The sequence below is a fragment of the Narcine bancroftii genome, chromosome 5 (assembly GCF_036971445.1).
Source record: "Narcine bancroftii isolate sNarBan1 chromosome 5, sNarBan1.hap1, whole genome shotgun sequence".
In the NCBI taxonomy this organism is placed as follows: domain Eukaryota; kingdom Metazoa; phylum Chordata; class Chondrichthyes; order Torpediniformes; family Narcinidae; genus Narcine; species Narcine bancroftii.
Genome location: NC_091473.1, coordinates 2,549,820 through 2,621,908, shown reverse-complemented (window position 1 = coordinate 2,621,908; position 72,089 = coordinate 2,549,820). Strand labels below are relative to the sequence as shown.

Sequence of the window (72,089 nt, the reverse complement as noted above, 5' to 3'; positions counted from 1 at the left end):
CATTGCGGGCCCTTGTGGGGGGAGGGGAAAGGGAACTGGTGTCGGGCACTAGAATAGCATGCACTTGCAAGCCTGAGAGGACCCTTACAGGGCTGGAATCTACATCAGTGGACCAGTGTGGGGCTGGGTTTGCACCTGGCTTGTGGGAGCCAGGTACTGGAACTGAGATTCGTGAAGGTGTCAATGGCATGTGGAGCTCCTGAAGGACCTTGAGTGCTGACAGGTTCCTAATCGTGGTAGGGATAGGGGCCAAGCAGAGTGACTTCGAGCTGGGGTTCACCCCTGGACGGGACCAGAAGCTGTGCAACCACAGAACTCATGGGAAAGCAGTTGGTGGCGGAGGAGATGGCAGGATCTATGAACACTCAATGTCTCCGAAAGGACTGTCTTTTGCTTCTCTTTCTCACCTCGATAAAAGCGCTGGACGAGTGGTGCCTCTTTGTTTGACAAATAAAATTTTTTGTGCGTGATAATTGAGGAATCTTGCCATTGGATTCAATCCAGACTCCAAGAAACAAAGTGACCATTTCTACCTTGTGGTTCTCCCTTTCTCTACTGCCTTTGTTAATGGAGGGACAAATCCTTAGTTCGTTCTCCCAATGTCTGCGTGAGTTTCCTCTGGATGTTCCGGTTTCCTCCCACCCTCCAAAAACGATTAGGGTTTGAAGGTTAATAGGCATATTTGGGCAGCGCTGCATCTTAAAATTTAAAATTTATAAAACCTATTTCTTCCCTTTCGATGCTGCATTCCAACCCAATTGTACAGTAAAAGAAATCTTTGCAGTAGATGTCATAACATCCCAAAACGTCGAATGAAAACAAATTCATATGCAATTACTTTTTTAAATCACCAAACCAGGCAAGCCAGTTGATTGCATTTAATTGCATTCATCCAGAAGCCTTTTGGAGAATGATAAGATGGTTTGATAAAGGAAGGGCTTGCACGAACCATGCTGAGGAGATTTCTCAAATTTCTCATGACTTCAGTGGGTGGTTGGAGACATTGTTCATTAACATTTGAATCTATCACCACTGGTCATCTCTGCAAACCTCCCGCACCAGTTCCCGCGTTACACTGAAAAGTCAGTGGCACTTCGGCGTAGTCTACACAGAATGCCTTTCAAAGGTTTCAGGGATCAGATTAAAGTGGAGCATCTTTACACTGCATGCATCAGTCACCACTGAACATCACGCAAATTAGTGATATCACAGTATTGTGATCTACTGATGCCTTTACTGCAAAAAAAAATCCCCACTTTAGATTCTTGTTAAAACCACTTTCCCTTATCCAAGCTGTGCCGCCTTCACCAGAATTAGCTGCGTCACTCTCATCTACTCGGTGCAGACCCACAGTAGACAATTGAAGGCTAAATCTAGCTTCTTGCTCTGCTCCACTACCATTGTCAAGGGATCATGTTTTTGGGTACCATAGTAGGGCCTTTCAAACTGCCGTGTAAAATAGGGTTAACCGAGCAATTTCTCCAGTTAGTGCCCCTTCACATTGCAGCTTGAAAGGGTCCAATTCAATCAGCATGGTCCAAATCCAACCAGGTCCTGGGCCTACCTCGGAGGTAGACAGGAAACCCAGTTAAACTTAACTAGGACATGTCCTCTGGTGGCTTGAACAGCAAAATGGCTGACCTGGTTACACCTGTGATGTCAGCGCTTGCGTGCATGCAACACCTGGGTGAAGTGCCTGCCACAATTGGCAGGGGTGGGGGAGAGAGAGAGGTCGCTGCCACGGGGCCCGGGTTGGATGGGGGAGGGAAGAGTTTGATGGTGTGGAGGGAGAGAGGCGCTGCTGCCATGGTGGGGGGTTGCTGCCACTGGGGGGGAGAGAGGGGTCGCTGCAGTGGGGAGGAGAGGGGTCGCTGCTGCGTGGGGGAGAAGGGTCACTGCTGCTGTGGGGGAGAGGAGTCACTTCTGCCGCGGAGGGGAGGGGTTGCTGCCGCGGGGGTAGAAGGGGAGGAAAATGGTTCGCTGCAGCAGGTGGGGGGGACTGCGAACTGTCCCTGCTGTGAATGCAACTCCGATTCACAATGATGGCTCAACGTTCGCGGCAGCGTGACGCTGCTGGGGGCGGTGGGCACGTGATTGATGGGGTGGGTGTCAATTGATGGTGGGGTGGTGACTGATGGGGAGGGTGACTGACTGGGGGGGTGGTGATTGATGATGGGTGGTGACTATTGGCGGGGGAGACCTACCAATAGTTCTCCTGAGTGCGTGACACGTCACTTACCATGTCATCATGGGGACGGGATTCCCCCTTAAATCGTTGGGTTGGCATTTTAATGGGTCGGTCCCTCTGCAGTTTAAAAGGTGCTGGAAGCACCTTTGCCCCAGTAATCGCACCACCCATCATCAATCACCACCCCCCCAGTCAGTCACCCTCCCCATCAGTCACCACCCCACCATCAATTGACACCCACCCCATCAATCACCTTTGCCCCAGTAATTGCACCCGGGCCTCAGGAGGGCTACCCAGGTGCTGCAGCTTAAAAGAGCCTAGAGTCATAGTGTTCTACAGCATGGACACTGGCGTCACTAGGGGGTTGTGGACCACACCGGGTGGACACCTTCAGAGGGGTGACACCAAAATGATTGTCTAAAAATCTTTTGTGCAGTATATCAGCAGAAATTTATTATTTTTATAAAAATATCCCTGTAGTTAACAACAAAAACACTTTCTGTAAGCCCAGCTTACATTTATCAATAAACCTACAAGGCTAAAACTCGATGTTCATTTATTTTTTGAACCTTCTAATGCACTCTGACCACCCCCCCCCCCACCCCCTGCTCAGCACCACTGCTGCCACCCTGGATATACAAGGAACACACACCTTTTTCTTCTATGAGTGCAAGGTTGTGGTGTGACACCACCCAACGAGCCAATCCATCTCCTCTCCTCAATGCTTCCTCATTGCCGTCTGTGATTTTGCTGACGATTGTGGTGTCATCGGAAAATTTGTAGATGGCATTTGAATTGTGCCTGGCCACACAGACATGGATATAGAGTGAGAAGAGGAGTGGGCTAATGAGGAGTACCTGCTTCGATCTTCAGTGAGGAGACGACGCTGTTTCCAATTTGTACTATGGTCTTCAGTTGAGGATCCAAAGGGGCTATAATTTTTATAATGTGATTTTTTATAGCAATATTTACACTGTAATTCTGCTGCCAAATAATAAATTTTGTAACTTGTTCATGAAAATAAATTCTGATTGTGTAATCTCTTCCCATGACAGAGTTCAATCTCTATGGGGCTCTGGTGTCAGGCAAGATACCCAATGACTATAAGTAACCAGGGCTGTAATATTAGAAGCATTAGCTAGGAGAGGAGACTGAGGTTGATTCATATCCATCTAACACCCTTGGCCTTTGAATGGCTTGAGATGCCTGCTATTGATAGCTTGAGGTGGGGAGGGGGGGGGGGTTGGGGTTGGGATTGCCTGGTGGACTGGAGATTTGTGTCAAGGTTGCACTCTTGATGTTCAACTATCCTTTTCCTCAATTAACCAAAGGTCAACTGAAGACACTGATGAAGTTGTAGCCATCTTCACTAGGAAGTTTTACTTGAGAGTTGTATGGATATGGGAAACATGCATATATTTTTCACAAAGGTTGATTGGGAAATGGTCCATATGTTTCAGAGCCCCTCTGTGAGTTAAGAGAGGATAGTGCAGTGTGCAAGGAAAAGGATTGTGGGAGAACCTCTGTTGAGTACAAGGCCCATCCATGACGATGATTGGGGTATGGCCTCTGAACACAGCAAACAAAAGCATTGCCCGAATATGCAGCTTCATCTCCAAGGTTTGGGTCACCATGTTTCTGGAGTGGGGTCACCAGGGGGTGAACAGCTTCCCACCAGTTCTTAAGATTAGTTCCTACTCCCACTGGAAGTTTATGTGAGGGCATGCAAGATATCAACAAAAGATTTAGAGGTGCACACACATGTCACTGAAGAAATAGTCTCTTTTATCCCCGATAAAGAATGAGACCAATGACACATCAAATCTAACAAAGTTCAGATTTATTGTCTGAGTACATACATGATATCACATATAACCCTGAGATTCCTTTCCTTGTGGGCGCAGAATGATCAACCAGCTTCAATAGATAGTGCAAAAAAACTGTACACAAGAAGATATATGTACATGTACATGTAAACAAACTGTGCAGTACAGAGAGAAAAATATCAACAAAGTGCAAAATTAAGAGTCCTTAAATGAGTCTCTGTTATTGAGGAGTCTGATAGTGGAGGGGTAACAGCCATTCCTGAACCTGATAATAAGAGTCTTGTGGCACCTCCATCTCTTTCCTGATGGCCGCAGTGAAAACAGAGCATGTCCTGTGTGGTGTGGATCCTTGATGATTGCTGCTGCTCTCTGACGGCATCATTCTTTGCAGATGTTCTTGATAATGGTGGGGGATGGGGAGGAGAGGATTTGCCTGTGATTTCCTGGGTTCTGTCCACTACCTTTTCCAGAGCTTTCCCCATCCCAGGCCATGATGCACACTTTCCTCTATGCCTCTGTAGAAATTTGCTGGGGTTTCCAATGTCAGGCAAACTCCTGAGGGAGTAGAGGCCCTGATGCCTTTCTTCATGATTGTGACTCCCAAGAACTTAAATTTGCTCACCTTCTTCACCTCTGATCTCCCTGTGATCACTGGATCGGACATCTCTGATTTTTCCCTTCCTGAAGTTAATAATCACCTCCTTAGTTTTGGTGACATTGAGTGCAAGGTGGTTGTTGGTGCACCATTCAGCCAAGTAATGCTCAGCACATTTCAATAATTCTTTATTGACCTCTGTGTGTTTTTTGCTATCATCCAAACCTGGTGTTGCTGTGACAATGGTGACAATTTTCCCTCTTACTTTATTTCCCCACCCTTGGCCCTGTCCTGCACAAAGAGCTTCACCTTGGTTCCTGTACCTAACTGAAGCTGGTTGATCAGGCAGAACCAATTCCAGATCCTTTACATTCTGCAAAAGACTCAGCAACGGGTTAAACCCCTTTCAGAATTGCAAACAAATGGCGAACGGCCCTCACATCAAGTCAGAGCACTCAATAATTATTGCCTGCCAGGAACAAAACTGGTTTCCTCATTGCATTTGACACTATGTGTGAGAGAGAAGAGATTGTTCACCTTAAATGACTGGAATTCAGCACTTGTCAACAGACTTGCTGATCCTCCTGACTAAATGGTGATTAAATAACCCCCTGCAACTTCATTGTGCAATTGAAAAAATTAATCATGAATACAACAAAGTACGGCTTGATTCCTTAACAATAAACTTGCGTGCACGACGGCTCGATATGAATAGTCCATTATGTTGCTTGGTTTCTGGGATGGGCAGTGTCTTCATGCAGCTGCTTCACTCTAACTGATCTTCCCCACCCTCGGGACCAGTCAGGCAGCTCATTCCCAGATCACTGCTCTCGGAGGTGCTATTTTACACAGGAAATTATAAAATGAGAGAAAGAGAAAGAGAGTGCTTGTGAGCTTGTTAGCAAAGGGTCGAAGCGCTTCTGAGTGACAGATGAAAGTGTCATCAATCTTATCTGCTTTGGCTTATCCATGACTCCAGGGCTGTAGCGCAGCAACTGACTCCCAATTCCAACGGTCCCTTGAGGTGAAGACGCACAGAAATGCTGGAGGGACTCAATCGGTCTTGCAGTGTCCATCGGAGGTAAAGATATATTAAAGATGCTGCGAACCTGAGCCCTTCTTCAAGAAAGAACAGGAAGGTGTCAGAATAAGGTGGTCCAGCCAGCCATTGAATTCTTGGGCAACTAGAGATGGATGCTGAATGCAAGGCTTAACAATAGTGGCCCTATATGGTGAATGCAGTAACAAAAATGCAAGCGTGACATGGCAAATTCAGCCTAAATCCGTCCACTAACTGACAGCTTGAATTCAATGCAAGTATTGATTTTAGCCTTAGCATATTACCCCTGGGTACACTTATCAATGAACCCCAAGAACCCGGTATTTACTGAAGGCACAAACTAGGTGCAAATACTGAACCTGCTCAGAAAAACGGCAGCCACAGGGAGGAGACAAGGGGGACATAAAGCTGTTAGATGTACTCAGTAGGTCAGAGGGTATCGGTGCAGAGGACATGTCCTTCCTCAGACCCATGAACATTAGATTAGCATTGCAGAATGGGTGGGGAAAGAATGGAGAGGACAAAAGGAACAATTCTGACATCACGAGATCAGGATTTCCCTGGGGTACACCCCAGGGAACAGGGTTGTGAGATGGGAAGTGATCGGCGGGAACATTCCCTCTGCTGTCTCCACCCCTCTCCCTCTCTGCAATCCAAAACATCAGAACATAAGAAATAGGACCAGGAGTCGGCCATCCGGCCCATCGAGCCTGCTCCAACTTTCAATGAGATTCATGGCTGATCTGATGATAGGCTTGTTTCCCACTGCATGCTCCCCACCGCGCCCCCCCCCCCATATCCTTTAATTCTCTTGCTTTGTAAAAATCTGTCCAACCTTGTCTTAAAAATATTTACTGAGGTCACCTCCGCTGCTTCAAAGGGCAGCGAGTTCTGTAGCTTCACCACCCTCTGGGAAAAACAGTTCCTCTTCATCTCCATCCCAAATCTACTGCCCTGAATCTTGGGGCTATGTCCCATAGTTCTAGTCTCCCCCACCAGTGGGGACAACTTACCTACCTCTACCTCTATCTTATCTATGTCTTTCATACATTTCTAAAATATCCCTTCTCATTCTTCTAAATTCGAGCGAGTACAGCCCCAAATGACTCAGTCTCTCCTCATGGGCTAACCCCCTCAACTCTGGAGTCAACCTCCTCTGCACCACCTCCAAAGCCAGTACACCCTTCCTCAAGTAAAGAGACCAGAACTGCACACAGTACTCCAGATACGGCCTCGCGATACCTTGTACAGTTGCAGCATGACCTCCCTGCTCCTAAACTGAATCCCTCTAGCCATGAAGGTCAACAAAACACACTTGGATGCCCCATTTTCTGCTTTGGATGAAGAGTCAGGGATCAGAAATATTTATTCTGTCTCCCTCCCTGCAGATGTGACCTGACCTGCAAAGTATTTTCAGGATTTTTCTGTTCCATTTCAGATTTGTAGCATCTTTGATCTTCAGGCTTCAGTCTTTCTGAGGAGGGTGATCACTGACAGTTCTAGTTGTACAGTCAACAGTTGAATAGAGAACAATAAACATTCAAACAAGAAAATCTGCAGACTCTGGCGTGCAGTGCAATATACAGAGGTGCTGGAGAAACTCAGCAGATCACCCAAAGGCAGCCACATTGGGAGCCTGAGGCCTTCGTCATGAGTAACCAACATTTCTGAGTGAGGCGTGTGCTGTCCTGGCTGATGCTTTTGGAACCCTTGCATTGCCAGCCACTTTCCTGCTGAAGTTCCGAGCACAACCCCCAATATTGCACATCATTAGAGAATAGGGTGGTAATAAGGCACTCAGTTCTGAGTAACCAAGTGAAAGGTGACTTAATAGAGGTAGACAAGATTATGGAGGGCATTGATAAGGTGGACATCTGGCACCTTTCTCCCGGAAAGAGGACATCTGTTTAAAGGTGAGAGGAGGGAAGTTTAGGGGAGGTAGCAGAGTTTACATTTTTATACACAGAGAGTGGTGGGTGCCTGGAATGAGTGGCTAGAGGTGGGGTGGAGGCTGGTACCACAGGGACATTCAGAAGACTCTTAGACAGGCACATGGATGCAAAAAAAAACCAAAGGGTTGAGGTAGGGAAGGATTAGATTGTTGAAAAGTAGGTTTACATAGGTCGGCACAACATCATAGGCTGAAGGGCTGGCATTAAGCTAGAATGTTCTATGTTAGTACTGGGTAATTTGTTGACTGCTGCAATGTCAACCCCATTCCCCTAACCACTCTCCAGTGGGAGGTCCTGATTCATCACCACACTGACTACTCTCTGTATCTTAGAGTACGACAGAAACCGACCTACAAGTTAAACTTATTTACATTAAACTTACACTCATTCCATTTTATTCTTCCTATATTCCAATCAACTCCTACCCACCCCACCCCCAGATTTTACCACTCGCCTTCACACTAAAGACAATTTGCAATGGCCAATTAACCTACCAATCCAGGAAAGCTGGGGAGGAACTTGGACCACCAAGCAGAAACTCACGGGATAAAATAGAGGACATGCAGACTCCACACAGACAACACCCATGATCAGGATCAAGCCTGGGTCACCACAGTATGAAGCAGAAGGTCTACGAACTAGGTTACTGTATGGGAGAGATGGGAGAGTCAAAAGTCCCTCCTCACATTTAAGAAGAACTTTATGTATTTTTAAAAATAAACTGAGAACTCTAAAGTAGGATTAAACTGGACAAGTCAAGTCAAGGTCACTGTCATCTGATTGTACTGAACAACCCAATGAAACAGCATTCTCTGATCCTTGGTGCAAAACATGCAGACACATAATTAGACATAACACACATACAGACATACTACATAAATGCAGGACAAGTATTCATATATGCTAAATAAATAAGGATTGTTTCAGGAATAAGAGAATCTCAGATGGTTAGTGCGAGCAGTTCCATTGGTCGTTCAGCATGCTCATTCCCTGTGGGAGGAAACTGTTCCTCAGCCTAGTGGTGTTAATCCCTGCCCTCCCTGGTCAGACTTTTAAGTGCCCGTTTCTTAACCCTTTATTTTTAATTTTAAAACTTTAATTTTCAGTTTGATATTTTGGTGAGCCATTATGGCTGCTAATGTTAAAAAAAAACTAAGTCTCAGTTACAAAAGAGAATACAGTTTTGAAGTGCAGAAGAATTGGGGTCTAAACAACCTGGAACAGCCTTGGATCTGTTTTCAACAATCCCCAAGCTTCAACAATCGCCGGTGGGGACAAAAGCTAAGGGAACAGCTACTCACCAGTCTCAAGATGGCGCTGGTTCGACCCGTTCTGCGGAGGAAGGAGTGCGCTCCCGAGAGGTCAGGCATGAGCCTGGAGGCTTGTTACAGCGAACACCCCCGTTGGAAGAGATGGGAGTGCGGAGGAAGAGGATTCTGATGGCAGACATGCAGTCTGGAGCGATTATGGGCTTGGGTGGTGCTGTTAATTCTGGAGAACTCCATAATTTTATAAAAAAATGGTCTGCAGGGGGACAGCAGTGACGAACCCCTGAGGAAGTCGGGGGGTGGTCGTTGGGTGTCCAAACTCGCAGTAAAACGACTAGAATACTGCCTTTTGAAGAACAACAAGAAGAGGACTTACCTTACTCTACCACTGCACAGGAAATGGAAGAAGAGCTGGAAGAAAGTGAGTTACAACTTATGGAACCGGATCCTGCATTTCAAACTGCACCTCAGCCTGTTTACATGATGTTTGAGGGTATTGCTTCTTATTTGGATGTTATTACTGGTCAATTGAACCAGGTGGTTCATATGAATACTGATATAACTTCAGACCTAACTGTGGTTAGGGCAGAAGTTAAAGAAAACCGGGAAAACTTTAAAAAATTTGAAGCTTCTTTTTCTGAATGTAAACAATAGGTACAATCCAATACAGAAACAATAGTACAAGTGGAAAAATCAGTTAAAGATTTAGGAGCCCAGGAAAAAGAGTTAACAAAAAAAATGGACTATTTGGAAAATCAAAGCAGAATAAATAATGTGAAAATTGTGGGTTTGCCAGAAGGTATAGAAGGTCAAGATCTTGTCAAATTTTTTAAAAATTGGATTCCCCAGATGTTGGGGGAAGAGTCCTTTCCTGACGGATTGGTATTAGAAAGAGCACATAGAGCTTTAAGAAGACAACCCCTACCTGGTCAACCTCCAAGAGCTCTGTTAGTTCGTTGTTTGAATTGTTTGGACAGAGAGATAATTCTTTGACTTCCAGTTCAAAATACAAGACAAAGGCAAGCTCCAATGATGGTTCAAAATAGTAGAGTTTTCTTCCATCCTGATTTGAGTCAAGATATTATCAGACGCCGATGTGAATTTAATCCAGTTAAAGATGTTTTATGGTGTAAGGGTTACAAATTTGCTTTTCGTTATCCTGCAGTGTTGAAAGTGTTTTATGGAAACTATCAGTCTCAATTCTTTGAGAGTGAGCATGAGGCAATGGTTTTTGCTAATTCGTTACCGGATGTCAGAGGACAAAGAAGAAGTCCACCATTATCTCCTAAAAGAAAATCTGATGGACTTGGAAATGGACAAAAAGGCAGAAGTGGAAAGAACGGGAATGGAAAGAGTTCACCTACTCTTGAAATGAGTTCACCATCTGGACTGGAATCTCACGGCTGATTTTTTTTGGTAATATGTTAATATTTTTGATTGGCTGGCTGGGGAGGAGGGGATTGCATTAACTTCTTTGTTAGTCATCAGTCACTAGTAGGTAATCCATACCCAGTTTTTTTTAGGGAGTTACTACATTTTGGTAGTTTTTTTGTGTTTTTTTTGTTGTTTTTTTTTCTCTCTTATTAATGAATATTATTTTTATTTGGAAAGCCTATATATTTTAATTTGAGGGTTCTATATAAAAAAATTATCTTTTTTTTCTTTGTTATTATTAATTTTGTGATTATTTTTGGTATTTAGCAATTATATTAGATATGTCGAATTTGAAATTTGCTACCTTTAATGTTCAGGGATTAAATAACCCGATCAAGTGTAAGCGAGTTTTGGCTTACATTAAAAAGATGAAGATTGATATTGCTTTTTTACAGGAGACACTTTGAATGAAAAAGAAAGTATGAAATTGAGGAGGGACTGGGTTGGACATGGTTTTTCTTCTTCATTCAATTCCAAAGCTAAGGGAGTAGCAATTTTGATACATAAAAAATTATCTTTAGAATTACAATCAATGGAAATGAATGCAGGACGTATTCTTAAGTTGAATTGTACGATTTTTAATTAATTTTGGACTTTACTTAACATTTATGCACTGAATGTGGATGATGAAGCATTTATTTCGGATGCATTTCTGCTTTTGGGGCAAGCTAATGAAAATGTTCTTGTTGGAGGAGATTTTAACTGTGTTTTGGAACCTTTATTAGATAAATCTCCAAAAAATGTTAAAAAATCTAGAATGGCAATTCAAATTCGAGCCTTGATGAAAGATTTTAATTTAGTGGACATTTGGTGATGTCTTAACCCAACAGAGAAGGATTTCTCTTTTTATTCATTTAGACATGAATCTTTTTCAGGGGAAAATATTGCAAGAAGAATATAAAAGTAGGGTAATTTCCGATCATTCTTTGTTGTATTTTACTTATGGGAGTTCTGAAAAAGTTCTTGCAGCTTCTCGTTGGAGATTCAATACGATGTTAAAAAGAGCGGAATTTATTGAATTCATAAAAAAACAAATCAATCTCTTTTTGGAAGAAAATGTTAACTCTGTTCAGAGTAAATTTATATTGTGGGATGATATGAAAGCTTACTTGAGAGGTCAAATAATTAGTTATACCTCTAAGGTTAAAAAGAATTATCTGACCGAGAGCCTTGAATTAGAGAAACAGATTGCTGAATTAGAAAAGGAATTTCAGAGAGATGTGACAGAAAATCAGAAGATAGAATTGTCTAGATTGAAATTGAAATACAATACGTTGCAATCTTATCAATTTGAATGCTTGATTTATAGATCTAAACAACAGTATTATGAATGGGATGAGAAAGCGCATAAGGTACTTGCATGGCAGTTAAAGAAAGAACAGGTATCAAGGATTATTAATGCAGTTAGACAGAATTCGACTATTACTTACAAACCTCGTGAGATTAATGATGAGTTTCATTCATGTTATAAGAAATTATATACTTCTGAGGAAAAACAGGGGAGCGGATCGATTGACTCTTTTTTAATCGGTATTGAAATTAACGGTACTAGGAGAAAATGACATATTGGAGCTGGAGGCTCCTTTTACTGATTTATAAATTAAATTGGCTATGTTGGAAATGCCGAATGGAAAATCACCTGGTGATGACGGGTTTTCGGTTGAATTTTATAATGTATTTTATGATGATTTATCTACAGTGTTTGGAGATGTGTTATAACAGATTAATGAACATTATCATTTACCTGAATCATACTCTAGTGCCTTAATTACTGTAATTCCTAAGAAGGATAGAGATCCATTAAAGGTGTCTTCATATAGACAAATTCCTTTGTTGAATGTGGATTATAAAATAATAGCTAAAGTATTAGCGAATCGATTGGCTAAATTTTTTACCTAAGTTGATACATGCTGATCAAACAGGTTTCATAAAGAATAGGTATGCTTCAGATAATATTCTTCGAGTGATTAGTTTGATTAATAAATATCGACAGTGCCCTGACCATTCGATGGTGACATCTCTTGATGCAGAAAAGGCTTTTGACAGAGTTGAGTGGAACTTTTTATTTAAAGTCTTAGAGAAATTTAAGTTTGGTCCTTCTTTTATTGGTTGGATTAAAGCTTTATACAATAAACCAGTAGACAGGGTATTGACAAATGGTCAGATCTCGGAACCTTTTAAATTAACTCATTCAACTCGACAAGGTTGTCCTTTGTCTCCAGTTTTGTTTGCATTAGTAATTGAACCTTTAGCACAGTTGATACGACAAAATACACAGAGGTATGAGAACTTTAGATGAGGAGTATAAAATTAATCTATTTGCTGATGGTGTATTTAACAAATCCAGCTCAGTCACTTTTACACTTGAAGGAATGTTTAACACAATATGGATCTTTGTCTGGATATAAAGTTAATTAGGAAAAAAGTGAAATTTTACTGATAGGTGAAGGAGATTATTCCGTTTATAAGAATATTATTAATTTGAAGTCAACTGATCAAATTAAATATTTGGGTATAAATGTGGATGTTAATTATGAATCTTTATATAAATTAAATTATGTACCATTAATGAAAAAGATCAAAGCTGATTTGATTAAGTTGAAGGATCTTCCTATAAATTTAATTGGAAGAATAAATACAATCAAAATGAATATTTTTCCATGCATACAATATTTGTTTCAGTCATTTCCGTGTTTACTTAATAAGAAATTTTTGAGATTTAAATAAAATGGTTAGGGAATGTTTATGGAAGGGTAAATTTCTGAGAGTAGCTTTGAATAAGCTAACCTGGAAATATGCATTAGGGGGATTACACTTACCACATTTTCAAAATTATTATGAGGCAGCTCAATTTAAATTTATTAGTTCATTCATGGATTTGGAACAGCCCCCTAGTTGGGCTAAAATTGAGATGGGGAATATTTCTGAATTTGAAACACATCAATTTTTGTTTCGGTGGAATTTAAATTTATTTCAACAATATAATGTGCTTATACTAAAACATTTAATGAAGTTATGGATGAAGAAAAATAGAACAATAGGTTCTAAGGGTGAATTATTGACTTTAACACCATTATAAAATAACCAACTTATTCCTTTTTCAATGTATAATCAATACTTATTACATTGGAAATCTAAAGGTATAAAAAACTTGGGGAATTTATTTAAAGAAGGTCAATTTTTATCCTTTAATCAAATGAGGGAAAATTTTGGTATTAATGAGAATTCTTTATTCATTTATTATCAACCTTGATCCCTAGTAAAACAAATATTTGGTAGATATATAATTTTACCTAAATTGACTAAATTTGAATCTTTTCTTGTGACTGTACCAGAAAAGGGATATATTTCATTGATGTACCACATATTACAGGGAAGTATGGAAAAAAAGGAATGGGATAGATCTAAGATTAAATGGGAAAAGGATATTAACTTTACTTTTTCTGAGGATGACTGTTTAGATATTTGTCATGATAGTGTTACTAGATTGATAAATGTTCGTAATGCAATGGTTAATTACAATTTTTTACATCAATTGTATTTAACACCTGAAAAGTTAAAAAAATATGGTTTTAGTGAATTAGACTCTTGTTTTAGATGTGGTAATTTAGTTGGAACTTTTTTTCATGCTGTTTGGTTATGTGTACATATACAATCTTTTTGGAAAGCAATTCAATTGTTTTTGGAACATTTGTTTCAGATCAAATACCTCTGGATCCGACAATATTTTTGTTGGGTAAGTTGAATCCTTTGAAAGATTTGGGATTAGACAAATTTCAGATTGCTTTTGTATATATAGCTTTATCTGTTGCAAAAAAATGTATAGCAAGTACATGGAAAAATGCTAATGTGATTGATTTTAATAAATGAAAACTTAATGGTAATGGAAAAAAATCACGTATGTTTTACATGATAATTATTCTTTTTTTCTTAATAAGTGGTCTTTATATTTAGAATATTTACATTTAGATTTACCTTGATTAGATTTTAGTAAATATATTTCAGGTTTTTTTTCTTTCTTTGGCTCTCCTAAAGAGAGCTGGCTGAGAGGGGGAGGGGGGGGGGGTTCTTTTTTTATAAATTTTTTATCATTTATAATATGTACTTTTTTTTACTGTATGTAGTAACTTTGTTGAATGAATAAATAAAGTTATGAAAAAAATAGAGTTCCTGTAGAAGGTTGACAAAATGGTGGCTGATTGTCTTGCCCAATTCAGTCTTCTCAGGAAGTGCAGTCACCGTTACGTCTACCTGACAAGTGAGGAAATGGGTGTCCACAATAGGACACTAGTTAAGTGAACTCCATGGAATTTGGTGCTCTCCACTACAGACTCGTTTTCAAACTCTTTCCATTTGCAATTGACACCATATATTGCTATGACTTCAATTCTAACAGAGTTGATGCTGATTCGTCACTGGGATAATAGACAACAGATATCAGCTGTTAAGATGAATACTATTGCTTCTGTCATTATTGGGATTTGCAGTTGAGGTTACTCTCCTTAGGGGAAAGTGCATCATGAAGTTTTGCTGAAATTATGAGGCATTTGGAAAGGTTAGGCAAAAGGTCCCATTTCCATAGGGATAAGGATTGGTATTCCTGTGAACACAAGTTTACAAACTGTGACAAAAAAGTTAATAGGGAAATAAGTTCTTTGGAAAAAAAATGCACACACAGCCCATTTTTTTGGGTTGGAATAAATTCCTGCAAGGTTGGTGGAAAAGGATTCAGTCGCAAACCTCAAAAAGGGAAATGCAAATGTAACAGGTTCGTATAGGCTGTAGAAAAATAGATAACTCAGGGAACTGTTTTTCAGCATTTATTCGCTCCCTTTCAGAAGGCAAACCCCTGAGTTTTCTTCCTTTTCTCCCTTTGCAAGTAACAAGTAATGTCTTTGTTTTCTTCCTCAACTACATATTCATACTTTATTTTAACATTTCAATATGTACTCAACTCAGTGTACATGGTATTAGCCGAGAGCTTTTAAGGTTTTCACAAGAAAATATTTCACATTTTAAAATCCTTTCAAACTATATAAAAACTGTATATATACACAAAGCAAAAACAGTGGCAGTCAGTAGGCAAGTTAAAACTGCTTAGAGAAACTAACTGACCAAAATCAGACATTTAACAAGGAAATTCTATACCTTTAGAAAACAAAATAGCATAACCATTACCTTCTGTTTTCTCCATCTTTTTCTCCTAAGCTTGCAAAATAACAGAATTTATACTGTGAAATATCATTAAAGCTACATTGATTACATGACCAGCTTGTGTTAATAGTCAAACACCATTCAGATAAAAACATCCATAAAACTTACATTAGTAGTTAAAACGATACAAAACCAACTGTAGAACATGATATTAGTAATGAACAATATACATGAAGATTGATAACATAAACAATTCATTTTTACCATGAGTTATATTATATTTGTCCTTCATTTGTTCAAAAGATAATAATTTATTTCCTGAAAAACAATTTTCTATTCTTTTCATCCCTTTTCTCTCCCATTCTCTGAAGGAAAGGTTATTTATTGTGAAAGGGACCACCAACTGAAAACCTACTTGAAGGACAAATTGGGAAACAGTCTGAGGTTACCAGAAGGAAGCAATTTTTAATATGTGATTACAGACACAATGATAATTAAAAAATTTATAACAAACATGTACATCAAACTGCAAGAAAAGGAGAACGAGGAAACAAACGGTAAACCTAAACAAAAATGGGAACAGGATCTAAACATAAAGATAAAGAATGAAACATGGGAAAAGCTATGCTCCGGAACTATGAGAAATACAATAAACACGAGGTTACGCATGATACAATATAATTGGTTACACAGACTATACATCACACCCCAAAAGTTAAATAAATGGGACCCAACAGTATCAGACAGATGTTTTCTCTGTAAAAAGGAAACGGGAACAACAATACATGCAATTTGGACATGTGAGAAAGTGGAAAAATTTTGGGAAGATCTAAATCAGGTATTAAATAAAATCACAAAAAGCAACATACCAAAAAACCCAGAGATCTTCCTTCTAAGTAATATAAGAAACAAAGAATTTGGACTTGATTTGGATGGAGAACAAAAAAGATTTATTATGATAGCCCTAGCTGTAGCAAAAAAATGTATTATGTCAGCCTGGAAATTAGAAGAAAACTTGAGAATACAACAATGGTACATAGAAATAAATAAATGTATTCCATTAGAAAAAATAACATATAATTTAAAAAATAACATGACAATATTCGAACAAATATGGGAACCATACATGAAACACAATAGAGAAATCCTACCGTGGACCTCCACCACCTAAAATGACAGAAGGAGAAGACAACAAAATGAACTGACTCAGTATGTGAAAGTAAAAGACAAAAATTTCTTGTTTATTTTATTAAGTGACGACATTGTTTAACGGATTTAATGTATCTTGTAGATTGAACTTTGAATAAATGGGAAGGGGGAGAGGGAGGGAGGGAAGGGAGGGGGGAAAAAGGGGAGAAAATGACACTATATATTCAAGAGAAAAATGTCTGTATGTATTTTGGTCAGTATGGTTTATAGTGTGAAAAATAAAAAAAATGAAAAAAAAATGCCAATGCCACTCAAAAAAAAAATTCATTTTTACAAAGAAAACATTAAAGTAGCCCCGCAGCTAAGTTCCCCCACACTTACCCTTAGCAAGTAACAAGTAGTGTGAGGAACAGGAAGGGAGGGCCTTAGGAGATCCAGAAGAGGTGTGCACCACAAAACTTATTCCCACTGGAAACATTACTAAAATAACAGTAAATACAAATACTTCATTGAGATAAAATTCACAAATACAGAATTGAGATTAAAAATTATTAAAACCTTTTTCTAACTCCATTACGAAGTTCATTCAGGAGACTGGTAATGGCAGGAAAGAAACTGTCCTTGAACCTGGTGATGTGTGATCTCGTAGTTGTGAATCTTCTTCCCAATTGGAGGAGGGTAAGGAGTGTGTGGCCAGGGTGGGATGAGTCCTTTAATACTACACAGATTGATATGAAGATGCCAGTCCAAGTTTTTGACACTATTGATGATAGGCACAGCTTATGCGAATAAGACTAAGAAAATGAGTAAATTTGTGTTGAGTTGACATTATAAATGGGGTTAATATTAAATCTGAGCAGGTTATTTGTTGATACTTTTTTTAAAAAAAGATTGCAAATAATAAGTGCATATTTTTTAATATACTGAGTGTACCCTGTGATATAACAATGGGTGACACAATGGCTAGTCGATCCACTGTCCCACAATGCCTTTCCTCTTTGATTGTGTTTACTCCGGGTGCTCCGTCTTCCTCACACACCCCAAGTCATGCGGGTTAGGGGGTTAATTTGCCTTTATAAATTGCTCCTGCTGTGTTGGTGAGCATTGGAATCTGGGGGGAGTTAGGGGGAGGGTGGTGAGGGGAGTTGATGTGGGACTTCGAGTCGGATTGATGTAAATGGGTGGTTGGTGGGGACTCAGTGATTGAAGGGCTTGGTTCTGTGCTGTGCCTTCCTGTGATTCTATTCCACTTGAGAATGGCTGCCTTCACTAGAGGAGGTTGTTCTATATCGGCATATAAAACTGGAGAAGGTAGAGTTTGGACCTTTCAGATTTATTTATTAACTTCAAGCCAATTGAGTGCAAATATCTGTAAATGGATAATAGGGTCTGCAAAGGATCTAAACAATAATATGGAATAGCTCTCAACTAAACCACGGTCCCTGCTGGCATTGAGAAGAAAATTATCCATATAATTTCGTGTACTTGGGAATAGGATACAATTAAGGGACATATTCTTTTGTAGAAATAGTGGCGGCGGAGTCAATTGTATTATTTAAGAAAAGGTTGGACAGGTATATGGATGAGAAGATGGAGGGTTCTGGGCATTGTGCAGGGAGGTGGGACTAGAGAGGGGTGTTTGGTTCGGTGTGGACTAGAAGGGCCTAATGGCCTGTTTCCATGCTGTAATTGTTATGTTATGTTATGTTTATGTTAATTTCAGCAATATTCTGCTGTTAGCTTTGCTTAGTCGGGTCTGCAGCAACTCCCAATAAACCCACAAAGCTGATTTTCCACATTCAAAGGTGTGATGTTGAAGCAAAAGTTGAAATAATGTGCTTGAAATAGATATCAGATTTATTGTCAGAGTACATACATGACATCACAGACAACCCTGAGATTCCTTTTTCCTGTGGGCGAGGTAGAATTACCACTAACTGATAGAGCAAAATAAACTGTACACAGTGTATACATGTAAACAAATAAAGAACTGTAAATAGATAACAAATGTAAACACACTGTGCAATACAGAGAGAACAAAAAAGAAAATCAATAAAGTTTGTTGTTGAGGAATCTGATGGTGGAGGGGTAGCAGCTGTTCCTGAACCTGATGGTGTGAGTCTTGTGGCACCTATTCCTCTTTCCTGAAGGCAGCAGCGAGCACAGAGCATGCACTGTGTGATGTGGATCCTTGATGATTGTTGCTGCTCTCCGACGGCAGCGTTCCCTGTAGATGTACTCAAAAGAGAGAAGAGTTTTGCTTGTGATATCGTGGGGCACGTCCACTACCTTTTGGAGGCCTTTACACTCAGGGGTATTGGTGTCCCCATACCAGACCATGATGCAGCCGGTCAGCACACTTTCCACCACACCTCTGTAGAAATTTGCCAGGGTTTCTGATGTCATACCCAACCTCCGCAAACTCCTGAGGAATCTGACTTGATTTCTTCACGATGCCATTGGGTCCAGGAAAGATCCTCCGAGATAGTGACTCCCAAGAACTGAAATTTGCTCACCCTCTCCACCTCTCACAATGATCACTGGCTAGTACACCTCTGGCTTTCCTTTCCTGAAGTCAACAATCAGCTCCTTGAATGCAAGGATGTTGTTGGTGCACCATTCAGTCAAGCTTTCAATCTCCCTCCTGTATGCTGATTTATCCACTTCCTTTATACAACCCACTACTGTGGGATCATCGGCAAATTTGAGGCAGGTGCCCCGATCCACAGCTGTAGGTATAAAATGAGCAGAACGAATGAGTTGGAGAAACTCAGCAGATCATACATAATCCATAGGAGGTAATAGGTGACCGAGATCTGCCAAGTTTCTCCACCATGTTTGTGTTTTGCATTTGACCCCAGCATCTGGAGACTTCTTGCTTAATAACCAAGCACCATTCTGATTAAGCAGAATTTTAACTTTGTCATGATCAGGATTTCTGATATGACTTCCTCCCTGGAATCAGTAACTTTTCCCAGCAGAAAGGGCATGCTGCTTGGAGATATTAGTCAAGTCAAGTTTATTGCCATCTGATTGTACAAGTACAACCCTTTGAAACAGCATTCTTCGGTCCTCAAGGCAAAGCACATAGACACAAAACCAGGCAACACACACATAGAGACAAACAATGCATAAGCAGGTCAAGGGGTTTATCTGTTAAAACAAACAAATAAATATTATTTTGTAGAAATGAAAGCCTATGGTAAGTTGGATAATTAGAGTGAGCCGTTCCTTTGGTCATTCAGCATTCTCACTGCCCGTGGGAAGAAGCTGTTCCTCAGCCTGGTGGTGCTGGCTCTGATCCTCCTGGATCTCTTCCCCGACAGGAGCAGCTGAAAGATGCTGAGTGCAGAGTGGAAAGGGTCTTCAATTGCCCTTTTCACTTTACCTAACCAGTGGATAGGCTGTTCAGTGAACAGGTTAAGGAACCCAATTTTGCCGTTCACACTGGACCCCGTTAACCATTTCTCGGTGTCATTTCACACTCACCACAAGGCATCCCCGGGGAATAGGGGATTCTATCCTCCACCAACGACATCTGAGTGATGCATCGCATGGTGGCGGACCTCCCCTAAATCCGGATCAATGTATTATGATCTTGTATTTAAACAGAATTAATCATGCCTAATTATAACATAATTAAACATGATGTACAGTACAGTACTGTGCTGACCTGTAGAAACCTTTATAAATTTATAAAATACCATGGGAAAGTACAGCCACACAATTTATAAACACCATGGGAAAGTCCTAGCGGCAATAGCACACAATTTATAAAGACTGTGGGAAAGAGTGATGGCAGACCTGCCTTCCCAGAATTCTGTGCAGCAGGAAAAGGGCTGTATGCAAGGAGCACTCATGGAGAGGGTTCTCTTCTGCATGGAATTCTGGGAGGGCAGATCCGCCATATCTCTCTCCCGCTATAACTTTCCCACGGTCCTTTAGATATTCATAAAGGTTTATATAGGTCGGCAAAGTTTATTCCTTCTTTCTAAACTTTTGTTTCCTTTACGTTCCTGCACTCATGCTAAAACATAATCAATGTGTCACTACTTTATCCCATGATAATCTATGTCCCTTTCACACTGGACTAATCGGCACACAGAGGTCATTAGACGCCAGGCTAGTTAGTATCATCCCTGGTGTCTGATGATGCCTGCATGCCAATTAAAAAGCTTTCACACTGGACCCTTAACCAGTAGATTGGCTGTCAATTACTGGGACGAGGTGCCAATGTGAAAAGGGGCATAGATTTTGCGTGGCCTCTTCAGACAACGATCCCGGTAGATCACTTTGGGTTTCTACACATTGTTAATGAAATTTTGGGTGGACCATGGACTTTGTTACCTGGTGCAGGCTTCAAACCTTTGTGTCAAATTTCCTCAATTTACTCTCAGGCTTCTATCGATGTTACTGTGGGCCTTCCTTTGTTGCTGTGAGATTCCAAACAGGCCGAATCCAGACACAGTAAAACATAATGTTCCATGACTGAAATCAAGCAGCAGAAATCACAAATTTACTCATGACCAGTCCTTGACATCAGTACATTAACATTACAATGCTGGAGGGAGTAATGAAGTTGTCATTAATTTATTCCAATGAGCCATTATAACTCAATAAAGTGAAAATTAAAATCCCATTTCACCACACTCCAGTGCACAGTTACAACACTGCTGTGCTGTTTTAATGAAGTAATTTTCATATTAATTTATGTTTTGTGTGAGACTTACAAGCCTAAACCAAGCTTCAGTCCTCAGCATTGTGTAATCTGAGCTAACTCTTGGCCTTTCTGCTAATCTATCTCAATAAACGGGGATTAAATTCACAGGGACCATCTTGACCCAAAGAGAGCTTGTAAATCAGCCTCATGCATATTCCCAAATTCTGTCATTCAAATAATTGATGTTTACTACACATGATGTTAGCCAAAAGGCCGAGAAGCGATAAATCATTGATGTTTAAAACAAAACATTTTCTCTTATTTTCAGATTAATTTCTGTTTTTTTTAAAAAAGAGTGGGAGGAAGGCAATTTAAGTTCATGGCTTTAATTTCATACAGTTGGCGTCATGGTTAGTGCAACACCTTTACAGCACCAGTGATTGGGAGCAGACCAGCATTCGAATCCCACACTGTCCTTAAAGAGTTTGTATGTTCTCCCCGTGTCTGCGTGGGTTTCCTCTGGGGCTCCCGTTTCCTCTCATCATTCAAAACATATCGGGGGGAGTGTAGGTTAACTGGGTGGCATGGACTTGTGGGCCGAAATGGCCTGTTACCGTGCTGCATGCCGAAATTTGATTTTGAAAAATTTATATTTAAAAATTACTTGCACTAATGTAACACAAGATGTTCATCAGGCGCAGGTTTGAGAAACAGTGACGCCATGCCAATGAATTGGAACAGATGACCACAAGTTTGGATAGAGATGTGTTTGAAGGAGTGCCTTGAATAAGGGAAAACATGTAGAAAGGCAGAGAGGTGCCAAGAAGGAACACCAGGGCCTACCAAGGTTTGTACCAAACTTTCTACCAAAGTTGGGGAGGTCTTTGACTTTAATTACAATATGATCTCTGGACATCAGATTCTGCGTGAATATCAGGGAGTGAGTACAACTCTAGCATTGATTTCAGTTGTCCTGTGGGCCACAGCTCCCCGTTCTGTTGTTCTCTTCATGTATAGGTCAGGAGAATTGGACAAAGCATTGAAGGGATAGATTTTTTTCCCCTTCTTGGGGAGAGGGGTCAGAGTTTTACACACCATGCAAAGTCTGACACTTCAGCTTCTTCATTAAGTGGGTTGAGTGACTGTTGATTTCTGCGCATTGTTGCACGTATCATCTCTTTGACTCACCTGAGGTAACAGCAGAAGATCCAGTCTTTGAAGGCTTCCATTGCACACAGATGTGCACGGGCAGACACCTAAGTACAGATACACACACAGACACACTGGCATGCCTGCCAACACAGACACGCATGCACACAGACTCACGCAAACACAGAAAGTAATTGCCAGCAAATGAGAGGGAAAGAATTCAGTTCAGGAGTGAAATAAGGGAATAGGTCTTGAGGGCATTACAGAAACAGGATGGAACAGGGGTGATGGAGAGATTTGAGCATAGATGACAATGTTAACTGCAGTGTTGGTCAGTGAGTTCAGAGCTGATGATGAGAGGGTCTAGGTATGAGGGAGTGTGTGAAATAATCCACAAGAGCACAGAGAAAGATGAGCCTTCTTCTAACCAGAGAATGGGTAAGAAGTTCAGCAGCTGATGAATTTGATACATCTATGAACAACACACATCTAGGAGGATTACATGGGATATTATGTGGGTGCAGTGGCAGTAACAGGGGTGACAGCATTGCAACAGGACCGGATTTCTGCTTCCTATTGCTAGACCACACACCACTGTTTACACGGACCTTTTTTTAGCTCAGTGTATATACTGAATCAATGTGTAATGTATACAGGAGTGTTATAAATTAGTGACAGAGACTGTATTATTTTCCAGTGAAAACATTGCCTTCCTGTTACACGAGAAGTAGATTTTCTTTCCTCACTACCCCCCCCAACCACTTTTTATTCTACATAAAGAAGGTGGATTTTACATCTGTGAGGCCAGAATAGAACTCTGCATCAATGAGAGAAAGCCATGAATAGAATGTATCCAGACCCATCCTCACTAACCATTATCCAAGCTTCGAACAGCAACAACTCAAGCAAGAGGAAGCCACCTGCACCCCAAATTCCTCTGGCTTGAGGGTTGTGGAGGAGGCACAGGGACTGGAGGTGGCGGGGGCGAGATCGGAGCATCGGAGGCTGAACTTGTTTGCGTGCGTTACACATTTGAAAGGTTCAAATGAAGTTCATAAATCACTCAGGCGTCACCGGTGCAGTTTATGATGTCCTTGGGATTCCCCGGTGTGTATTTATAAGTTACATACTCTCAGCCATCTGTTCTCCAGTGTGTACTGTGGTGTTATATAACTCTTGCTCGTTGCACACCATACATCATCAGACCCGGAAACTGGAACTGCACACTAAGCAGTGTTGCCAGACCAGGCCCATATACTGCTATGTGTCATGGGCAGGCAGATGATGCCTGACACTCTTGGATTGCCCATTTTGGCCTGCTCCCTAGAAGTGGGAATCTTCCATTTGGAGGGTTTACTGTGCAATTTGTACAGTCGGGGCTCGTCAGCTAGAGCCACCTGTAGGTCATGAACATTAAGAATAGGGAGAAAGTCTTCATGGGTCAGCTTTTGTGGAAGGAAAGGAGAGAAGGAGAATTTCTTTGAGAATATTACAGAAAACATCCACCAAGATGCCTCTGATGTCACGGGTCACCTCTGAAGAGCTCTTCAAAAGGGTTAGTTTTCCTTTTAAGGACTGACTGAGACAAATACTCAAGTCACGCCACATGCAAAAGTGCTGGAGAAACACAGCAGGTCCATAGGAAGTAGGGTGCAACCAACATTTCGAGCCAGAGCCCTTTGCCAAGGTATGAGTAAAATGCAGGCAGGGACCTTAATAAAAAAAAGGTGCGAGAGGAAAGAAGAAAGGGGCAGGGAGAGGAGGAGAGGCAAACATGCAAGAGGCCATAGGTGGGAGGATAGAGGAGACAATAAGCTGAGAAGTGATGGGGAAGAGAAAGGAAAGGGGTGGGGAGCAGGAGGAAAGGAGATGGAAGGACAGGGCAACTCAAGGGGAGGGATTTACCAGAAACTGGAAGAGTCGATGGCAATGCCATCTGGTTGGAGCACGGCCAGACTGAATATTAGGGATTGTTCTTTCAATTTGCAGGTAGCTTCGGTTTCAATTTGCAGGCGCACGAGGCCACGAGTGTGGAAATGAAGCGTGGGATTAAAATGGTTGGCCACTAGGCAGTCCTTGCTACTGCAGCGGGCAAAGCAAAGATGCTCCACAAAATGATCTCCCATTCTGCCTCCTGTGGAAATATCCAAATACGTTTTGACTGCACTGACAGGACCCCTTTGACACCAAGATCTTTAGAATCTGGGACACCCACCAGCTTTAAAGACCTTAATTTCATTTGACTCTGTGATTTGAGGTGAGGGATAAATCTGGTGAGGAAAGAAAGACGACCATTGTGGTGATTGTTGACAAAGAGAATATGATATAGTACTGGGGAAATGTTGCGCAGGGATTTGTCTGGCTGAAAGGGATGACTTAAACCCAACCTCAGCATCAAAGGAGGATGATCTGGTTGTAAAAGCAGCAACACGTTTTGCTAGACACTTGCAAGGTGAAGGAAAATTCAGAATTCATTGCCCTGCCTTAATTGGCCTTGAACTGAATGAGTTACCAGGCTGTTTCAGAAGACACACAAATGCCTGGCATCACGACAGACCAGACCAAACAAGGCTTGAGATTCCCTTTCCTGAATTGGATGCATTTTTATGATTTAAATATAGATGTACAGCACGGTAACAGGCCATTCCGGTCTACAAGCCCATGCCGTCCAAATGCACCCCTCCCACCAATTCTCATATGTTATATTTTTGAAGGGTGGGAGGAAACTGGAGCACTCGGAGGAACCCCACAGTGGTGATACAACCACCGGACTGTCTGTGACTGCCTGTGCCTGTCTGCATTCCTGTCTGTGCCTGTCTGCATTCCTGCCTGCCTACTGTAGGGGGAAACCCACTGTACTCGCAGGGATGTAACCTGAGAGGCTGGCTCCACCTACTCCCTGCCAATCACCAGCCCCATATAAAGGCTCACTCCAGCCCTTGCGTAGGCAGCAGAGCACACAGAGCCAGACGGGATACCTAACCCTGTGTGCAGGTTTTGAGCTAATTAAAGCCTGTAGTGTTGCAGTTGGAGCCTGTTTGCACCACATCCACAAAGAACAAAGAGAACATACAAACTCCTCACAGACAGCCCTGGATTCAAACCACCATGGTAAACTGTGCCACCCCCAAATCTAAAAGTTTTATTGCCATTCATACTGAAGCTCCTTATGGAATTGTTTTTATTGTCATGCGTACCAATATACAGTAAATATCTTTGTCCTGTGTTCTATCCAGGCAAGTCCATTCACACAGAAGCTAATGTAATGGAAACACATAAACAACAGGGCAGGGAACAGTGTTAAAATAAGACAAGGTGATGTTTCTTTTATTGTAATAAAGAAATTTGGGTTCTTTTAAAACAACTATATTTTATTAGCTAAAGTACACACACACACACACACACACACAAAACTGTGTGGAGGTATCCATCTTGAATCCAACCTAAATTGCAACAAACTAGTCTCTGCCTCCCTCTAGTGGTCAGGAGGATCACTAGCACACTTTCATAACAGTGTGCAGGCTATAGAGAAAAGTGCAGTTAGAAACAAAGCCAAGGCATTGCCTTTTGTCAATGAGAGATCTAATGAAGAAGTTTCACTTCACAAAATAACTTGCATTAATGAAGCATCAAGGGCAGAACATCAGTGAACCAATGTCAAAGGAGAATTGGAACAGATGAACAAAAGCTTGGATGGAGAGGTGTTTTAAGGAGTGTTGTAAGGAAAGACGTGTAGAAAGACAGAGAGGTGCCAAGAAGGAACACTAGGACCTTGTGGGAAAGTTGGGGAGGTCTGACTTTAAACACAACAGAGCCAGCTGCTCCACTTGTTGGACTGTACACGGCAGCCAAGTGGAGGGGCTGGCTTAGGTATGCCCAAAATAGGGTAGGTGATTCAGGCAGCCAGTGTTTCTAGCCTGGAAGGAGAGAAGATAAAGTACAATGCGATGTGAAGAACAAGTTCGGAAGGTTCGAGAAGTAATGAACCTGTACACAGATTAAGTCAAAAGAAATAATCTTAATTAATGTGCAGGGAGAAGTCGCACAGGTTCGCACAGAGGTTCACACTAGGTGGTTCCAACTAAACAAACAATATACACTCCAATCCATGATAGTATAGAAGGACAGTATAAAACAGCACCCGCCATCCCCAGATAACTGACAGGCATGATTCTACAGTCAATAAATTACAAATCTCCCTTGCACATTTTATAATAGCAATAGTTACTCCAGTGTTGTCACTTGCCACTTGGACATGGAGCTAGGGTTCGATCTTCAGGGAAAAGAGACCCAGCTGCTCCATGTGTTGGACTTCATATAGCAGCCAGCTGGAGGGGTCAGCTCAGGCATGCCCAAAATAGGGAAGGAGATTCAGGGAGCCAGTGGAGGTGTGTATAACATTCAAAGACAAGGTGTGTATAACATTCAATGGCAAGCTGTGGGCTTACCTGTCAGTGGCCTTAGCCTCAACTGGCGGGTGAGGTGACTTCCAACCAGTTTCCCGCTGGAGGGGTGATGTGACCCATTGGTTACACCTGGGTCCTTCAATACATGAGCATCTTTCTGAGGACTGCAAACAGTGTAGACAGAGCTGGTGAAGGGGAGATTGGTTTGCGTGGTGGCCTGAGTTATGTCACTACCCACTGCAGTCTCTTGCCGATTTTAATTCCAGAATTCATTTGACTGACTGAGTCCTCCTGTTTGGAATTTAAATGAATCTGTTCCAGGACTCTGGAATGCTAGTCCAGTCCCTTAAACATGATGCTCTCATAACCTTGCATATGTTCTCTGTGGAATCTCCAAATAATTGAGTTTTGGAAGAACTTGTACTGGGCACTTACAGCCAGCAGGGCAGCATCCATCTAGTCTCAGTTTGGTTTGGAAATCGAGCGAGTCACTAATATGGTGCTATTAATGTCCCATGTTGATGAGGAATTCTTCAAAATGAGCCATCTTTAACAGGTCCTTCAGTTCAAAGGTGGTTTTATAAAAAAATGACATTGCAGTAAGGGGAAGTAGGTTAGCGCCACGCCATAACAGCGCCAGCGATCAGGACCGGGGTTCGAATCCCAAGCTGTCTGTAAGTAGTTTGTACGTTCTCCCCACGTTTGCTTGAGTTTTACCACGGGGCTCCGGTTTCCTCCCACCATTCAAAAATAAAACGTACCGGTAGTGTAAATTAATTGGGTGGCATGGGTTAAAATGGCTGGAATTGGCTTCTACCGTGCTGCAAATAAGAAAAAGATAAATCTTGGGGGAAATGAAGTGCTTACAAGTCCTGTTACACTGGATTTAAAAGTACAGCTTGTAACAAAATGGCAACATGGATTTGATTTTGATTCAAAACAGCAGTGACGGAAGTTCACATGAACTTCACAGAGTGTAAGATTCCAAAAACATAAAGCAATAGGGCAGAACACGATTGGGCTGTTTGGCCCCATAAGCCTGGCCTATCATTCCTCAAGTTCTCCTGTTCATTTTTCTGCTCTATCCAAAAGTATCTAAGTAAACCAGAAATGTATCAGTTTCTATTCAATCGAACTCAACAACTAAGCTGCCATTTGAGTAGAGAGTTCCAAAATTTCATCTGTGCGGAAAAAAGTCTCTTCCTCTCAGTCCTCAATGGCTAATCCCTTATTTTGAAAGGGTGACCTCTAGTTTTAGACTCTTCAGGCAGAAGCATCTTGCCCACATCCATCTATGGAGCCTGGAAGAATTTTTTCATACCCCAATGATATCCTCTGTCATTCTTCTAAACTAAAAAGTATAGAGGCTGATTCAATCTCTCCATATACAGCAGTCATATCATAAAGCACAAAAAAAGCCCTTCTGCCCAACTCATCCACATTAACCAAGGTGGCATTCTGTCTATACCCATATGCGTAATTTGGCCGAAATACTTCTAAGCCCTTCCTTTCCATATATCCATCTAAATGTCTTTTGAACATCATTATGCTGTATTGTGAAGGGTTGTAGCTATCATTGGGTTGGAAGACACACCACCTGCCAATCAAAGTTTGGCCACATCCCACCTGTTAATGCACACCTTCCCTTGAGCTAATTTAAATTCCTTTGTACTTGGTCTAGGGCCATTGGCCTTTGTAATCGACTTAACCTTGCTGGCACTCAGCCAAATATCTCTGTAAATGACCTGGGCTGAACCCCCAGCCCTCCAACACTGTAAAGGATGCCACGTATGCTTGGCTTTCCTTCTTTTCCATCTTCGAGGGTCCATCCTGCTTCACTCCAGGCTGAGTACCATGGAACGGCGCTGGAGAAATTGTTGGTGAGATGTGTTAATTCTCCCTCATTGACTCGTTCTGTGCACAGTTTCAGAACCCCAAAGGAAATGGGCCAATGACAATTTTTCTCAAGCAAAATATTTCAGTCACAATTGGGTCTGGAGCAGTGATTCTCAACCTTCCCTTCCCACTCACATCCCACCTTAAGCAATCCCTTACTAATCACAGAGCACTGATGGCATAGGGATTACTTAAAGTGGGATGTGAGTGGAAAGAAAACAGTTGAGAACCACTGAGCTATATGATACTTCCTTCATAAAAAAATCTAGAATGTATAAATCCAGGGCTTTCAAAGCAGTATGTTGCTCTGTTACATGATATTAACAAATCTTCAGTATAATCCATTTACAAAATTAAATAGTTCCCAGGACTTTAACTGAACCCTAATCTTTGGCCTTACCCTAAAAACCCCTATATTAAACAAAAGCTTTATTTACTTATTTATAATGCTTACAACAATCTTACATTGGAGCATTGGACAGAGAACCAAACTCCTTTCAAAATGCAATCAGACAGACATCTGTAGGAAACATTTAGATTGTATAATGTGCTCTCGCAGAAGTGCCGCTCCAGGCACCTCATGGACACTGTTTTTGGTGAACTCCTGCACCCCCTAAAAATGAGCATTGTACCACTGGTTCTCCCTAACGCAATGCTGCAATGTTGGTGGAATGGCCAGGCTGGGGGTGGGATGGGAATCTCGATGGGTTGAATGGTCTCATTCTGCACCTATGTTGTGTGGTCTACTGGCAGAGACCAGGTCATTGGGTATATTTAAGAGAGAGGGTAGATAAGCTCTTGATTAGTATGAGAACCAAGGGTTGTGGGGTGAACGCAGGAGAATGGGGTTGAAAGGGATAGTAAACCAGCTCTGATTAAATAGTGGGACACTCGATGGGCTGAATGACCCGATTCAGTTCTTATGTCTCATGGTCTTTGGTCTAAAATAGTGTTTTTTTTGTTTGTTGCAAGTGTGATTGAAATAAACTGTAGCACAGGTATCCTTCTGCTACTCAAACGCTAACGTAGACTTCTTTGTGTTCCCGTGCAGGTCCACAAACTCCACTTTTAAGTTATATGGTAAGATCCAAAACATATTACTCTGGGAACACAGCTTTTTAACAAAAAATATTTCAGCTGGGGAGAAACAGTGAAGAACACCTCCAATATCCCGGGAGTATACATTTAATATCGTCCTTTTCTGCAACTTAATTTGATGTAACCCTTATGGAACAATTTATAAGAGGAACCTGTCACTGAGCCATAAAGACAAAAGGCTGTTTCAGGATGTCTGAAGTTCTGGCATATAGGAAACTAAATCCTTGCTGCAATCGAAAACACAATCACCTCCCCCACTCCCTCTCCACATTCCCTAACAAATCTTTGTTGAGCAAATGTTGATTTTGAGTGGCGGTGGAAAATGTCCGGTCCAGGGGTAGCGTTACTTGGAAGATTGGAGTTAGGGCAGGAAGAGAATCCAGCATAAGTGAGCGGACACTGAACATGTGTTTAAAGTTAATCACCAATTTAAATTACTAACAGTGAACTCTCTATATACCTTCACAATGAAGGCCTTATTACAAGGTATAACATTTCAGATTCTGAATGCACATTTAGTAACAATTATCCAGGTTTTGTAGTCTTGCCTCTCATTTCTTTATCCTGCTCTCCTCCTGATATCATCAGTAACATCTCTTGACATTCAACATGACATTATCCAGTGCTCAAACAAAACGAACAGGCGAGTGATCTTGCAAGCAGGAATCTTTGGATAATGATTTAAACTTGCCTGTTCGGGGGTGGCGGGTAGGGATAGACAATTTAAATGTGCTTCAAGTCTTCAGTCACATCCATACCTCGGCAAGGCCGAGTTATCATCAGATTGTTGTGGTGTGAGCCATTATTATTTGATGGTACAGTGAAATTACATTGATCTTAAGTGAGGAGTCAGAGGAAATGCTTGCAGCTATTGGAGGGGGGGGGGGGGGTGGGGGGGAGGGGGAAGCCTAGAAGATATGGTCTGAAAGCTATTGCATGATTGAGCAGAAGAGATAGGCTACTGAAAAAATGAACACCCATGAGCCTAATGACGTCTATTCATCTTTGACCTTAGGTTCTGGTCAGTTAAATCAATGTCTCTGGACAGTGCCAACATCTCTCATTGTAGAAAGACTTGGGAGTGCTGGTGCACAAATTGCAGCAGGCTGTCAGGAAGGCATGTTCATTGCCAGAGTTTAGGAGCAGGGAGGTCATGCTGCAACAGTACAAGGTACTGGTGAGGCCGTATTTGGAGTACTGGGTGCAGTCCTGGTCTCTGTACTTGTGGAAGGGTGCACAGGTCTCGAAGGCAGGGCGGAGGAGGTTCCCCAGATTGGCTCCAGAGATGAGGGGGTTCACCTATGAGGAGAGGTCGAACTCACTGGAATTGAGAAGAATGAGGGGGGATCTGATAGAAATGTATAAAATTATGAAAGGAGTAGATAAGAGGTAGGTAAGTTTTTTTCAGCTGGTAGATGGAACAAGAACTAGGGGGCATAGCCTCATGATTCAGTGTAGTAGATTTAGGATGGAGATGAGGAGAATGGTAAATCTATTGAGTTCTCTGTCCATGGAAGCAGGGGAGGCTACCTCAGAAAACACATTTAAGACAAGGTTGGATAGATTTTTACATAGTAAGGGAAATTAAGGGATTATAGGTAAAGGCAGGAAGATGGACATGAGCTTAACATTAAAATCAACCATAATTTTATTCAAGGGGCTCAATAGACTGAATGGCCTACTTCTGGTTCCATTTCTTATGTTTTTAATGTTCTCTCTCCACTTCACCTTCTGGAGCGCAGTTTCCCACCTGCCACTTGTCTTTTCCCCAAATGGTCATCAAGTTATTGCAGAGAGATGCATCATGGAGATAGGCCTTGGTGGATGTCATGCCCAAAACAACACTGTAAATAGATCTGTAAGTAGAGGTGGGATACAAAAGCTGGAAGGTTATGGTGTGCCTGTCTAACACATGGCTAGGACACTGAGAGTATTCCATTCATTTCTGGTCACTACACTTTTGGGAGATTGTGAAGGTCTTAGAAGGGATCCAAAAGAAACTAGAATGACTTTAGTGATAAGGGATTTCTGCTACAAGGCTTAATTTAATTTATTTTAACCAGGTTTTGATATCTCAGTGGTTAGAGTACTAGTCTTGTAAACCAAGGGTTGCAAGTTCATTTCTTGCTGGGGCCTCATTTCTATGAGGGGAGCTTGACAAAAATGGCGACTCTCTTTGACAAATTAAAAAATTCCATGTATGTTACATTCTAAATGTTGTATTACCTGACAATAATGGAATCTTTAACCTCCAACCCCATATGTTTTGGGGGATGGGAGGAAACCAGAGCACCCGGAGAAAACCCACACAGTACAAGCGCCTTACAGACAGCGTGGGATTCAAACCCAGGTTGCTGGCGCTGTAATAGTGCTGAGCTAACCGCTTCGCTAACCGTGCCAAATCAGAGTGGTTCCCTTGGAGAACAACAGCTTCAGCGATGATTGCTAGTCATGTATAAAGCTCAGAGTAACCATGTTCAAGGCGCATTGAGTCCAGATTTCAAGCGGTGAACAAATTATTATTATATTTTTAAGTACATTTCCAGGAATTGCACAGCATGGGAAGTGACCATCCACAATAGCGCTTGACAAGATGAGGATGAGCCATCTTCTTGAACTCATGCCATCCTTCTGGTGGAGATACCCCATAGTTCAATGAGATGGTGAGGAAACAGATTTGGTAGATCTCAAAGGCAAGGACTCTGGACAGTTTTCATTGGGAAGGATTTTATTTATAGAAGGGAAGTGTGGGAAATTGTAACTGATACAGCACACTCACACACTTATATACAATTTACAGCAATTTACAGCAACTGTGGGAAAGTAATAACAGACAATTAATGATCAAGGAAAAAAAAATTCACTACCATGCCCCACCACCCCTTGACTCAGTGGAGGCATGGCTCTGTGCTACAAGGGACACTAATTAAATGCTCCCAACCCTTTTAACAGTGCACATCTTACCCACAGTTTCTCCAGCACCTTTCCACATTTCTAGGCCTGGAGTGAAGTAGGGTGGTCCCAAGCTGGCAAAGAGAGAGAACAAAGATCACATTGCACCTTTATAATGCTGGAGGTTCCAGCCCGGATCATTTCCTGGGACACAATGGCTCGGAGCCAGGAGGGCTAATCCAATTACAACAGCCAATGGCTCAAGGCCAAGAAAAGGCAGGTTGGAGAGTGCAGTCCAGGTAATTAACCAACAGCAAGGTGTGCACTTATGGGTGGGGCAGAATCAAAATTTGATTGGCAGCTGGTGTGTCCCCCGACTTGGTAGGGGGCAGTGCCATCACATGACAGCCACAGCCTTTCCCATACAGATGGTAGTGAGATCTAGTATTTATACTAATAATGGACTTATGATATATTTCCAAGGGCAGTGAGGAAAACATTTTATGCACAGAGGAGTTAGAACCTTGACGTCTGTCAGTAGTAGTGATGGAAAAAGAGTCAATTAAGATCTTTAAGAGGGAATTGGACTAGCAGTTGACAGAGAAAAATTCATTGAGCTTTCAGAAAAAAAGAACTAAGAAATGGGTCTGAAGGGATTGCTCAATGAGCAGCAGACACAGCCCCAAATGGCTTCCTCTTTCTTGTTATAATTCTTTGATTTGATGTTCAAACTTCTCAAATTTTGGTTTATGGTCCAAAGCATGAATATTCATGAAGCAGTGTAATTGGACAAAGCTTCAGAATCTTTGTTGCATTATATGTATAAAATACTTTATCTATTTCTAACGGATATCCTAGTGCCATTTTATCATTACACATAAAAATGGGCTCTAGAGAAAGAGTTTTTAATCAGTTTATAGTCTACCGCCAGATTTTATTAAACTGAAAACTATTTTTTTAAATTTCAAATTAAAAAAAATTTAGACATATAACACGGTAACAGGCCATTTCAGCCTTTGAGTCCATGCCACCCAATTAACCTACACTCCTGGTACGTTTTGAACAGAGGGAGGAAACCGGAGTTCCTGGGAAAAATCCATGCAGACACGTGGAGAACGTACAAACTCCCTACAGATAGCGTGGCATTCGAACCCCGGTCCTGATCGCTGGTGCTGTAAAGGTGTGTGTTCACTGCTACACCATTGTGCCACCCTGCACCATTTAGGACCTTGATCTAGTTGCATTGGTGGACAATAGGTATTATTTGCAACATTTTTAAAACATTCAAGAACATTTTAAAAATACTTTATCATGCCTTTGGATGAGAGCTTCCTTGAGCTCCACAAATTGACACGATTAGCAGAAGACTGATCTGATGATAAATGCTTTGGGGGTGGGGGGAGATATGAAATCGGAGAGTTGGAGGGCAACGGGTTTCATATTGAAGCAGGGTTCCATCACCGCTTTATTAGGAAGTATTCATATTCGATTTGCATTGAATGGGATGTGCCTGGGAAAGTGAGCAATCTGTCACATTAGCTTAGCTGGGCTTTGGAGAAAAATTATCCCTTTAATATTTAGTACATCTAAAACCAAAGAGGTTCACCCAGTTCTGCCATACACAGAGATATTCCAATCTTTAAAGGAAGGACAGTCACTGATTTGATTAAAGAATGATTAATATCTACATTTTGGCACTGTTGGTAAGGAATTTGTTTTCTCAGCATATTCAATATTGAAGAGAAAGTACATGATGTGATCTCGAACTTTAGCTGGAGGAAAACATCATTTGGAAGCTCTCTGTGATGAAAAGCAGACATTAAACGGGTCGTTAAGGAGTTCAGATGGAGAATAACCTATGGATAGACCTTGGCTGGGTTTTGCTTGAGGCAGTGTAATGGGATAAAACAGAAAACTGAAGCCAATTTCCTGAATGCCATCTTAAATGATCAAGTGTCCTGATCAGCATATTTTATGCTTTATAACATATGCAACTTTTCATTTCTATTTCCACATTAATTTTGTTGTGGTATTATTGAGAGTCCCCTTTCAAGTTTTACAATGGAAATGGAATAGGGTTCGAGACTCCATCCCTTTCAACCGAGGTGAAAGCTATTTATCAGGGCTCTTGCTGTAACTAAATTGACCAGCATCGGTCTTGTTCCAGAGGCATCGTCTCACAGTAAGGTAAACCCATTTATAATTGTTTTCCTTATTCAGAGACTCCATAAAACCTCTAAAACAGTTATCGTGGTGTCCTCCCTGAACCCTTCACCCAAAACTCTGTCGCACACACAATGGAACACATTTGCAGAAAATAATACACAGGAAACTGGGAGTAAAGACAAAATGGGTGTAAAGACAAACTGGGAGTAAATACAAAATGGGTGTAAAGACAAACTGGGAGTAAAGACAAAATGGGTGTAAAGACAAACTGGGAGTAAAGACAAAATGGGTGTAAAGACAAACTGGGAGTAAAGACAAAATGGGTGTAAAGACAAACTGGGAGTAAAGACAAAATGGGTGTAAAGACAAACTGGGAGTAAGACGAAATGGGTTTATTTAAAAATTGGAATATGAGTAAAGATTTAAAAGGCCAAGTCGCCTTCATTGATTCTTTGCACTGTTTTAACTGAAATTTTCTCTGTAACACATAGCTCTTCATTTTTGTTTTATTTCTACATTGTATTTAAATTTGGGCTGATGTGCCTGGAAAGCATGCAAAACAAAGCTTTTCACCATATCTTGGTTCACATGACAACAAATGAACAAACAGTAAACTCAAAGATAAATCCAGGAGAATCCACTGTATGAGATTGAGCCTGGTGCAGTTAATGCTCTTCATTGAAAGCTGGGATTGGAGAGTGACTTTAAAGTAGCTCGTACCTTAATTTGAATCTTGTCTATTCCCTTTGACATTATTCAAAGGACCAAGCCTTCCACATACGGTAAAAAATCTTCAGTATCTGGTGCCTATGGGGATGCCGGATACGCAAATTTTCCAGTTGCCTGAGGCACAATCTTACAATGCTTAACTAAGACACCTGCATCGAAAATGTACAGTTTTTAAAAAAAAGGACAGTGCTAAACATGAAGCCAGTTGGAAAAAAAGAAAAATCAGCATTGTATTCCTTAATTATGTACAGTTCACTTTAATCAGGTCATTCCTGTAACTTATAAAATGTAAATTTAAATTCGAGCACCAGTCACTGGTGCCGTAGCAGCATTGTGCTGTCCACTACACTAACCTCCAGTGTCTTTTTTCACCCATGGTACGACATGTGTTCAAAGTAAAGGGAGGGAAGTTTACGGGAGACCATCAGGGGTAAGGTTTTTACAGAGATTAGTGTGTGCCTGCAATGCCTTGCCAGGGATGGTGGTGGAGGCTGAAACATTAGGGGCATTAAAGAGTCTCAGGCAGGCACGTGGATGGAAGAAAAATAGAGGGTTACAGGGTAAGGAGGGTTTGGTATTTTCATAATTAACCCCCACACCCCCAAGTTTACAGATAAATCCTACTACTTAATACTAATAAAGTTAAAAATTCTTATTTGGGAGATGTAGGGAGCCACTTTGGGAGTGTCGCCCCAGTGGTGAGCCGCAATGCCTGGCCCTTCATCCTGGGTGCCACCATTTTATTCAAACACAACTTTATTGAAACAGCTGCTGCGAGTGGGGCACGACCGGGGGTGGCGGGGTGGGGGGGGGGCTCTCTGCTGGCTGAATGTTTGCTCCCTTCTTCACCAAGGGGCTTCAGTGTTGCTTTGGAGAGCACTTATTTTACAATTTTAAAGTCTTATTTAAATTTTTATTTATTCTAATTAATTCATTCATTAATTTCCTTGATTGTATTTTTGCCAGCTGGTTGGGCTGCTGGTTGCTTGAATTCTGGATACCCGGGAGTTTTAACTTTTCTGCTCTTAGATGCAGTTCCCATGGAGTGAATGAAATGCTCAAAGAAATTGGCATTAGAGGGAAGAATTAGTAATGAAGGGACTGAAGGTGATAAATCCCCAGGACCTCTTGACCTGCATCTCAGGAGGTAACCCTGGATCTGGAGGATGCAATGGGTTCAGATCTTCCAAAATTCCATAGGTTCTAGCACATTTTCCACAGATTGGAAGATAGGAAATGTTATCCCAAATCTGTAATGAAAGAAATACTACAGGACATTTAGAATATAATTACTGGATTGCATTTTCAAAATAATTTTATGAATAGGAGATCATGCTTGGTAAATCTGATGGAGTTTTAAGATGAGAACCATAGAACAGCACCTCAACACAGTAACAAGTCCCTTCGGCCCTTCTAGCCTGTTCAGAACCATTTTCTTTTGCCTCATCCCACTGACCTACACCCAGTCTGAATCCCTCCGTACCCCTCCTGTCCACGTACCTGTCCAAATTCTTCTTAAATGTTAAAATTGAGCCTGCATTCGCCACTTCAGCTGGCAGCTCGTTCCCACCATTCTCTGTGTGAAGAAGTCCACTTTCACTCTTAACCCATGTCCTCTGGGTTGTATCTCATCTACCCTCAGTTGAAAACAACCTACTGGTATCTATATTTACTCTGACTATCTCCCTCACAATTGTAAATACCTCTATCAAATCTCCCCTCATTCTTCTACACTCCAGGGAATAAAGTCCTAACCTGTTTAACCTTTCCCTGTAACTCAGTTCCTGAAGTCCGGGCAACATACTTGTAAATCTTTTCTGTACTCTTTCAATCTTATTGATATCTTTCCTGTAGTTAGATGACCAAAACTGTTCAGAATACTCCACATATGGCTCCACCAAGGTCTGACACAACTTTATACCATAACATCCCAACTCCTTTGTGTTGCACTGCAGCAACAGTAAGCAGACACAAACTTGAAGACTGTACAACAGGCTTTATTTGGCTAAAAGTCTCTGCTACAGTAGTGGCTGTGATGGTGGCTCAGGACTATATCCTGGTCAGGTGACTGACAGCCGGCCGGGTGGAGTTAGCCCCCTAGGGATCTATTCAGGTCAGCTGATTGACAGCCAGCCAGGTGTAGTTTGTCCTCCAGTGGTCTTTCTGCAGGTACAGAGATCGCCCCCTGCAGCAGGCTAGTGCTGTATCACCACATCCTGTACTCATTACTTCGATTTATGAAGGCCAATATGCCAAGGGCTCTCTTTACAAACCTGTCCTCCTGTGACACCATTCTCAGATTGCAAGCAAAATAATTTTTAAGAACTAACCAATGAACAAGGAATTTCATAAGGTGCTACATATCGAAGCTGTCATTAAACAAAACTAGAGCAGATGTTATTGGAGACAATACTCTAGCATATATAGAGGAATGGTTACTGGACAGAAAACAGAGTGAGAATGTGGTAAACCACTGTTAAGCTATGATTGGCTGATGCCAGCTGGACACACCTCCCAAGACCAATCCTACCCATTGCCCTTTGCATACTCCCTGTGTGGTAGGGTGAGGCAGATTTTGGAGCTGGGTGTCCAGCTGATCACAATCCATATCACTGATCTGAGTGAGGGGATCGGGTGTGATACATCCCCATTTGTTGCTGGTAAAATTCTAGGTTGTAGTGTGGACTGTAAAGAGGTTTAAAAAAAAATTAGACATACAGCACGGTAACAAGCCCTTACGGACAACGAACCTGATTACACCCAATTGACCAACAACTCCCGGTACGCTTTGAATGGTGGAAGAAAAGCAGAACACCCAAAAGTACCCCTTGCAGACATGGGGAAAACATGCAAACTCCTTACAGACAGCACCAGATTCTAAGCTGGAACGCTGGCATTTGTAACGGCATTGCACTAACCGCAATGCTAACCGGGCCGGCCCCAGTTGCAAAGTGTGATTGACAAGTTATGGAAATGCACAAGAACTTAACAGATGGAATACAATGTGGAAAAATGTGAAGTTATTCACTTGGGTATGCAGGAGAAAAAAAACAGAGCAGAGCATTTTTTAAATAGCAGGAGATTGACATCTGTTGGTGTTCATAGTGGCCCGTCTGTCGTTGCACATGAATCATTGAAATTAAACAACGAGGTACAGCAAGTAGGAAGGCAAATTGGCCTTTATTACAAGAGGTTCTAATTTATGAAGTCGAGATGTATTGCTCCAATTACAGAGGGCCCTGGTGAGTCTGCATCTGGAATATTATGCACAGATGTGGTCCCCCTACCTCAGGAAGGATAAAGATTGTGACAGAGAGAATGCGTCGAGGTTGAATGATGGTGGATTTGTCCTGTGGGAAGAGATTAAGCAGACTGGGCTTATTCTTTCAAGAGTTTAGAAGAGTGAGGGGTGATCTTACTGGCACATTAAAAAAAGCCTCATGGGGCTGAGTCAGGGTAGATGCCTTCCTTGATCGGTTGGTGTCGAATCAGTGTCAAAAAAGGGGCTGGCTATTCATGACATAGATGAGAAGACATTTCTTCACTCAGCAAGAGGTAAATCTTTGCCATTCTCTGCTCAAGGTAGTGTGGAGGATCTGGAGCTGACAAGGCAGAGATTGAAATATTTATGGATATTAAGGAAGTCAATGAATATAGACTTAGGTGATGAGGTAAAAGATTAGCCTTGATCTTACTGAACGGCAGAACAGACAAAAGGGGGTAAATGGGCCCAAACTACTTCTATTTCTTGTGTTGTTAAGCAGGAAAGTCTGCAGACACTGGGGTCGAGTACAATAATCAAGCAGGTCAAAATCAGAATCAGAATTTATTGTCTCAAACAAGTCTCAAAATTCGGTGATTTGTGGCAGGATCACAGTGCAGACATTCATATTAAATATTATTCATATTTACAACAATAAATAAAACAAAATAACGCATGAAAAATAAGGCCATGTCTTTGGTTCATTGATTATTCAGGAATCAGATGGCAGCGGGGAAGCAGCTGTCCTTGTGCCGCTGAGTACTCGTCTTTAGGCTCCTGTACCTTTTGCTCCGATGGCAGTAGAGTGAAGAGGGCATGGCCTGGATGGTGGGGATCTTTGAGGATAGAGGCTGCTTTTATGCGACGGCGCCTCATGTAGGTATCCTCGATGGAATGAAGTCTATTGCCTGTGATGTCGCAGGCCAAGTTCACAACCCTCCGGAGTTTATTCTTGTCCTGAGAGTTGGCGCATCCATACCGGACAGTGATGCAACCAGCCAGAACGCTCTCCACGGTGCACCTGTAGAAGTTTGAGAGTCTTCGGCGAAGTACCGAATCTCCTCAAGCACCTTACAAAGTATCGCCGCTGGTGAGCCTTCTTCGTGATCGCATCGACATGGAGGCTCCATCCTTGTTGAATCAGCATCCATAGGAAATAAAAGGTAACCAATGTTTTGAGCCTGGGCCCTTCATTTTCTACCAAGGGACAAGAACCAGAGGACATGAGTTAAGGGTGAAAGGTGAAATGTTTAAAGGGAACATTAGGGGGAACTTCTTCACTCAGAGAGTGTAGAATGTGCTGAAGTGGTGAATGTGGACTCCATTTTGATATTTAAGAAATATTTGTACAGGTACATGGATGGAAAGGGTATGGAGGGCTCTAGTCCGAGTGTAGGTCATTGAGATTAGGCAGAATAATAGCTCGGCCTGTTTCTGTGCTCTGGTGTTCTATGGCTTGACAAATTTTGAAACATTGTTGAAAGTTTTGTTTGTACATTTATTAATTCTCTTGCTAAAACAGCCCCAGCCTGTGAGCTATGGCACATGACCCACGCAAAGCAATCTCTTGCCAGGGAAAGCAGATCAATTTACTCAGGAAACAACATCTGCCTGTAACAACATCCATTGAAGCAAGGTGGATTCTCTGGAAATGCACTGAGTGGACGAGTTGGGATACTGTTGCCTACCACAGGGAACAATAGCTACCCTTGATATATATAGTAGTTACTCCCCCCCCCCCACCGTCCATGAGGAATATGTTTCAAGACCCCCAGTAGATGCCTGAAACCGCAGATAGTACCAAACCCTATACATACTATGTTGATCTAATAACTGAGAGGGCTACTAAGTAACTAACAGGTGGGTACCATATACAGCATAGATGTGCTGGACAAAGAGATGATTCATGCCGCAAGCGGGACAGCGTGAGATTTCATCATTCTACTCAGAACAGCACACAATTTAAAACATACAAATTATTTCTGGAATTTTACATTTAATATTTTTGGACTGGGGGGTAACTGAAACCATAGAAAGCGAAACCGCGGATAGGGGGCGGGGTGGGGGGTGGAGCCACTGTACACATCCTGAATGGTGCTGTGGTGACAAGTCCTATACAATTCATGTGGGAAAATTGAATTCCTGTCACTTGCTGTGGTGTGGCCAACAAGATTGAATGATGGGAATTAATGTATTATCTGCATGCAATCAAAACTATTAGAGCAGGGTAACAAATTGGCTAAGAAACCATTCAGCCTGCTGAAATCCCCTTCCTCACCCGTTTCATTACTCTTACCACTATGGCTGTGGGAAGGGTCTGCACAAAGAATGGAAGAATCAAATCCAGGTAGAACGAGGTTCAGTGGAACTGTTCTGTTTACTGATTTTTGGGGTGAGGGAGAAGTGGGCTCATCGTGTTGGGCACCTTCATGTTGGAGGATGATCTCCCCAAGAAGTCGGTATCTTTTTGCCTTGTCTGCTTTTGTAACTTTTATCCAGATAGTCTAAATGTGGAACATTTGCTTGCCACAGTGGTTTTCAAACGTTTTCTTTCCACTCACATGCCACCTATGTCATGTGTTCTGTGATTTGTAAGGGATTGCTTAAAGTGGTATGGGACTGGAAAGACAAAGTTTGAAAACCACTGCTTAGACCCTGAGAAGTTGCATTTTTGTGATTTAAGGCTGGCAGTAACATAAAATTTATTATAAATAAGCATACATTAATATTATGGTTGAGAATTTCTGCTCTCCTTGGTTTGCAGGAGATATATTCGGTATATATTAAAAAGGAATCTAGTTTACAAAGGAGTACTGGGAAAACTTGAAAAGGATGTACAGACTTACACGAGGTGAGACAAGGCTTGAACAGTCCTTCTTAAAGAGCTGAAGAGGTTCTGACTCTAACTTTGCCCTATTTAATTTCACTTTCTTTTCAAAATCTCTTTATTTGTTTCAACATCGTTATTATACAAATAGGAACCATTAAATCTTGTTAATATATCATTAAAGTTCTACAGAATTGTTTTAACAGAGATGTTAATTCCTTGGAAAGGGTTCAACAAGCAAAGTAAAATAACATTGTAAACCATGTAGAATTTTTTTTTTTAAATTCAGAAAAGAGGAAGAAAAAACATCTAACCCCCTACCCACTAAATAAGGTCGAACAAGTAAAATATACATATTGACTGCAAAATTAAGGTGATGGCCTAAGGTTAGTCCTCGGCCTTCAGCAAAGAGAAGGGACAAACCCAAATTATTAAAATTCTGCACCATCATCGTTCCAATTTTGAAAAAAGGTTAAGAAAGGGACCCCATGTCATATCGAAAGATACTTTAGTTACCTTAACATTATGTCTAATTTTCTTCAAGTACCGAAATGACATCATATATGTGAATTTAAAATGTTTTCAAAACATTTAACATACAGCACAGTAATAAGAGGTTCCCACCCCTGAAATTTGGATTATGCAACTGTCTTCCACTCGCCCTGCTTTTATTGGGAATCTTTGCTGTTTTCAGTCGCGCTGCAGTTTGTTGAATCTCTCTTCTGTTTGCTGAATAATTCGTCTATTTTGTTGTACATGGGTAGATTAGGAAAGGAGGAAGGGTGGATGATTGGTTAAGCTAATGGGGAAGGGATGACCATAACCAGGAAGCCATTATAAAAGTTAAGGAAGAGTGGTGGACTCCCACATCTCTATTCCCCATCACTCATTCAAACTCCACAATGTGTTGGTCTATCAAATCCATGGAACACCTGGAAGGAAATCTGACTACCCTTTGCAACTACCCTTTGAATTTTTTTCTTCATGTTTGGTCTTCTGCAAAGCAATTACTTGGTTACTAATCGTGTGGTTGTTGAGTAAGCTTGTTGTGTACAAATTTGAATTAAACATACAGGACGGTAACAGGCCCTCCAAGCCCACTATCCCGTGCTGCCCAAATACCCTTTTTCAAGGGTGGGAGGAAATTCACGCAGACACGGGGAGAACGTACAAAGTCCTTAAAGACAGCACCAAATTCGAACCTGGGCCGCTGACACTGTAACAGCGTTGCTCTAACCATGCCGCCCAATTCTATGTGTTCAACAAAAACAAAGCTTCATCATGCTGTTATCACACAAGATGAATAATTATTGTGGTTTATCAACTTATAGAACTTTTTTTTTAAACACCAAGGGGGACTTTTGTTCCACATGATCATATCAGGTAGAAAAAGGAGCTAGTTAGGCTAAAGTCACTTCCAAAGGTTTGATGCAGAGCCCTGTGGTTGATAATCACACAGATACTTTCTGCATGTGATCGACCTTCCTACCTCCACCTCCCATTTCAAAAGGCTCCAAGTCTTCACCAATGTTTGGGGTGAAATGTCCCCTTATCCATCCACCGATGACCTTACAAGAAAGATAAATAATTCCTATTCACCCTGTCTTGGCCTTTTAGAGTGACTTACATTGAGTAAATGTCATTCTTACCTTCTTTGTGGCAGAGCCACCCAATATAACTCTCTGGCCCTGCTAGCATCTAATGCATCAGAAAATTTGATGACAAAGCAATTGGAAAATTAGCTTCTAAGTTCATCAGTAAAAATAACAAGGCCAAGTTAACATTTACCTAATTGATGTAATACACATAAACAGTCAGCTTTAATGATCAATAAGGAGACATTTACTTTGCATCCAAGATGGATAAATAGGAATCCTTTTTTAATATGGTGGATATAAGCAATGTGTAATGCCATCTGATGGAATTGAACAATAATCAACATCAAATACTTTGAGCTTAGAGTCTTGCCAACATGGAATTCCATTTTGTCAGTAGACCACAATTCACCAAGAAACCAAAGCAGGTGGCAATTAGTACTTCACCAAATGAACAAGACGTTACTGGCAATAGCAAAACAGCACAATGAATCTCCGTGAGTTGAGGCATGATTTGAGTATCTTGTGATATTAAAAACTAGTGGACAAGTTACAAAAATTTCAAAATGTTGTCCTTTATTTCAAGGGGATTGTTATGTAAAAGAGTTTGTTTAGGGCAGGGAAAAAGAGATGACTCATAGAACTGCTTTCCAGCATTTATTCACTCCCTTTTAAAAGGCAAAAATAACACAATTGCTTTCTGAGTATTCTTCCTTTTCTGCCTCTTTTCTCCCTTAGCAAGTAACAGTCTCTTCACTCTTTTCCTCAAGTACATACAGTTTAACTTTAAACATTTCAACATGTACTCAACTCAATGAACACAGTATTAGCCGAGAGCTTTTTAAGATTTTCCCAGGAAAACATTTTGCATTTTAAAATCCTTTCAAACTATATATATATATATATATATATATATATATATATCTATATATATATCTATACAGATATATAGATATATATCTATATCTATATAGATATATCTATATCTATATATATATCTATATATCTATATATATATCTATATATCTATATATATATCTATATATCTCTATATATATATATATCTATCTATATATATCTCTATATATCTCTATATATATATATCTATATATCTCTCTCTATAGATATATAGAGATATATATAGATAGATATATATATATATATAGATAGATATATAGATATATCTATATATCTATACAAAGCAAAAACAGTGGCCCCCTGAGGGCAAGTTGAAACCTGCAGCAAGAAACTAACAAGCCAAAAATCATACATTTAAAAGGAAATTCTGTACCTTTAGAAGACAAAATAACACAACCATTGCCTTGAGTTTTCTTCTTTTTCTACCCCTTTTTCTCCTAAGCTTGCAAAATAACAGAGTTTACACTGAAATCTCAGAAAAGCTTCATTGATCACATGACCAGCTCATGGTAATGGAGTCAAAACACCAGATAAAAACATCCTTAAAACTTACATTAATGGTTAAACAATACGAAACCAACTATAAAAAAAATTAATGAACAATATACATTAAGAATGATAACATAAGCAATTCATTTTCCAAGGAAAACATTAAAGTAGCCCCACAGCGAAGTTCTCCCACCCTTACCCTTTTCAAGTAACAAGTAGTGTGAGGAACAGGAAGGGAGGGCCTTAGGAGATACAGAAGAGGTGTGTACCACAAAACTCAATCCCACTGGAAACATTATTAAAATAATAGTAAATACAAATACTTCATTGAGATAAAATTCACAAATACAGAATTGAGAGTAAAAATTATTAAAACCCATTTTTAACTCTGCTACAGTTAGACCAAGGCTGCACGATGCACACGAGCCACAGAGACCCTTGTCCATCTGACACTGTGTTCGGTGTCAGGAAGCCTATTTTGGGAGGGATGTGTTGAACTTATAAACTTACGTGCACTTTCGGAAGATGAGCTCCAATATGAGAACCGGGCACATGGATTTGGCCTATATTTATGTGAAGTGGGGGGGGGGGTAATTTAATTAAGGTGCATACACTGATGAATCTTATGAGTAGATATGTAGAAAGTATTTCCTCCGACAGGGATAGCTGGAATAAAATGGCAAAGAGCCAGGCCAGAGAAGAGTGAACTCAGGAAGCATTTGCTCACCGAAAGCACATTGGAAATTTGAAACCCTTTCATCCTAATTGATGGCGATGCTTGATCATATGAAACTTCTGAGAGTGATGCATTCTAACTGAATGAAAAATTGAGAGACATAGAAAGGTGCAGGCAGGCACGGTTTGCACAACACTATGGCAGCGCCAGCGACCCAGGTTCGAATCTGCCACTGTCTGTAAGGAGTTTATACGTTCTCCCTATGTCCGCATGGGTTTCCTCTGGGGGCTACTGTTTCCTACCACATTCTAAAGACATTCAGGGTCAGTTGGTTAATTAGTCAGATGATGTACTTGGACAACACTGGCTCATGGGCCAGAAGGGAATGTTTGCTGTGCTGTGTCTCTTTAAAAAAATATAATTGCGACTGGTGGAATTTGGACATGGTCCAAATGAAAGCAGTGTAGGCTCTGGGGAAGAATTTCCTGGTCCCATCCAATGCACATAATTTCAACCATGCTCAAATTGATAGTAACCATAATCTGGGGTCAAGGTATGGGGGTGAGATATACTCCTGCATGAGCAGATATACATTTTAAATATAGATGTATGGTGGTGTGCCACAATGAGCAATGGAGGTTGGCCGTGTTGAGCGAGAAGTGTGAAAGAAACGAGCCGAGTCCAGCCTTTACTCAAAACCCCAAAAGTCCTGTGATTCAAACGCCCACACCCTTTCCCTTTAATTCCCCCCCGCGTCCAGCAAGGTGGAAGTGATGTGGGCTTCCAGTGCGAGGCTCGCCCCGCATCTAAAACCCCGCTGGATGTCGCCAGTTTCTTCCCCGTCTGCGACTGCGGGGGCCAGTTCTCTCATTGCGTGGGTGAGCCACGCTGTGTAGGTGCGAATGCTACAGATGACTAGATAAATGCAATTTTGATCTCAGCACAGAATTAAAATGACAGGATCAATTCCATGCTACAGAATGCCAATGAGACCACTTCCCATTCACCACCAAAGGGCCACAACATGTACAGAATTCCTGATATAATCATATAAAAAAGCATGGAACCTAAATTATATTTAATACATGCAATATTCCTTTGAGATCTAATTCTCGGTGTGTTTTTTTAAAATAATTTCATCCATGCAGGAAGCTCAGGCTGATGTTTTTCCTCTTATAGAGGACAGCCATTACCTGCCTTGGGGAGTTCATTAGCAGGTCCTTTTGTCAAAGCTGATGATGTCACCTTGTTAATGTTGGCTAAAATGAACAAAAAAACCTTAGAATAGCAGCTCATATTCTTTGGATTTGGCTTTGGCTTTTAACACTTTAAACAGGACATGAGGATTTCTGCTCATTTGGAGCTGAGGTGGTGGGTGGTGGGTGGGTGTTGTTGAGGCAGTCACTTTCTACACAGTTTCGCTTTCTAGAGTTCAACCTATCAATGTAACTATATGTAGTGCCTTTACTTCCCCAGGGCTTTGGGGAGGTTTGGCATGACGTCAGAAACCCTGGCAAATTTCTACAGGTGTGTGGTGGAAAGTGTGCTGACCGGCTGCATCACGATCTGGTAGGGGGACATCAATACCCCTGAACATAAAGCCCTCCTAAAGGTAATGGACACAGCCCAAGACATTACAGGCAAAACCCTCCTGGCTATTGAGTACATCTGCAGGAAACGCTGGTGTCGGAGAGCAGCAGAAATCATCAAAGACCCGCACCACCCAGCACCCGCTCTGTTCTCGCTGCTGCCATCAGGAAAGAGGTGTAGGTGCCACTAGACTTGCACCACCAGGTTCAGGAACAGCTGCTACCCCTCCACCATCAAACTCCTCAATGACAAACTCATTTAAGGACTCTGACCTGTGCACTTTATTGAATTTTCTTTGCTCTCCCTGCATTGCACAAGTCAGTTTGTTTACATTTGTTATCTGTTACAGTTCTTTTTCATTGTTTTCATGTTCACGCAGTTAATATTTAGTGGTAATTCTGCTGCGCTTGCAGGATAAAGAAATCTCAGAGTTGTATGTGATGTGATGTCGTGTGTGTACTCTGACAGTAAATCTGAAACCAGCATTGCCTCTTTGTGGTGAAGAAACCCACCTCCTCTGACTGTATAGATGGGAGGGGGGTTAATGATGATGCACAGGTGCCCATTAAGAAGTTGTTCCTCAGTGTATCCTGTAAGATCGATACATGCTGAAAAGAGAGAAAATAAAGCAAATGATTAGGTAGAGCCTTCCACCACTTTTACGGCCAATGAGTCACTTATGAAGAGCAGTCACACAGCAACCAATTTATGTACAGAAAGCTCCCACAAATCAGCCATGCACGAATAATGAAGGAATTCACTTTTTTCACTTTGATTAAGGAGGAAGTATTTTCTGGGAGTACACACAGCCCAAGGTTGAGCATGCTAAATAATGTGCCCCCCTGGTTTAGTCCCACTTGCCCATACCCTTCCCATGAATAGGGGGTTCCAAATGTTTTTTTAATGGATGCTGGTGTATCTGCCTCCATCACTTGGTTTGGACTAATAGAAATAACTAACTGCTTTTTTAAATAGAATATCATTTACCTCAAGGAGCAGAAGATCTTGCTCACTCACCCAAAAGAGAGGAGAGTAAAGTCCCTGAAAGGAATTTAAGTCAATAACTTTCTAATGCAAGGTATCAGCATGCCACTATTGGGCCTAGCTGACTTTCAACCTAGGCTACCATCAACTCTGCCCTCACCCACATCTCTTCCATTACCCGCATGTCTTCCCAACCCCCTTCTGCCCTCATGCGCAACAAGAGCAGGATTCCTCTTTTCCTCACCTATTAGCCCCCACATCCAACATATAAACCTCTCCCTTTTCCGTCACCTGCTATGTGATCCCACCATCAAGCACATCTTCACCTCTCCTCTTCTTCCTGCCTTCCGTAGGGAGCCTCCCTCCATGTCTCCCTCATCCACTCCTCCCTTCCCACCAATCGCACCCTTCGAACCTACCCCTGTGACTCTAGGAGATGCCCCACTTGCACCCACACCTCCTCCCTCACCACCATTTGGGGCCCCAAACAGTCCTTCCAAGCGAAGCAGCATTTCACTTTCGATCTGCAGTGGCCATCTACTGCATCCGGTGCTCCCATTGTAATCCTCTACAATGGAGAGACCTGTCACTGACTGGGAAATTGCTTCATTCACACCTTTGCTCTGTCCAGCACAATAGCGGGGACCTCCCAGTGGCTAACCATTTAATTCCCCGCCTCAATCCCATGCCCACATGCCTGTCCATGGTCTCATCCACTGCAAGATTGAGATGATGTGTGAATTGGAGTAACACCTCATATTCTGTCTGGGCACCCTCCACAACCAGATGGCATTAAATATCAACGTCACCTGTTTCTGTTAGCCTCCTCACCTCGTCTCTACTTCCCCATCCCTATTGCTCCTTTCCTCCAACTCTGCCTCTCTCCCTTTCCCTCTGACTCCTTTCCTCTCACTCTGTATTCACAGAGCTGCCCCTTCGATCAATACTCACCTTTTCTCTCCTATCCATGTCCAATGATCACCTCTTGCCTGTTGCTCCCCGTCCTTTCATCCTTGCCTTTTTATTCATGTGTCTACCTGCTTTTCGCTCACACCTTGAGTTCTCACGGCTGAGTTCCTCCAGCATTTCTGTGTTCTTACTACAATCACAGCATCTGCAGACTTTTGTGTTACACTTCCAGTTATGCTGGCATAACCAATCACGTTAGCAGGTGTTTTGCAATATTATTGGTGCTTTCAGAGGTACATTTCGAAAAATCTCATCTGATTGGTCTAATACAGGGGGATATTTAATACAGCAATTTTGATTATTTATGGGGTAGAGGGCACATGGTTCAAAATAGATAGTGTGGTTTACAAGTGTGGGGTGGGAGGAATGAGATCGATCTAGAAGTTTTCTTTACAAAGCAAATGCTTGGGCAGAGCCAGTTTCCTATTTCAATACTAAGTATTACCAAATTCATTCCTCCACCTCTTGAATGTCACAGAGAGAAGAATTTTTCTGAGATGGACCAGTAATTTCCTTCACTTTCTCTTTTCTCAGGTTGAATAGCTGAGTGCATGATCAATGAGCTGTGGTTCTAAAGTTCAGGAAACTGGGTTATTTTCTTAACCTTGGATTTACAGAGCTTCTCATCCAACTGTAACATTCCTTGGCAAATAAGTTGCATGTTTACCATGATTCAACTGTACTTACGAGAGAGAAAAAAATGTAATCCTTTTTGACTTTGCAAACCTTCTCTCTGGAGCAGATGTGTTACAGGAGACTTTTAAAAGCACTTACCTCCACAATGAATGTGTTATTTCTGGAGTCTCTCCCACCTTGTGGGGGATGGAGGAACGAATATCAGCCTTTTGAAAAGACTACTCTAACATAACCTGGTAAAAGAAATGAACAAGTGAAAGGAACACATAATTGGTGAGGAAAGTTCATAATTTGTCAACATTGTGCAGCCTCTTTGAGCAATAACGTTCCTCCTTTTGATAGTTTTAATGGAAATGGTGTCCACATATAGAGAAAATAACTCCTGAATTCAAATCATGTATAGAATAGGCCTTTCCCAACTGTTTTATCCTTCTACTAATGTAGCCATCCTTCCACCCAGTAATTGTCCCATCTGCTCTCTGGTTTTTAATCAAATGTTCCAAACCAAACAATGCCCAACATCAGCTGCCTGCTTTCTCCACTGCCTTCCCTTCAGTTGTCTGGTTCACTTATACCGAATGTTCAATCTGGGTTGCAAAACATTCAAAGAGACAGGGAAGTTACTTTGGCCACTAGCTCTGCATTTAGTGGAGGAGCGAGTATAATATATTTACTGAGATTAAAAAAAATGTAAATGGAACAGAGACTGTTAACGGCAGAGCTCTTGAGAACATAGATGTGCAGAGAGATCTGTGGGCTCATTGAAAGTGGCCACACAAGTGGATATGATGGTCAAGAACCTTGCCTTCATTGGGTGGGTCATTGAGTACAAAAGTGGTGTTGTGGCTGTATAAAACGTTGGTTGGGCTGCACTTGGAGTACTGTGCGGAATTCTGGTTGCCCCATTCCAGGAAGGATGTGGAGCCATTGAAAGGGTAGGGTTTACCAGTACATTGTTTGGTTATGAGCTATGTGGAGAGGATGGGTTGTTTTCTCTTGAGTGTAGGAGGCTGAGGGATGAATTGATAGAGGTTTTGGGCAGCATGGCTGATGCAGTGGTTAGCACAATGGCTTCACAGCGCCAGTGATCAGGACCGGACCTGGGTTAGAATCCCATGCTGTCTGTAAGGAATTTGTCCGTTCTCCCCATGTTTGCATGGGTTTTCCCTGGGGGCTCCAGTTTCCTCCCACCATTCGAAACGCCCCGGTGTATAGGTTAATTGGGTGTAAATTGGGCGGCATAGACTTGCGGGCCGAACTGGCCTGTTCCTGAGCTGTATTTAAAAGTTATCAGGTCCTAAGAGGCATTGATAAGGTGAGCAGTCAGAACAGCCACGTGATTAATAATCAAGTAATTGCTTTGTGGAACACCAAACCTGAAGAAAAAGAAAATCAAAAGGTTCTTGGTAGTTGCAGAGGGTGGTCAGATTTCCTATCAGATGTTCCATATATTTGATTGTGGAGTTTGGATGAGTGATGGGAAATACGGATCTGGGAGTCCACTACTCTTCCTTAACTTTTATAATGGCTTCCTGGTTATGGTCACCATCTTAGCCAGTTAAACTGCCTCATACCCTAATCTGCCCATGCACAGCAAAATAGTCGAATTATTCATTCAGCCAATAGAAGAGAGCTCCGACAAACTGCATCAAAGATTCAGGTCCAAAAACGCAGCAAAGATGTTGGCAGTGAAATTCAGCGAGTGGAAGATAGTGGCATAATCCAAATTTCATGTGTAAACTTAATTCCTGTCAATCCAAGCAAGAATGAAAGGGTGATTATCTAATCATTCCTGTTCTGGTCTGGAATTATCGTGTCACTATGGGCAGCCGCTAACATTTTAAAATGGGTAAAGCGGAGAATCAGTGAAGCAGAAACTAGAATAAAATACGCACAGAGCTGCAAAAAAAAAGCCATTAAAGTTTTGAACCAAGCATCTGTGTGACTGGCTGTCTCTGGCTGCGAGTTCAAAAGCTTTTCACTCTTTCTAACACAACCCACCCACCTAGCCTTAATTTTATCACCCCTCCCAGCAAGAGACTTCCATGTTGCTTTTTGTTGATCATCTGTGTCTTTCTATGGCTGCATTTCAGTGAAATGGAGCAAAAATGCATGCAGCAAAGGACAAGTGATTTAATTTGGAGAAAAGCCCAAGGTTCAGGTGATAGATTGTTCAGAATTGATGCGGGGAGGGACTTGCTGGTTTTCTTTGAGCCATCGACAAGCAGAGATTTTGCCAAGTCTGAAGAGAACAAAAATCTCATGTACCTTTCTTAAATATAAACTGTTTTAAGACGGTCATTAGACAGCGAACATGTTAATTGTTTTATTATTGGGAACTGATGCTGTTGTGGGTTTGTACTGGGGCTTAACACTCAACATATCTTCATATGCTAACTACTGTAATTCTAGGTGAAAGAGTAATCGGAGGTGTTCGTGGTCTATAATTAAGCAAATTATTCCCCATTTCTAAGCAGTCAGGAATGTAGAAAATGTACCAACTGTATAAAAAGGGGAATAAAGCAATTAGTAGTCAATTTCCATTTTCTCTTTAAATAAAACCAGTGGTCCTGTTGCCTCAGTCAGATGGATTGAACAGATTTAGGTCCTGTTAAGAGTTCAAGTTTGTACAGGGACCATCGGGAGGCCTACGTCACACCAAATGCCTCATTAGACATTCGACTCATTTTCTGTATGCAAGGCTTTTATTCTCATTCAGATTTCAGGTTTAAGCATTAGACTACATACATGACATCACATACAACCCTGAGATTCCTTTTCCTCAGGGTGAGGCAGAATTACTACCTATTGGTAGTGCAAAAAACCCTACTCAAAAATGGGATATGTATAAAGAAGAGTGAATTGTAAATGCCACTGAGTAACAAAAGCCATATATGCAGATGTTTTTGTATTTAATGGTAAGGATTACATAGATGAATGGGATGTCTTAGACATGCCCATGGTTCTGTGCTGTAATGAAACAAGGGTTAATAAAGAAGTAAAGATGCTATTTCACAGAGCCAGTGATCTGGGTTCAAGTCCGACTTCTGATGCAGTCAGTGTAGATTTGTCACCTTCTCTCTGTGGTTGTGTAACTCTCCTCCAGATGCTCCATTTTCCTCACACATCCCCAAATTGTGCTGCTAGAGTGATTGCCCCACGAAGTTTCCCCCTACTGTATGGGTGACTGAGTGTTGTCAGTGAGGAAATAAGTTTGGTAGGCCTCAAAGGCAAGGACTTTGAACCCAGTTTTGATGGGGAAGGATTTTATTTACAGAAGGCAAGTGTGGGAAATGATAACAGATGCAGCACACACACACTCATGCACTTTATAGCAGCCATGGCAAATAGCGGACAATTAATAATGAACATGGTGAAAATAGTGTGGGAACAAAATATACACACACATATATACAATGAACTGGTACATACAATGATCAAGGAAAAAAATCACTACTATGCCCCACCACCCCTTTTCTATGCTACAAGGAACACTAATTAAATGCTCCCAACCCTTTTTAACAGTGCACATCTTACCAACAGTTCCTCCAGCACCTTTCCATGTTTCTAGGCCTGGAGTGAAGCAGGGTGGTTCCAAGCTGGCAAAGAGGGAGAACAAAGAGTACACGGCACCTTTATAGTGCAGGAGGGTCCAGGCCAGATCATTTACAGGGACCCAATGGCTCAGTGCCAGGAGGGTTAATCTAATTACCACAGCCAATGGCTCAAGGCCAAGTACAGACAGGCTGGAGAGTCCAGTCCAGGTAATTTACATGGTACCAACAGCAAGGTGTGCACCAATGGTGGGGTGGAACCAAACTTTGATTGGCAGCAGGTGTGTCCTCTGACTATATAGGGGGCAGTGCTTTCACATGACAGCCACAACCCTTCCTAATACAGTGGGACAATGTGGAAAGGAGTTAATGGGACTGTCAGGAGAATAAAATGGGATAATTGTAAAACTGTGCTTGCTTGGGGTGGGTGGCATGGTTGGCGTAGCAGTTAGTGCAAAGCCTTAACAGCCTCAGTGATCGGAACCGGACCAGACCTGGGTTCAGGTACATTTTCCCCGAGTCTGCTAAAGTTTTCCCCGGGGGCTCTGGTTTCCTCCCACCATTCGAAACGTACCAGGGGGTTGTAGGTTAATTGGGTGTAATTGGGCAGCACGGACACGTGGACCGAAATGGCCTATACTGTGCTGTATGTCTAAATTTAAATTAAAAAATTTATTGATTGGCATGGATCAAGTGGGCTGCAAGTTCTGCTTCTGTGCCATATGTCTCCTTGATAATGAAAGCATGAAAAAAACAAAGATATTTCCTATCAACCTCTCTCTCATCTTCTAAAGACACTAACATATGCTATCCCACTATGTTAAACAGTTTAGGACTTTAGAGCACAGCAGAATGAGGAGAGATCTGATGGAGGGTCACAGAATTATGACGGATACAGATAAAGGAAATGTAAGCAGGTTTTGTTCAACTGAGGTCAAGTGAGACAAGAACCAGAGGACATGGGTTAAGGGTAAAAGGAGAAAAGTTTAAAAGGACAATTATGGAGAACTTCTAAACACAGAGTGGTGGGAGTGTGGATCGAGCTGCCAGCTGATGAGGTGAATGCGGGCTCAGTTTCGACATTCAAGAAAAATTTGGACAGCTACATGATGGGAGGGGTATGGAGGGATATAGTCTGGGTGCCAATCAGTGGGACTAAGCAGAAAATAATTTGGCACAAGCTAGAAGGGCTGAAGGGCCTGTTTCTATGCTGTAGGCTCTATGGTTCTATCATCCAAGTGAGAATCTCTGATCGCCAAAGGCATTTTAAGGGCACAGAGAAGCAAAAAAAAAAAATTTAAGTAGAAAGTATGGGAAATGGTCAGCAATATAGGCAAAACCAACGGAGAGAAAACCAAGAGTTCACCTTTCAGATTCATGAGCTCTCATCACTAATGAAAGGCTCATTAATCTTCACACCATAGCTGGTCAGTATTTCCAATATTTCTCTTTTTTTAAATTTCACTTGAACCCAGTCCTGACTCAACTTGTTGGCATCATATGTAGGGGCAAGAATCCTGGTGTCAAAGAAAAATGGAGGTAGATCTCGGTGCCTCAGCTAAGTAATGTGCTTTGAGTTTTGGTGACCGCCAAGTTTACAGTTGCACTTATTGGACCTTACCAGAATGAGAAAGATTTTCTTTTGTTTCTGAACATCTTTCAAAATGGACTTGTTTGTCACATTGAGCTATAGCTTCCATTTGCTTTTGTATTGGTTGTGCTGTCATAATCTAATCAATATGCATTATGGCGTACATTAGTAAAAATACGAATGAGGCTCAAGTGTTCTCTCTTGTTTGCTCATTGTTTCAGATCCTTTTGATTGCCCTGACGTGATATGATGTTGTGTTTTGATCTTCTAATTCATGACATGGCAAATTTCTTGTTGCTCCTGTGGGATTTAATGTCAATGTTTGCCTGAGTCAAAAATATCAAGCTGAAGTTCAGGTTCAAGTTTATTGTCACATGTACCACGATGTAGTGATAGAGGTTGTTTTGCCAGTTGATCTGCAGACACCTTATACATAATACAAGTAAAACACAGTTACAAAGGAAGGTCAGTTGGCATGAAGCCAAGGCAACATAAATGTACTCTTTTGAGGTCCATTCAGGCACCTGATCACAGAAGGAAATAAACTATCTTTGAATCTGGTGATGCATGAGCCCGAACTTGCAAATCGTCTTCCTGATAAGAGAGGAGCAAAGAGAGTCGCTATCACAGAGGATCTTTCCTGGACCTGTGACAGAATATGCTGTGTTTGTATTGTATAAAGATATGTTTTTGGGAGATAAATTGGGACAGGTTTTTTTTAGTGTAGGTCACATACAAACACTTAAAAACTGATCTTAATTAAAATACTGGAGCTCTGCTCATGCTAGACATGTCGGCGCCAAAGCCTTTGCAAAAGCTTTGGAGAGTGCCCAAGAGACATCACTAATGGATTGTTGTTCACGAAAAGGAAACAGGTGAAAGAACTTGTCAGAGTTGCAGACTCTCTGGAGTGGAACTTGTTGTTACAGGCTTTCTCTGAGAGAGAGAGAGAGAGAGAGAGAGAGAGAGAGAGAGAGAGAGAGAGAGAGAGAGAGAGAGAGAGAGAGAAGGAATTCAGTTCTGCAGTTTTACATTCAGCAGCAGCAGCTGGGACTGGAACAGGACAAGCTGGCAAGCTTGTGGAAACCCATTTGGAAGATGGGTTTGTAAGTGCTTGATTCACCCTAGTCAAAGCCCTTGTGGTTCATGCAAGAGGAGAGTACTGGCTGCCTAATGTTTCACTTGAAATAAGAGAAACAAAAAGGAACTCTGTGGTGACCTGAAAGGAAGAGGTTATCATCTGGAAAACCCTGAGGGGGCAAGTTTCATTGGTAAGACACTGAAATGGCTGATTAAAAAGGAATCAGTTGTAGGTGTTCAGCGAACAACAAATGTCTCTCTGAAAACTGACAAGAACCTTCCTGAATGGTAACAATTTACCTTTCAAGCACCAACGCCTGATGAACTTTATAAATGTTAAATTCTGTGCAAAGTATGAGAGTTGCCTGCAACCAGTGAACTTGGAGGAATGAGGAGTGAGACTGGACTGTGAACCCAAGAACTTTTCTGAACTTACACACACATTATGCACACGTGCGCTTAGAATTATAAAGGAGTTAAGTTAGTTTAGTTAAGTTAATAGTGATAAGTTAAAGTGTGATTCTGTTGTCATGTTTAAAGATAATTAAAAGCAACTTTTGTTTAAGTAACCATTTGTCTTGGTGAATATCTATTGCTGCTGGGTTTTGGGGTCCTCTGGGCTTGTAACAGACCCAATGCAGCATTGGTATCATGAAGAAAGCATGTCAGTGCCTCGACTTCCTCAGGAATTTGCAGAGGTTTGGTCTGACACCAGAAACCCTGGCAAATTTCTACAGATGTGTGGTGACCAGCTGCATCATGGTCTGGTATGGGGACGCCAAAGCCCCTGAGTGTAAAGGCCTCCAAAAAGTAGTGGGCAGAGCCCAGCACATCACAGGCAAACCCTTTCCACTATTGAGTACATCTGGAGGGAACGTTGCCTTCGGAGGGCAGCAGCAATCATCAAAGATTCTCACCACCCAGCACACGTTCTTCTCTGGCTGCTGCCATCAGGGAAGAGGTACAGGTGTCACAAGACTTGCACCACCTGGTTCAGGAACAGCTGCTACCACTCTACCATCTGTCTCTTCAACGACAAACTCAATCAGGGACTCACTCATGGACTTGTGCACGTTATTGACTTTCTTTTTGTTCTCTCTGTTTTGCACAGTCAGCTTCCATTCATTATCTGTTTACGTTTCTTTGTTTACATGTTTATGCTGTGTACAGTTTTTTTTTGCACTACCAATTCTGCTGCGCCCACAGGAAAAAGAATCTCAGGGTTGTATGTGAATATCATGCATGTTCTCTGACAATAAAACTTAAATCTGAAATCCAAAATCTGAAATAATATGTTAGCTGCTTTTTCCAGGCCCCGGGAGTTATAGATGGAGTCAATATAGAAGGGGTGGGGGGTACTGTATAATGACTTGAGCCACACTCACAATCGTTTGCTCTTTCTTGTGGTGCAGTTCCCGCCCCCCCATACAGATACACCCTGAAAGGATGTTTTCAATGCTGCACTTGTCAAAAGTTGTTTCGGAATGCAGGTAATAAACTGGTTGCCCAATTTCTGTGTTGTATATTACATGTAATTCGCTCAGTAAAACTCCTCCTTGGTTCTTTCACTGAGCAGATATTCAGAAACATCTGCACACTGCTTCCAAAATGTTATTCCACTGGGGACAATGGATCTGAATTTCAGTAGGTGGATTAGAAGATGATGCTTTGTGCAAATTTCTCTCCTAGTGGAATAACATCATCATTTGAAAGCCATTTCAAAACAAGAGGGCATATAACATTAGTCTGCTGCCTAAAATTATGAAATCCCACTTCTGGGACCTGGGTTTCAATTCAGCTCAGATTGATGGGATGATAGAAAATACTCTCTCCACCAGTTGTAAAGATATTAAAGAAACCCAATTACTCATGTGTGTGTGTGTGTAGATCTGGAGTACAAAACGCTTGTAACTTGGCAGCTGCAATAAAAGAGGCCTTAAAGAAGAATGGTCTGGTGAGGTTCAGGCATTTTGTTCCGAGCAGATTTTATGTACAGTACCATGATTAGAAATGTTTGCTCCAATATTCAAAAGGAAAATTGATCTACAAGTGGACACTGATGTATTCATAAAAAATGAATTAGGAAATCCTTAGAACAGTGGTCAGTGCACAGGCAATACAGCTGGAACAATACCTGAACTGTGCAACATCTGAATAAGAACTGGTTGGCAGAACCCACTCATCCAGTCCAGCAATATGGTAAGCTACTTTCACCTCATCTGACTAAGCTGGTCTGCAGCTGAGACCTCATCGATGCTGTTGTTACCTCTCACTAATACCCTCTCTGCATGCCAATTTTCACCATCCATACCAGTAAACTCATCCACAAGAGTGCCTGCTGCGACTAAACTTTCATCAAATCTTGTTCATCCAGTGTGTTCCTTTTCATGTTAAACAAGAAAGTCTGCAGAATTTGGGGCTGAATTGCATTGCACAAATGGGCTGGAGAAACTCAGCAGGTCACGCAGCATCCAGAGGGAGTAAACGGTCACCAATATTTTGGCCAGAGCCTTTTGTCGGGACCTAACATGTTGGTAACCCTTTACTTCCTCTGGGTGCTGCGTGACCTGCTGAGTTTCTCCAGCCCATTTGAGCATTTTTCATTAATTTTCCATTCTGGAAGCACATTAAACCATCTCTTATCCTTCTTGTTTCCAAAGGCATTCAGAAATTTTGTTTTCAGGTATATTAAGAAACGATTTGAGGCTTTGACAGAAAAATGTAGCAAGATGCATTGCAAGATGTCTGAGGTTATCTATTAGCAGCTATTCTGATCCAACCACATCATTCATTACACCCGCATGTGGTCCTTTATGACCTCTCAGCTCTCCACTCCAGGTCTGTCTAGGCCACCAATGTTGGCCTTGGTGGTTCTAGGGGAAGAGAGATTGGGGGAAATGGGGGCACTCATTGGATCATCCTGCTTGATGAACCAACATAAGCAGCAACATTTGTTCAGATGAGGAAAAGAGAATCTTGAAGAGCAAAAAGCACAGCTCTGTCACCTTGGTGAAAGGAACTTGCAAGCTAAAATCGGTGTGAGCAGTCACCTTTGTAGACACAACAGCCACATGTTTTTACATGAGAATGAATGCAGAACAACACAACAAGAAGTTTCTCCCTATTCCTAAAATGCTGCATCCCAGGTCATGTCCTGGTGAATTTCCCCTGCATCTTCCTCAGCGCTGTCCCATCTCTCTGATAGCTCGATGACTAGAATTGCAAACAGTACCTCCCTGATGTCTGAACAACGTTTTACACAGTTAGAATATTAACTCCCTGTTCTGATATTAATTCCCAGATAAATGAGGGCCAATATCACATGTACCTTCTGAGCCATATTATCTTTCAGCTCTACCACCTTCAAGGAACTTGGACTTGCACTCCAAGGTTCCTCTTTTCATCGATATTCTCACAAATCTTACAATTCATGAAGTGTGTCCAAGCCTCAATAGGGCTCCCAAATGCACCATCTCACATCTACTAGGATTAAACTTTATCATGACCTTGCTCAGCCCATTTCACCATACATCCAACAGGCCATTTCGGCCCACAAATCCGGGCTACCCAATTTACATCCAATTAATCTACACCCCTTGTACTTTTTGAACAGGTTGATATCTCTCTGCACCCTTCGACTCCTCGCTACATCATTAACAACTCAACCAATTTCTGTTGCTTGCAGACACCGATCATTCCTCATAAACCATATCCAAAACATTCACGTGATCGAGGGTCCCACCAACAATTCCCCTGGAATAAAAACAACCCTTTATCATCATCTGCTCCGAACAACAGGACATTTTAAAATCTTGTTTTTGTTTTATGGAATGACCCAAACAAAAATCTGATCTAAAGTTGCTTGCATCTGTTAATGGACCGACTTCAGGACAAAATGATAAGATCTGACTGTTTGGAGTGGACTTGGGCAAGTTTGGGAAAGTTATGGAGAACTAAGGGATTCTGAATTAAACTCCTTCCTTGGAATACGAAAATCTCTCAACAAACCATCCCCCGTTGATCAGCCACTGAAGAGCAGTCCCTCCTGACCTTTGAAACAAAGTCACCTTTGACAGCTAAATCACCTGAAGCCATTTGAAAATGCTGCTCGAGTTCAAATGCTCTTTCGGTCTTTCTTACAGCAATTAGCCTATGACTTGATGTCAGGTTAAAACTCTGCATTTAGAAGAACCGTAAACTTTTCTTTAATGTATAAACCATGAAAAGATTTTGACTTCTGCACCAGAGGACATGTTGTCTCATTATATTTGGGGTCAATTTTAAAATTGAAGCAGTCAAAATGTTCATCCACTTGTTTTCATGCTACACACACTAAGGCTTGATTCCACTGAAGTCATGCACATGGAAACAAGCCCTTCAGCTAAGAAGGTCCATGCTGACAATCCCATTTTCTTCTTCCCACATTCCCATTAATTCACTTAAACTCCATCCCTCACCCACACACCGTGGGGCAATTTAGTATGACCAACTATTCTACTGACCAGCATGCATTTGGGATGTGGGAGGGAAGTGGGATGTCCAGAGGAAACCCACACATTTACAGGGAGAACATGTAAACTCCACAAAGACAGGACCGGAGATCTAGAATCTAGAATCTAGAACAACACCGCATGTAACAAGCCCATCGGCCCTCGATGTTGTACCGACCCATATATTCGTTCCTTTAAAAAAAAGTACTAAAGCCTCCCTACCCTGTAACTCTCTATTTTTCTTCCATCAATTTGTCTATCTCTGAGTCTCTTAAATGCCCCCAATGTTTCAGCTTCCACCACCATCCCCGGCAGGGCATTCCAGGCACCCACAACTCTCTGTGTAAAAACCTATCCCTGATGTCTGCCCCCAAACTTCCCTCCCTTAACTTTGTACATATGTCCTCTGGTGTTTGCTGTTTCCCCAGTGCCGGCTGTCCACCCTATCTATGCTTCTTATAATCTTGTATTCCTCTATCAAGTCTCCTCTCATCCTTCTACGGTCCAAAGAGAAAAGTCCCAGCTCTGCTAACCTTGCCTCATAAGGCTTGATTTCCATTCCAGGCAACATCTTGGTAAATCTCCTCTGCACCCTCTCCATAGCTTCCACATCCTTCCTATAATGAGATGACCAGAACTGAACACAATTATCCAAGTGTAGTTTTGCCAAATATTTGTAGAGTTGTAAGATGACCTCTCTACTCCTGAACTCAATCCCCCATTAATGAAGTCCAGCATCCCATAGGCCTTCTTAACTATCCTATCAATCTGTGCAGTGACCTTGAGGGATGTATGGATTTGAACCCTCAAGGTCCCTCTGTTTATCCACACTCTTAAGCAGACAATAGACAATAGGTGCTGGAGTAGGCCAATTGGCCCTTTGAGCCAACCCCGCCATTTATTGAATCATGGCTGATCTTTCCCTTTCAATAACCAATTCCAGCCTTATCCCCGTAACCCTTAACTCCCTTGCCCACAAGAGCCTCATCCAACTCTCTCTTAAATCTATCCAATGAATCCGCCCTCACTATCCTCTGTGGCAATGCATTCCACAGACCCACAACTCACTGGGTAAAAAAAAATTCTCCTCATTTCTGTGTTAAATGGTCTTCCCTGTATTCTTAAACTATGCCCTCTAGTCCTAGTCTCACCCATCATTGGGAACATGCACGCTAATTTCACCCTGTTAAGCTCTTTGATAATCTTAAATGCCTCAATCATGTCCCCCCTCATCCTTCTAAACTGACTATTAACCCTGTACTCAGCCTTCTGGTTTGTCTTTCCAAAATGCATCAACTCACCCTTATCTGGATTGAACTCCATCTGCCACTTTTCTGCCCAACTCTGCATCAAGATCAGGATTGAACCTGGGTCCCTGGGGCTGTGAGCTCAAATAGCTGCACCAGCGTGTTCCCCTGGTTGGGCTGAAACTTTGCAATGTGAAAAGGGAGAGGGAAGGAAGTCAGTGGGAGTTCAGAGTCTTTATCAACACGATGTGTTCTACATAAAAGACCTTCTGCTGTAGTTGCCTTTACTAAATGTGTAAAGTAGCTTGTGGTCAATTCTCAAGGACAATAAGACCATGAGAGCAGAATTAGGCTATTTGGCCTATCGAGTGTGCCCTGCCATTCCATCATGGCTGATTTACATTCCCGTTTCTCCTGCCTTCTCCCTTCCCATTCAAGAGCTTATCTATCTCTGTCTTAAATAGATCCAAAGACTTGGTCAATGTTGACAGGATGGTTTGACGCTCCCTATGGGTGGAACTAAGCTTTACCCTACTTCTCAGACTTCCTAGATGAAGATACCCAGCCTTTTGTATTTGCCAAATGATTTTGATCATGGAAAGCAGAGGATTTTATGTGTCCCTCAGTGTCATCCTTCCAGTTTGGGTCACAGTCTCTGAAAGGGGCAGCAGGTTGGACGTGGTAGGAAGAAATAGCCAGGAGCTACAGGTTTTTTCACGGGCCACTCCCTATTCCGGAGGAATTGAGGGTCATTGGGAGCAGGCAGGGAATTGGAATGGCTCTACTTTGTGAGTGTTTGAGGAGATTCGGTAAGTTACCAAAGACTTCCATAAACTTCTACAGGCATACCGTGGAATGCATTCTGGCTGGTGGCATCACTGCTTGGTGTGGAGGCGCCAACTCTCAGGAGAGGAAAAAACTCTAGAGGGTCATTAACTTGGCCTGTGCCATCACAGTCACCAGACTTCACTCCATTGAGAACATCTACACGAGGCATCATCTTAAAAATGCAGCCTCTATCCTCAAGGACCCCCACCACCCAGGCCATGCCCTCTCCACTCTGCTACCATCAGGAAAAAGGTACAGGAGCCTAAAGACGAGCACTCAGCGGCACAAGGACAGCTTCTTCCTCGCTGCCAATCAGATCCCTGAATGATCAATGAACCAAAGATACTGCCTTAGTTTTTTCTTTATCTTGCACTTTTGTTTATTTATTTTGTAATATGTTTGCATGGAGATGCTGCTGTAAAGCAACAAATTTCCTGACATGCCCATGACTGATTCTATGGCCAGATCAGCCAGCGGAGCAGGATCGACGGGCTGCAGCAAAACAACGAATTTCATGACTTGTTCATGACAATAAATTCTGATTCTGATTCCGGGAGTGCAAGATGACATTATCTGTGATGGTGAGTGCATTTATACCAGTGGAGCCATTTTTCATAAAGAGGCATTCCCATCTCACATGGTTAGAACTTAGAGCAGAGCTCAAACTTATAAACTCATGGGGTTACACAACATGGACACCATTGCTGACCAAGTTGCCTCATTGATCTGGTCCCATTTGTCTGCACTTGGCCCATATCCCTCGCAACCTTTCCCATCCAAACATCTGTCCAGGTATCTTTTAAATGTCTTCATGGTACCCGCCTCTACAGCTTCATCTGACAACTTATTCATATATTCAACATCCTCAGTGAAAAAGCTGTCCCTTTTAATTACTTCCCTTTTCACCTTAAACCTATGTCCTCCATCCTGAGGAATAGACTACGTCTAATCACCTTATCTCTATCTATCCTAACAGTGTGTCCATAGTGATGTCCAAAAAACTCAGGTAACTTGTGCAGACCAGTTGCTCATTTCTCATATGTGTTTGTATCTTTAGAGTAGTTTATATGGGGTCTGGCAATTTATTGTCAAGCAAATGACTCACACAAAGTATATGGTGAACATTTACAGATCTGTTTGATACATTTTCAGTCACAATTAACTTGGAACTGTAACTACCTGAAACTTATTTGTTGGTGTCCGATTTATTGTCCTGTGAGTCTCCAATATTACTGACTTGTTCTGCACTGGAAACCAACACAGGAGAGCTATGGTAACCCTTCCTCATCTCTCTCTCATGCAGGTGGCTGGCGATTAGTGAAACTGAAGATAACAATTTCTTGTGCACACCCAAGTTTATTGAAGACTACGTTGATGTGGTTGCTGTAAAAAGGACACTCTCAGACTTCTGTTCAGCCTGCAGTCTTGCAACGATGTGACTTTTAGTGCCAGCTGCAAGTTGGATTTCAGATCAATCAGTTGAGAAAGAAAGAATTTTAAGTTAAGTGAAGTTTATTGTTATCTGATTGTCTCTTTCTTTGGCTTGGCTTCGCGGACGAAGATTTATGGAGGGGGTAAAAGTCCACGTCAGCTGCAGGCTCGTTTGTGGCTGACAAGTCCGATGCGGGACAGGCAGACACGGTTGCAGCGGCTGCAGGGGAAAATTGGTTGGTTGGGGTTGGGTGTTGGGTTTTTCCTCCTTTGCCTTTTGTCAGTGAGGTGGGCTCTGCGGTCTTCTTCAAAGGAGGTTGCTGCCCGCCAAACTGTGAGGCGCCAAGATGCACGGTTTGAGGCGTTATCAGCCCACTGGCGGTGGTCAATGTGGCAGGCACCAAGAGATTTCTTTAGGCAGTCCTTGTACCTTTTCTTTGGTGCACCTCTGTCACGGTGGCCAGTGGGGAGCTCGCCATATAACATGATCTTGGGAAGGCGATGGTCCTCCATTCTGGAGACATGACCTCGATGCTGTCGACCTCTGCCATCTCGAGTACTTCGACGTTAGGGATGAAAGCGCTCCAATGGATGTTGAGGATGGAGCGGAGACAATTCTGGTGGAAGCGTTCTAGGAGCCGTAGGTGGTGCCAGTAGAGGACCCATGATTCGGAGCCGAACAGGAGTGTGGGTATGACAACGGCTCTGTATATGCTTATCTTTGTGAGGTTTTTCAGTTGGTTGTTTTTCCAGACTCTTTTATGTAGTCTTCCAAAGGCGCTATTTGCCTTGGCGAGTCTGTTGTCTATCTCATTGTCGATCCTTGCATCTGATGAAATGGTGCAGCCGAGATAGGTAAACTGGTTGACCGTTTTGAGTTTTGTGTGCCCGATGGAGATGTGGGGGGGCTGGTAGTCATGGTGGGGAGCTGGCTGATGGAGGACCTCAGTTTTCTTCAGGCTGACTTCCAGGCCAAACATTTTGGCAGTTTCCGCAAAGCAGGACGTCAAGCGCTGAAGAGCTGGCTCTGAATGGGCAATTAAAGTGGCATCGTCTGCAAAGAGTAGTTCACGGACAAGTTTTGTACAACGTGACAAAACAACGCTCTCCGGTCCTCGATACAAAAGACATGCAGACACACAACCAGACATAACACACATAAAGACCAAAAATACCTATGCAGGACAAGAATTTTATCTATAAAAATAAATATTGTGTGTACATAGTAGAATCTCGGATGGTTAGTGTGAGCCGTTCCTTTGGTCGTTCAGCATTCTCATTGCCCGTGGAAAGAAGCTGTTCCTCAGCCTGGTGGCACTAGCTCTGATCCTCCTGGATCTGTTCTTCGAAAGGAGCAGCTGAAAGATGCTGTGGGCAGGGTGGAAGGGGTGCTCGATGATTTTTGCATGCCCTCTTCGGATAACTATCCCGGTAGATCATGTCGATGGACGGGAGGCAGACTTTCTGGATTTCTCTGCCCAAGGAAGGAAGGAGTAGAGGCCACTTCATATATATATAAGACATAGTTAGAATTTTACATTTAAATTTTATTCACAGCACAGTAGAAGCCGATTCCAGCCATTTCCACCAGTGTCGCCTAATGAGACCCAAATTAACCTCCAACCCTGTACATTTTGGAGGGTGGGAGGAAATGGAGTTCCCAGGGAAACCTCACACAGACACAGCGAGAGTGTCCAAACTCCTTACAGAGAGTGCCGGATTCGAACCCGGTGCACTCGTGATGTAATTGTGTGGCACTCACCGCTATGCTAACTGTGGCACCCATTTTGTACAGTAGGATAATTAAGAGGTATGGGGACAAGGCAGTTGGACGGAGATGAGCCCACAGCCAGATCAGCAATGATCTTATTGAACGGAGCTGCAGGCTCGTCAAGTCAGATGGGCGACTCCTTGCTGCTATTCCTTATGTTTTAATGCCATCAGATAGGCTACAGAACATGTGGACCTCCAGATTATCACTGGATGAATGAAATAATGGCACTATCTGTCCTCAAGGTCAAGTGTGTGGGTGCCCTTTGGTAAATTTAAATTTGATTTTTTTTGCCACAAATAAGTTAACGTCCTTTTTGTCACGTCTTAACATGCATTGATATGTTCTTTCCCCTTTCCCCCCAAAATAGTGCAAATTTAAAGTGGTCTGATTTAATTTCCCCTGAATACTTTTGAGAAACTTATCAGCATTGCATCTGGATGGATCACCTTTCACAAAATTTGCAGTTAAATATGACGACTCGTCATTAAGAGAAAAACAAAGGACAATTTTACATGTGGCATTCAAAAGACTCTTGGATCAGCACATGAATGTTAAGAAAAATGGAGCATTGTGGGTGTAAGATAGGGAAAAATGAGATTGTGGTGGAGTATGTTTCCATAGGTCGGCACGACATTGTGGGCTGAAGGGCACCTGCTATGCTGCAGGGTTCTATATTCTATGGTGCCTATCCAACCCCTACAGCATACTGCAGGCAATACTCGTCAAGTGCAGTTTAACTGAAAAAAAATGAAACTGCATAGCTTGCGCCAACAATTGGCATTGAACAGCAACACAGAGTCCACACTAAATATCAGCCACAGATTCAGGATGAAGCCTCTGTTCTTGGAAATAGTGCCATCAAATATTTCCCAGTCCAAACCTGCTGCAGGAGGCTTCTTGCAATCCCGCACTTTGCTGTTACCACACTGGGGCATCAGCTTAGACGCATTCAACTCAAGGGAAGCTCTCCACCCCATCCCCTCTCCATTTGCTGGTGTGCCCTCCCTCTCTCCCTTATCCACCTATTACTTCCTGCCTGTTGGGCTAGAGTATAGACTAGAGTTCCTTCCCAAGCCCCTCACCTCCACCTCCCCCCCCTCATCTCCACCTCCCCCCTCACCATTTTGTTCAGGCGATTGGCTACAATTTGTTCATACCTTGACGAAGAACTCAGGCCCAAAATGTGGGTTATGTAACTTTATCTTCACTATATAAAGGACACTGTTTGTCTTGCTGAGTTTCTCCAGCGTTGTGTTTTTACTTCAACCACGGTGTCTGCAGACGTTCGTGTCTTACTCCTTCAGGGCAGCATGTCTACAATTAGGCTGAAATTGCCCTTAATTCCCACCTCAGGCAGTGCACAGTCCTGAACCTCTGCGCAATAAAGCCAAATGTTAGGAGTGATCTTCAAATAGTTTTGTTGACCCCAATTCCTTGGTTAGAACTCGTGGAGTCTTGTGGGAGTTGGGGTGTGAAACCAAGCCGCGCACGTCCGAGGGTATGCTGACTCTCTGCTTCCTCTCATTAACTGCTGCTCATAGAGTCTCTGTCATCATCCCCTCCAGACGCATGGAAACAAATGATTAAAGCTGTCTGCTCGGGAGGAAAGTCAGCAAAATAAATATTTGTGTTCAAGTGAAAACTGCGGCGCATTCAAGTGTTTTCCACAATCCATTCAGCCCGGTCCTATCTCATCACTGAAAACACTGGGCGCCCAGTTGCAATTAAAAAGCTAAAATCCATCAAAGCAATTTGTCCCGCAGTAGCGCAAACCAGACGCGGCTTTGTGTCTGGGGCTTCCCGTTCATTTGTATTTCTGCCATCGAACACAATGCTACACAATCACAGCCCTGTTAATATTTATAGGTTAGATTCCCAAATTTGAAATAAATAAAGTAAGGGCTAAATTGCATTGAGGCTAAGAGTGGCCCTTTGATAATACACAGTTTTAAACATCCAAATTGGAAACATGTGCAGAGAAGATCAGATAGATGCAGTCCTTGCACATTATCCCAAACTCACATGCAGACAATTACAGCTTCAGAATCATTGGGGCACAAGCAATAATGTTTCCAAGATGTGTTACTTTATTTAATCGTACTCCATGCGCCTCCACCTCTCTGCCCCTATGATAGCAATAACAGGAATTGTAGCCTTTGATAAAATGGTTGCCGTATCCATCAAATACCATTGTAAAGCCGTCTTTACTTCATGGTAAAATGACATTCAGTTCAACTCTTTCATGCTCTGACAGTTTTTTTTATGATAGTGGATGATACATTTTCTTGTAATCAACACTAAAATAAAATCTGGTATGAGAGTGTTGGTCGCATCATGTAATGTAAGGACCAGTGTCAGGTTTGTTCTTGTTAACCCTTCAGTTCCATCATTTTGTTTAGACATACAGTAAGGTAACAGGCCATTTCGGCCCACAAGTTAACGCTGTCCAATTTACACCCAATTACCCTAGACCCCCCGTTACGTTCTGGATGGGAGCCCCCAGGGGAAAAACCATGCAAACACGGGGTGAGCGTACAAATTCCTTACAGACAGCACAGGATTTGAACCCTGGTTCCGATCACTGGCACTGTTATGGTGCTGCACTGGCTGCCACGCTAACTATGCCACCTCGTCATGCAATAGGGAAATTCTAGACAGTTGTTAGAGTAGGTTTTCTGGCGTCTGCTCTGGGGAAATGCCACCTCTCTGTACCCCTGTGGAGTTGTCACCTCTCTGTGTGTCCCTGGCAGATGCCACCTATCTGTACCCCTGGGGAATCCCATCTCTCTGTACCCCCTGGGGAGACTCCACCTCTCTGTACCCCTGTGGAGTTGTCACCTCTCTGTGTGTCCCTGGCAGATGCCACCTATCTGTACCCCTGGGGAATCCCATCTCTCTGTACCCCCTGGGAAGACTCCACCTCTCTGTACCCCCTGGGTGATGCCATCTCTGTACCTCTGGGGAATCCCACCTCTCTGTACTCCCGGGAGATCTCCCCTGGGGTGATGCCATGTCTCTGTACCCCAAGGGAGATACCACCTCTCTGTATACCTGGGGAGATGCCATACCTTTCTATACCCTTGGGGAAATGCCACATCTTTGTACCCCTGCGGAGATGCCACCTCTGTACCCCTGGAGCAATACCACCTCTCTGTCTGTTCCAGGGAAGATGCCACTTCTCTGTGAGCTCCTAGGGCGATGTCACCTCGGAGATGCTGTTTACCTATGCAACCATAATGTCAGGATGGTAGATTATAATCTGAATGGTGACAAAGTAAGAATAGGAGAGAGAGAGAGAGAGAGAGAGAGAGAGAGAGAGAGAGAGAGAGAGAGAGAGAGAGAGAGAGAGAGAGAGAGAGAGAGGGAGGGAGGGAGGAGGGGCCAAACCAAGTCCACTCCATATGGGCACACTCTCCAACTAGATGGCATGAAATTGACCTCCTGGTTTCTGTGTTAGTCCCATCTGCCCCCCCCACCTCTTTCCCCATTCCTCTGTCTCCTTTCCTCCAGCTCCTCTCCTCCGTCCCTTTTTTTCCCTATCAGAGAGCTATCCCCTCCCCCTATCACCTCATCTCTTTTCTCTTCTGTCCTCCCACCCTCATTCACCAAGTTGGCCTGTGCTCATCACCACTGGCCCTTTCCTCCCACCATTTTATTCAGGCGCCCGCCTGCTTCCTGCTCATACTTGACATAGGAATCAGGCCCGAAACGTTGGCTATATCCCTTTGCTTCCTCATAACCTGCTGAGGTTTTCCAGCACTTTTGTGCCAGTGAACACGCTGCGAGGTTCACATTCAGATTTATTGTCAGCGTACATACCTGATATCACATACAACCCTGAGATTCTTTTCCCTGCAGGAAAGGCAGAATTACCGGTAATTGGTAGTGCAAAAAACTCTGTACACAGTGCAAAACATGCAAACAAATAAGGAACTGTAAGCAGATAACAAATGTAAACAAACTGACTGTGCAATATAGAGAAAATAAAAAAGAAAATCAAAAATTAGAGTCCTTAAATGAGTCTCTGATTGAGTTTGTCATTGAGGAGACTGATGGTGGAGGGGTAGCAGCTGTTCCTGAACCTGGTGGTGTGAGTCTTGTGGCACCTTGACCTCCTTCATGATGGCAGCAGCAAGAACAGAAGGATGGTGAAGGTCTTTGTGATTGCTGCTATTGTCTGTTGACAGCATTCCCTATAGATGTTCTTGATGGCGGGAAGGGGTTTTCCAGTGATGTCCTGGGCTGTGTCCACTACCTTTTGGAGGGATTTATGCTCATGGGCATTGGTGTCCCATATCAGGCCATGATGCAGTTTGTCAGCACACTTTCCACCACACATCTGTAGAAATTTTCCAGGGTTTCTGGGGTCATACCAAACCTCCACAAACTCTTGAGGAAGTAGAGATGCTGACATGCATTCTTCACAATGCCATTAATATGTTGGGTCCAGGAAAGATCTTTGAAGTTAGTGACTTCCAAGAACTTAAATTTTCTCAATCTCTTCACCTCTGATCCCTCATTGATCACTGGATCGCACACCTCTGGCTTTCCTTTCCAGAAGTCAACAATCAGTCTTTGGTTTTGATGACATTGTACAAGTTTGTTGTTGATGCACTGTTCAGCCAAGTTTTCAATCCACCTCCTGTACACTGATTCATCCCCGTCCTTTATACTGTGGTATTGTTGGCAAATTTGTAGATGATGTTGCTGTCATACTGAGCCACACAGACATAGGAGTATAGCAAGTAAGAACGCAACCCTGCGGTGCTGCGGTACTGATGGAGATTGTGGAGGAGAGGTTTTTACCAATCCTCACTGATTTGGTCTAATTGCTGAATTGTTCCACTGCAAGTCTCAATAATCCATCTCAATCAATTCTCTCCTTGCTGTGCATTATTCCCACAAGACCTACTTTTTCGAACAAAGTTCAGCAGATAAAAGAACACACTGATGACTATCGGCAACCACTAGAGTTGCAGTTGATTCCTTTGTTGTGCAGATGCATCGCCTCCTTGACGTCATCTCATGCCAAGACAAATACTACATACATGCTGGCCGCACGCTAACCATAGCATCCTTACACTTCCACTTCATGCCGAATGAGGTAGTAATGAAGCATTGCGCGATGGGTCTGGGTTGGTAAGCTTGATAAGAGGCTGAATTAACAGTGCAAGGAAACATCTGGCCAGGGAACAATAAGCTCTGAAAAAGCCTGAAGGATATTTGAAAGGAGGAACAACTGAAATCTGTTCTCCATTAAAGACCCTGGTCAAAACACAGCACTCCTAAAGAAAACAAATGCAATTTGAGTGGCTATTTGGAAAGGGGTCGGGGTGGGGGTTGGTGGTGTGCAGAAGTTACTGTTCATTCTTCATCATTGCCTAGGTGATAATGTCAGTGCTATCTATCTTTATAGTTGTTACAAGAAACTTACTGGATATGGGCCAAAGTTAGTATTTATTTATGATTTCTAATTATCCTAAGGAGGTGGACTACCTTGGACTGGTATGGATCTGATGAATATGGTCAGAATCGCAATCAGAATTTATTGTCATGAATGAGCCATGAAATTTGTCATTTTGTGGCAGCGTCACAGTGAAAACATTCATATAAACCACCTTACAACAATAAATAAAAATAGGTGAGCTGGTCGGCGACCTGGGCTGGAGAGTGTTGCACCAGATGGTGCCTTTGTAACCAATTCCTGAGTCGGTTCACCCACACCCCAGCCGCCTGTCGCTTCTGCGGCTGGGAAGAGACGGTGCGCCACGTTAATGTAGATCATCCGCACTTCAGCTCCTGATCTGCGGTCGCCTGGTGAGGGGAGGGGTGGGGTGGGGGTCGAGTGATCTCCTTGTGGATTTGTTGTTGGGCTTGGGCAAGCTGACCATTGATGGCTCAAGGTGGCGGGCAGTCGAGGGTTCAGGGAAGGGCTGGCTGCCTGCCACTCTATCGGGGTTATGTCCGGGGTCCATGTGTCCTTAAAATGGGAGCATGTGGTATCCAAAGAGACGATGGGTGAGTTCCGGCGACAATGGGATCTGCAGGGGATTGAGTATGTGGTAGATAAGAATAATAGGATTTTAATTTGAAATGTAAAGTATCGGCCATCCCATCTTTTCTCTCTCTATGGTAGTGTGTGAGATGTCATTGCGTGTATAATTTGTGTTTTGTCATGTTGTGTGGAAATAAATGTTTTGTTTAAAAAAAGGGTTTTCCTCCACGTCATGGTCTTCTCTGGGTCTTTGTTCGGACCTCAGATGGAGGACTGCTGAATATCCAGTCCTCATTTCCAATGGAGAAACTACTAAATGATGATATTGAAGCAGCGTGTTATCATAGGGAAGAGCAGACATGCTTGACAACCTGAATCAGAATTTATTGTCATGAACAAGTCATGAAAATCGTCGTTTTTGCGGCAGCGTCACAGTTGCAAAGTTCATATAAATCACCTTACAACAATAAATAAAAATAGTGTATGAAAAGTCAATGTAAGGCAGTGTCTGTGGTTCATTGATCATTCAGG

At 42.2% G+C, this 72,089-nt stretch overlaps 1 long non-coding RNA gene across 2 annotated transcripts; it reads left to right on the top strand.

The window, feature by feature from the left end:
• The first annotated feature begins 17,638 nt into the window (after positions 1–17,638).
• LOC138762611 (uncharacterized) lies at positions 17,639–49,824 on the top strand. Of its 2 annotated transcripts, none has more exons than XR_011356973.1 (4): positions 17,639–17,723; positions 21,982–22,133; positions 41,649–41,735; positions 49,467–49,824. It is a non-coding gene; the product is annotated as an uncharacterized lncRNA (long non-coding RNA). The 2 variants fall into 2 exon arrangements; XR_011356974.1 differs by lacking the exons at positions 41,649–41,735; positions 49,467–49,824 and adding exons at positions 25,672–25,750; positions 29,789–29,992.
• Positions 49,825–72,089: the final 22,265 nt, after the last annotated feature.